General features: G+C 36.7%; 1 protein-coding gene across 2 annotated transcripts; it reads right to left on the reverse strand.

Annotated features, from left to right (window-relative positions):
- Positions 1–11,158: 11,158 nt before the first annotated feature.
- DENND6A (DENN domain containing 6A) lies at positions 11,159–60,608 on the reverse strand. 2 transcript variants are annotated; one of them, XM_043442743.1, is made up of 20 exons: positions 60,292–60,608; positions 45,280–45,318; positions 45,141–45,183; positions 35,652–35,764; positions 33,421–33,501; positions 32,181–32,286; positions 31,504–31,583; positions 30,379–30,441; positions 29,528–29,583; positions 26,870–26,992; positions 26,268–26,363; positions 24,175–24,269; positions 18,725–18,790; positions 18,531–18,637; positions 17,913–18,002; positions 16,008–16,061; positions 15,792–15,901; positions 15,487–15,589; positions 14,045–14,119; positions 11,159–13,541 (listed from the first exon to the last, which is right to left on the reverse strand). In XM_043442743.1, the coding sequence occupies exons 1-20, from the start codon at positions 60,526–60,528 to the stop codon at positions 13,410–13,412; spliced, it is 1,869 nt and encodes a 622-aa protein (XP_043298678.1). In that variant the 5' UTR covers positions 60,529–60,608; the 3' UTR covers positions 11,159–13,409. The 2 variants fall into 2 exon arrangements, with proteins under 2 accessions (XP_043298678.1, XP_043298679.1); XM_043442744.1 differs by having other exon boundaries at positions 18,573–18,637; positions 60,292–60,606.
- Positions 60,609–60,948: the final 340 nt, after the last annotated feature.

Below are 60,948 nucleotides of genomic sequence, written 5' to 3' on the forward strand. Positions count from 1 at the left end.
TAGCTTAACTACATATGTGCTCCGCTGAGTCTGACTCTGCGATACCATGGACCATAGCCCACCAGGCTCCTCTGTCCCTTAGGCTTTCCAGGCAAGAATACTGGGATGGACTGGTATTTCCTACTCCAGAGGATCTTCCCGACCCAGGGATCGAATCTGCATCTCCTGCATCTCCTCACTGACAGACGAATTTTTCACTACTGAGCCACTTGGGAAGCTTAACTGCATCCTAGAGCAAAGCTCAAAAAATTTCTAAGAACACAAAAATATCCACATCCAACAAAGTAAAATTCTGGCATCTAACCTAAGATTATTCAGCATACAAAGAAGCAGAGACACATGACCCATAATAATGAGGCAGTTCATCAGAATGAACTCAACTAACAGAGATGTTATCTTAAGTACGGACATAGAAGACAAAAGAAAGACATAAATCAAGCTTCCAGAAATCAAAACTACAATGTCCGAGATGAAAAATATACTAGGTAGAGTTAACAGCAGGTTAAACAATATAAAAGAGAAAATTAAAGGCATAGAAATATGAAAGTATCCAAAACGAAACACAGAGAAAGAAGAGTAAAACAAAAACATAAGCATCAGTGAACTATGATAATCTCAAACAGACTAATACATGAATAACTGAAGTTCCTGAAAGATGGGAAGAGATAGAAAAAATACTTGAAGAAATAGTGGCCAAAAGTTTTCCACATTTGATTACAACAATAAAACCACATGAGCCATGCTATGTAGGGCCACCCAAGATGGACAGATCATGGTGGAGAATTCTGACAATATGTGGTCCACTGGAGAAGGAAATTGGCAAACCACTTCAATATTCTTGCCCCGAGAATCCCATGAACAATATGAAAAGGCAAAAAGATAGGACACCAGAAGATGAGCCCCCGGGTTGGTAGATGTCCAGTATGTTACTAGGGAAGAATGGAGAAATAGCTCCAGAATGAATGAAGAGGCTGGTCCAAAGTAGAAATGACTCTCGGTTGTGGATGTGTCTACTGGTGAAAGTAAAGTCCGATGCTGTAAAGAACAATATTGCATAGGAACCTGGAATGTTAGGTCCATGAATCAAGGTAAACTGGGTGTGGTCAAGCAGGAGACGGCAAGAGTGAACATCAACATCTTAGTTCATAGCAATCAATGAACTAAAATGGACAGAAATGGGCAAGTTTAATTCAGATGACCATTATATCTAGTACTGTGGGCAAGAGTCCCTTAGAAGAAATGGAGTAGCCCTCAGAGTTAACAAAAGAGTACAAAATGCAGTACTTGGGTGCAATCTCAAAACAAAAGAATGATCTCGGTTTGCTTCCAAGGCAAACCATTCAATTTTCTTGCGCTCCAAAATCACTATGGATAGTGACTACAGCCAAGAAATTAAAAGATATTTGCTCCTTGGAGGAAAAGCTATGACAAACCTAGACAGCATATTAAAAAGCAGAGACATCACTTTGCTGACAAAGGTCTGTCTAGTCAAAGCTATGCTTTTTCCAGTAGTCATGAACAGATATGATAGTTGGACAACAGAGAAGACTGGGCACCAAAGAATTGATGTTTTTGAATTGTGGTGCTGGAAAAGACTTGAAAGTTCCTTGGACAGCAAGGAGATCCAACCAGTCAATGCTAAAGGAAATCAACCCTGAATATTCATTGGCAGGACTGATGCTGAAGCTGAAGCTCCAATACTTTGGACACCTGATGTGAAGAGCCAACTCTCTGGAAAAGACTCTGATGCTGGGAAAGATTGAGGGCAAGAAAAGGGGGCAACAGAGGATGAGATAGTTGAACAGCATCACTGACTCAATGGACATGAATTTGAGCAAACTCCAGCAGAGAAAAGAGAAGCCTGGCATGCTGCAGTTCATGGGATCGCAAATAGTCAGACACAGCTTAGTGACTGAACAATAACAAGTAAAACCATATATTCAGGAAGTTCCATTGACCCCGCACAAGAAATCTGAATAAAACTACATCAAAGCAAAAGAAGCTAAGGAAAAAGACTTATTAACTATACAGAAACAAAGATAAAGATGATATATTTCTCGGGACGTCCTTGGCAGTCCACTGGTTAAGACTCCAAGCTTCCAGGACTTCTCTAGTGGTACAGTATATAAGAAGCTGCCTGCAAATGCAGGGACATGGGTTCAATACCTGGTCTGAAAAGATATATGCTACAGATTAATTATGCTACTGAGCCTGTGAGCTGCAACTACTGAAGCCTGAGTGCCTAGAGCCTGTGCTCCACAAGAAAAGCCACCACAGTGAGAAGCCCGTGCACCGCAATAGAGTAGCCCACACTTATCACAACTAGAGAAAGCCCACACAAAGCAACGAAGACCCAATGCAGTCAAATAAATAAATAAATGAAAAAGACTCTGAGCTTCCAATGTAGAGGGTGGGGATTTGATTTCTGGTCAGGGAACTAAGATCCCACATTCTATATGGTGCAGCCAAAAAATGTTTAATTAATTTAAAAAAATTTAAAAGATGACATATTTCTCACTGGAGATAATGCAAGCAGGAAGACAGTAGAGAAACATTTTAAAATAATGGAAGAGAAAAAAGGAAAGCCTAGAAATCTATATCGAGCAAAAAAAATCATTACAAAAGAAGGTAAAATATATTTTCAGATATAAATATGCACTACAAGGAATGTTAAAGAAAGTTCTTCAGGCAAAAGGAAAATGACACCATAAATATCTACTACACAAAAAGACCTACACAAATATATACCATAAATATCTACACAAGGCATAAAGAGCACCAGAAAAGGTTAAGTGTAACAGCATATACGTAAGAATGTTTTGTCTTACTATTAACACTTAAAAAAAATAAAACTATTTAAACAAAAATAACAATAAGGTATTGTGGTATTTGTAACATGTACAAAAATAAAATTCATGAACAGTAATATCACAAAGGCTGGAAAGAGCCAAACAGAAGTATACTATTACAACATGCGTATCCTGTATGTGACGTAGCATAATGTCACTCGAGGGGAGACTCATAAGTTACAAATGCATACTGTTAAATTTTTTTTTTTGCCTTTGCAAGGTCTTTGTTGCTGCGCTCAGAGTTTCTCTAGTTGCTGCAAGTAGAAACTCCTCTCCGTTGTGTTGTGGGAGCTTCTCATTGTGGTGGCTTTTCTTGTTTCAGAGCACGGGCTATAGACACACGGGCTTCAGTAGTTGCAGCTTGCAGGCTCAGGAGCTGTGACTTGTGGGCTCCAGAGCACAGGCTCATTAGTTATGGCACATGCGGTTAGTTGCTTCAAGACAGGTGGGATCTTCCCTGACCACGGATTAAACCCATCACGCCTGCATTAGCAGGCACATTCTTGACCATTGGACCACCAGGGAAGCCCCAATACTATAAATCTTAAAGCAACTACACTGTAATAAAAATAAAGAGAGTTATATCTAATAATCCCACAAAAAAGATAAAATAAATAGTCCATTAATTCAAAAGAAGAAAAAAAGGAAAACAAGAGCAGATAAGACAAATAGAAAACAAATAGCAAGATAATAGATTCAAATGTAACCATAGCAATAATTAGTAATTGTAAATGCTGTAATTATACCAACTAAAAAAATAAAATTTGTGAAATTGGATGAAAGAGCAGGAACTAGGGAATTCCCTGGCTGTCCAGTTTAGGACCTGGTGCTTTCACTGCAATCGCCCCAAGTTCAATCCTTGGTCGGGTAACTAAGATTCCACAAGGTGTGCAACATGGCCAGGGAAAAAAAACCCAAGAACTATATTTACCTACGAAAGTATTTTAAATATAAAAACACAGGTAGGTTCAAAGTATGGAAAAGATATATCATGCTAATATTAGTCATAAGAAACCTGGAATTCTATTAATATCAGATTAGACATGTGAGCAGAGTATACACAGATCTAACAATTATGATCAAGATATTTCTATAGCCTTCTCTTAATAATTGACAGAACAAGAAGGCAGAAAATCAACAACATGAACTACACTCTCAACAAACTTGACCTAACTGACATTTATATAACACTCCACCCAACAACAGCAACATACACATTGTTCTCAAGTGTACCCGGAACATCTACAAAGATAAACTGTATTCTGGGCCATAAAACAAACCTTAAATTTTCAGATCATACCAAGTATATTCTCAGACCACATTAAATGACTTCGAAATCAAGAAGAAAGAGATTTTCAAAAGATCTATAAATATTTAAATAAAGGAAATAACACATGTGGGACTTCCCTGATGGTCCAGTTGCTAAGCCTCCATGCTCTGAATGCAGGGGGCCCAGGTTCCATCATCCCTGGTAGTGGAACTAAATCCCACATGATGCATCTAAGAATTTACACACCACAACTAAAAAAGATTCTGTGTGCCAGAACTAAGACCTGGCACAGCCAAATAAATAGTTCTTTAAAAAAGGGGAAAAAAAATAAATAAAAATAAAAAAGGGAATATAATAATGCTTCTAAATAACCCATGGATCAAAGAAGCCCTAAAGGAAATTATAAGATATTTTGAACTGAATGAACATAAATACAGAACATAACCAGAATTTATGGGATGCCACTAAAGCAGTACTTAGGGGAAAATGTATAGCACTAAAAACCTATGTTAGAGAAAAGGTCTCAGATCAATGACCTCAGCTTCTACTTTGAGAAACTGAAAAAAAGAACAGCAAATTAAAACCAAAGTAAGCAGGAGAGGAAAAACAAAAGTAGGAATAAATGAAATGGAAAACAGGAAAGCAGAGAAAATCAATATAACCAAAATTGACTTTTATAGAAGACGAATAAAATTAATAAGCCTCCAATATCAGGAATGAGAAAGTTTACATCATTACAGTTTCTACAGATATTAAAAGACTAACAAGGAAATACTATGAACAATTTTATACCCATAAATACCACCACTTAGATGAAAAGGACGCAGTTCATGAAAGACACAGAAAACCAGTGCATACTCAAGAAGAAATAGATAATGTTAACAGCTTTGTATCTATTTTTTAAAAACTGAAACTGTAAACACCTTCTCACAAACCATTGTTTAATGAAGAAATGATACCATCTTGACACAAACTCTTTCAACTCATTCTAAGGCATGACACCAAAACCAGACAGACATTATAAGAAGACTATAATCCAGTACCCATCATGAACACAGATGCAAAAACTCTAAACAAAAATTTAGCAAATCAAACCCAAAACTGTATTAAAAGGATAACATATCAAGGCCAATTGGGGCTGAATCCCAGAAATACAGTTGGTTTAACATTCAAAAGTCATTCAGTGTTAACATATAAATCATATTCACAGACTGAAGACAAAACCAAACAAAATGATATGATCAGCTTGATAGTTCAGAAAAAGCATTTAACAAAATCCAAAGTCCATTCCTGATAAAAATTCAGTAAACTAGGAACAGAGGACTTCACCAACTTCATAAAGGACATCTACAAAAAACCTACAGCTAATATCACACCTAATAATAAAAGTCTGAATGCTTTGAGATTAGGAATAAGAAAGATGTCTAGTCTCATAAATATTACTCAACATTCTACTGGAGGTTCCAGTCAGTGCTGTCAGGCAAGAATACTAAACAGAAGCCATACAGATGGGAAAGGTGAAGTAAAACATTCTTTATTCACAGACAGCATGATCTCCTATGTTAAGAATATGATGGAGGGCTTCCGTGGTGGTTCAATGGTAAAGAATCCACCAGCTAATGCTGAAGATATGGGTTTGATCCCTGGTCTGGGAAGACCCCACATGCCTCAGAGCAACTAAGCCCATGTGCCACAACTATTGAGCAGATGCTCTAAAGCCTGGCAGCTGCAACTACTGAGGCCCACGTGTCCCAGAGCCCAGGCTCTGCAACAAGAGGAACCACTGCAGCAGGCCCACACACTGCACCTAGAGAGGAGTGCCCACTCGCAGCAGCCAGAGAAAAGCCTGTGCAGCAATGAAGACCCAGCACAACCAAAAACAAATAAAAATTTGTAAGAAGAATATGATGGACTATGCCAAAATAAAGCTACTAGAATTAATGAGTTTAGTAAGGTTGTGAGATTAACATCAAGATACAAGTATATGTTAGAATTTTGAGCTGGACTTTCTAGGGAAAGGTTAAAAACTGAATTTTATAAAATGACACCATTTACAAGAATATAAAAAATACAACAGGCTTATGGTTAAGTCTGACAGGAGATGTGAAAGATTTGTACCTTGGAAACAACAAAAACATTGCTAAGAAATTAGAGAAGACATAAATAAATGGAGACATGTATTTTGTCCATAGGTCAGAGAACATTAAGAATTTACCCAAAGATTTAATACAATCCCCATCAAAATACCAGCAGGAATTTGTGTAGAAATTCATAAATTTCTGCTTCTTCAAAAGACACTGTTGTGAAAATGAAAAAAAAAAAGTGGTAAGCTGTAGAAAAATTTTGTAGGCCACATATATGAAAAAGTAACTTCTATCAAGAATTCAACCACTAGAAATTAAACAACTCAGTCTTCAAAAACAGCAAAGATTCTTAACAGATACTTTATCAAAGAACAGATACAGATGACTAATGGAAAGCACACGGAAAGATGTTCAACAGCACAGGTCTTTAGGGAAATGAAACTTACAATCCCAATAAAACAACAATATAAGTCATTACAATTGCTAAATCTAAAAATGTTGGGCATACCAGGTGTTGAGTAGGATGTGCAAAAACTGGAACTCTCATATACAGTTGGTAGAAACAAATTAGTACAACCACTCTGGAAAACAGTTTGGCAATTTCTTGAAAAGTTAAACATTCACCCACAATTGATTCAGCTTCCAAGGTGTTTACCCAAGAGAAAAGGACATATGTGTCCATACAAAGACTTGTCTATGAGTGTTCACAGGAGTTTAACTTGTAACAGACAAAAACTAGAAAGGACCCAAATGTCCATCAATAGCTGAGTGGATAAGAATTTTGTATTACAATCATAAAATGGAATACTACTTAACAATAAAAACAAAACAATCACCTATTGAAACATGCAATATGAATGAATCTCAATTGTGATGAGAGAGGGAAGTGAGATCACTCTCTGCCCTGGGAGCCACTTTTCCTGCCACAGCCCCTCACTCCCCTCCCTTGTCAGGAGTGCCTGTGAGTGGATCACTGTCTGCAGTAGTGATGAAATAGCTGAAGATGCTGACAGATCAGAGCCTCAGCAGCTTGGCAGCCTCAGGGCCCTTGACCTGACTTATCCCTAGGCATAACTTCCAAAGAAGTGCCATTTCAGGGACATTGACACAGCATGCAAATTTACTGGGGCTGGGGCTGCCACAGTTGGGATGGCTGTGATTAGGACTTTCTTTGGGAGCCTCATCATTGGTTATGCCAGGAACTCTTCCCTGACGCAACAGCTCTTCTTCTATGCCATTCTGGGAGGTCGTGGGACTTCTTTTTCCTGATGACAGTCTTGTCCATCTTCTCTGCCATGCTGAGGAGTCCTCTCTTTCTCCCATGTCTAATCTGACCTGTATAATCCTTTTCCTACACATCCCCAGTGAGCCTGGGGAAAGGGGCTGGTTCAGGGTTTAACAGAGGGGAGACAAATAAATACTAGCTTAAGATGTTAGGGGAAAAAAAAAAAAAAAAGCCAGATCAAAAAAAGAGGTATATACCATGTGTAAAATGCTAGAAAACACAAACTAATCTACAGTGACAGAGCCAGATCAAAAAAAGAGGTATATACCATGTGTAAAATGCTAGAAAACACAAACTAATCTACAGTGACAGAACACAGATCAGTGGTTGTTTGGGAAGGGAGGCAGGATGGAGTGCAAAGAAGCATAAGGAAATCTGAGGTAGGGGTGAAAAGATATGTTCCCATTATGACTGTGCTGATGGTTCTATGGGTGTATTCAAATGTCAAAACATAAAATTGTACACTGTGTTTAGTTTACTGTACATCAATTATACCTCAATAAAGCTGTTTAAAAAAAATTTTCTGGGTTCTATCACCAGAGCCTTTGGCTGTAAAATATTTACCCATTTCGTTCAATCAAAACCAATCATTTCATAGGTAACTAATGAGAAACTACTATATAGCACAGGAAACTCTACTTAATAATATGTGGTGACCTAAATGGGAAGGAAATCCAAAAAAGAGTATGTTTGTATACGTACAGCTGATTCACTATGCTGTACAGTGGAAACTAACATAACATTGTAAAGCAACTATAAGTGAAGCTGCTCAGTCGTGTCCGACTCTTTGGGACACCATGGACTGTAGCCCACCAGGCTCCTCCATCCATGGAATTTTCCAGGCAAGAGTACTGGAGTGGGTTGCCATTTCCATCTCCAGGGGATCTTCCCGACCCGGGGATCGAACCCAGGTCTCCTACATTGCAGGCAGACGCTTTACTGTCTGAGCTAGGGAAGCCAATAAAAATTAATACCAAAAAACCCCAATCATTTCAATAGCTTCCTTCACTCACTTAATAGAAAGTATAATAACTCCAGAATATAAAGTTACTATTTTTCAAAAGCATCTCAATATAGAAGCAATTTATACTACAAAGTATTCATCCTGGTGGATATGGAAAAATATGAAAAACAGTAAAAAAGATAAGGGACTCATAAAGTTTAGCTTTCTAATGGCTAAGCAGAAATGGTATGATGACAAAGACAAGAACATACAATGGAGAAAAGACAGTCTTCTTTAGTAAGTGGTGCTGGGAAAACTGGACAGTTAAATGTGAAAGAATTAGAACATTCTCTAATACCATACACAAAAATAAACTCATAATGGATTAAAGATCTGAATGTAAGACCAGATACTTTAAACTCTTAGAGGAAAATATCTGACCTAAATCACAGCAAGATTTTTTTAAATCCACCTCCTAGAGTAATGAAGATTAAAAAAATAAATAAATGAGACTTAATTAAATTTAAAAGCTTCTGTACAGCAAAGGAAATCATAAACAAAATGAAAAGACAACCCACAGAATGGGAGAAAATATTTGCAAAGAAGCAACTGACAAGGGATTAATCTCCAAAATACACAAACAGCTCATGCAGCTCACGATCAAAAAAGCAAACAACTGAATCAAAAAATCGGTAGATGACATAAGCAGACATTTGTCCAAAGACACATAGATGGCCCAAAAAGCACATGAAAAGATGTTCAACATCACTAATTATTAGAGAAATGCAAATCAAAATTACAATAAGCTATCAGTTCACACTGCTCAGAATGGCCATCATCAAAAAATCTACAAACAATAAACTCTGAAGAGGGTGTGGAGAAAAGGGAACCCTCCTACATGGTTGGTAGAATGTAAATTGGTACACCACTATGGAGAACAGTATGGAGCTTTCTTACACTAGAAATACAGCTACCATATGATCCTGCAATACAATACCTGGGCATATACCCAGAGAGAACTATAATTCTGAAAGATACATGGACCCCAATGGTCATTACAGCACTATTTAAAATAGCCGGGATATGGAAGCAACCTAAATGTCCACTGATGGATGAATGCATAAAGAAGATGTGGTACATACCTTCTTTGAAAGATTACTGGAATATTACTCAGCCATAAAAATGAATGATATAATGCCACTTGCAGCAACATGGATGGACCTAGAAATTGTCATACTGAGTGAAGTTAGAGAAAGACAAATATCATATGATATCACTTACATGTGGAATCTAAAAAAAAATGGTACAAATGAACTTACTTACAAAACAGAAATAGAGTCACAGATATAAGAACAAACTTGCTGTTACTAAAGGAGAAAGGGGAGGGGAGGGGTGAATTGGGAGACTGGGATTGACATACACACAATGCTATACATAAAACAGATAACAACAAGAGCCGACTGTATAGCACAGGGAGTGCTACTCAGTATTCTGTAATGCCCTCATAGGAAAGCAGTCTGTGAAAGCGTGGACATGTATACATGTATAACTGATCCACTGTGCCGTACAGCAGAAACGAACACAACATTGTAAATCAACGACACTCCAAAAAAAATTAATCAAAAAAAAATAAACAAAAGAACCCAAGCCTAGTGATGACACTAGCAAAATGGAACGAGACCTAAGATACTTAGACAACATTAATCTTAATTTGAAGAAAAGCACAGCATGGTATTCAACTAATGGGTAAGAAAAAGGTGGTGTTCTAAAGTCCAGAAATAACACTAAAGACTAGGATACAGCAGAATCTACTGCCATCTTTTTTTTTTTCTCAACATTTGTGCCTCATGAGATAGGCAGTATTATAACCGCAAAATAAAAGTCATAAACTTATTTCATTTAATCAACCATCAACCTTAAGCTCATCTTAACTAAAAACTAGTTAGATGCAGGATAAATTTTAGGAATCATGATTCTGTATCTTGTATCAAACTCTTTATCTATTTCAAATAAACAAAAAGAATAACTGGAAAAAACATTCTTGAAGCTCTACTAACAAATGCTAATTTCTATTGATATTATAATAAATACCATAATCCAACCAAGTTGTAGGTGACATATAAGTTCTATATGTTTAATATGTGAAGAGATAAATTATTTGTGATAATTTAGTCATTATTATGAGTTAACTTTTTTTTTCTTCTTCAACTATCTGTTTTTAAATGACTAATACGAGAAAGTTAGTTAAATTTTTTTCCCCTAAAGTTATGCTTGAAGAAAGTAAAATTCAGGTGTATAAAAACAAGTGAGTTAAGTTATGAGCAAATGAGAAAAAAGGACACATTTTAATGGTATTTCTTTTAAATGTAGCAACATATTGTATAGTCTACTTTGAAGGATGTTACCTAGTAACTTCAAGAAGGAGGAACATCTAATATATTTTATTAAAAAATAAAATCCAAAGAATAGTATTATATACTAGCTACTTGCAAAAAAGAGGAAGAAATGAAATTTGAGATTTAAGGTTAAAAAAGAAAAGGTAGCAAATGGAGAATCTAACAATACCTAGATTATTAAGCTAAAATTCTTTTCATCAGAACACTTCACAAAAATCAGTACGCTGGTAGGAAAGATATGAAATCACTTAATTATGTGATCTGTTAATAAAATGGAGCATTCGCCAGTTCATAATAAAGTAAGTAGAAAAAGGTTTTCATTTGAATTCAGAAAAATAAGTTAGAAACTAAAAGGAATCCCGTAATGCAAAAGTCCCATTTACCCTGCATTTTTTTTCAAGCATTCCAGTCTTACTCAGAAATAATACAAAATATCCAACGGCTTTAAAATCCAAGGCCTTTAATTAGGTTTTCAGTAATGACCATAAATGCCTTCTCAAAACCCCTTTCACTGAAAGCAGAAGGCACTAGGCATTACACAACACCCTGAAAGCAGTGATTCCTTCTGATGCTGGTGAGGTGAAGATAAACATTAAATGGCAGGTTCTAGATCTTAACAAGGTCTCCTCAGAAAAAAAAAAAAAGACAACTTTAAAAACCACACAAAAAATTAAGTTACCACTCAGTCTTTCTCAGGTTCCCAAAGCAGTTTTAACTTATTTTTACAAGTACATAATTTGAAATTAATAGATAAACCAGGTAAGTAAGATATGGTTTTCAATATGTGTTAGGTTTTCTGTTAAGTATAGTAAATATGCAGATACAATTATTATGCTAACTGGCATCCTTTGCTACTCTTTAGCTGTGCAAAATAAACTTGAAATGATACATCCTGTAGTGGTATAATTTAAAAGATCCTTGATATGACACTAACAACTTTCCAACTCTGGTCACAAACTGCATATAAATTGTAAGATTATTAAAATACGCCTTTTTGAAAAATAATAAGATGACCATTTATACCTAAATAAGGTTTCCCAGGAAGATATTAAATACTTTAGCATATAAAAGTCGCTGCCCCTTTTCCATGAGGACAACTGTTGCTTCACAAAATAACTCATGTGATCCAAGGCAAATGACTTCTTTCAAATGCAGTATTCTTTCCATGACTTTGAGGTATGCTTCGAGAGACTTACATCCATGAGAAAAGGACACATTTGGGTAGAAGACCACAGTTACATACACCAAGGACCCATCCTTAGGCTGGGAGTGCCCTTAAGAGTTATATTTAAAAAAAAAAAAAGAGTTATATCAATAGAGACTAAGAGATAGCTCCTGAAGCCATTTCTTCTACGACCTACAACCAAATTTGGATATGTAAAGGGTAATTCACATATGTGCTACGTCATGGATGCCTGTTTTAAATAGTGGCTTCTTCAAGACACTCCTATTCAAATACCAAGGGAAAGAACCTTATTCTACCAAACCACAATCTTCTATTTTTGGCAAGGTAGTATACTGTAAACAAAACAGAAGCAAACAAAAACAACAACAAAACTAGCTTAGATACAACAGTGATTCAGGCAAAAGTTCCCATGTCAACAGCAGGGAAAGTAATCTGAGAAATATTAATTTGGGGGGGCAGGGAAACCCTACCAAACAAATAATGCTAAAAATCAATCTTAGAATCACTCAAATGACTATCACACAAAAGGCATAAAAATGCCTTTAAAAAAGGAACAGTTCAGTTTATAAAAATAGCTGATATGAGGTTTATAATTAGAATGTCTTTGAAAGACATCCAAGCCAATTAACTCAGGCTCAATTAGTAAAGGGTGAGAGGAAATAAACTCTTCCATAATTAATACTAGATGCCTTCTTCCCTTCAGTGAAACTAAGATTACATTTGAAAATGGTATAGAAAATAATGAAATGAAACCTACATGACAGTTCAAAAAAACACCAATGCCACTAATAGTAAACACAATAGGAGGCAAAAAATATATTTTTAAGCAATGATTACTCAAAAAATGCCTTATAAAAAACTACATATTATAATAAAGTTAAGAAAAAGCTTCAAGACTAGCAGCTGGGCTTCTGTGAAACATGTAGGACCACGGAAGGCACTACAAAAGCATTAATCACTTCTAACTACAGTCTGACAGTTCAGTCTTTTCCTTCTTCTTAAGAAGACAGCCAGTGTGAATGTTATTTTTATATCCCCCTGAGTTTTTAACATGATTGGGCAAAGAAGCACCAATTTAAAAAAATACCTGCAATGCCAGCACTGCAGTTTGGAATCACTTAAACTGATGGCCCCACAGGTCTCTCATAAGAGCACTTTAGAACATGATTAAAAATATAGAAATGCCTTTCGGTGTTTCAGTATTAAAGTGGAACAACCACAGATATCTGTTTTTAAAAATAATGCACTAAAAATGTCTGTTTATACAGTATAGTCTTTCAACCCTGTAGCGAGCATTCACCGCTATTTTCCACTCCGAGAGAGCTTGTGCATCTGGTTGAAATGTCAGTATGCTTCATGGTGTACAATCCTTTTGGCTGGGAAATCTTGGCAAATATCATGTCATGCTTGTTTTGAGCAATATGCCTTGCAGGTCCTCTGGCAATGCTAAGATAATTGCATCTATGTGTGTCCGTAACTTTTCCATAGTGTCAGGTTTCACAGGTAAATGCTCTCGATCAGCCTGTAACTATACAAGGAACATTTGGGAAGCATTTAAGTTATCTTTTGTGTCTGGATTAACACAGTATATTCTCTAAATAAACAGTTTTAATGGTCAAAGATCTGAAAACTTCAGACTGAGACCAGAATTAACAGAATCTATTTTTTAAAAAAACAAAGAACATGACACTTTAACAGTACAATTGTTGAGTTCAAAAAAAAAAAAAGCTTCTATGTAATACTAACATAGATAATACCAGCACAGACCATGTGGTATTAAATATACATCAGAATGTTTTCTGTAGAGCTCATTAGACTCCATGTAAATAACTAAATATATATATATATATATATATATGGCTTCATTATGATCTGCTTGAGTGACAAGTATTTTCAGTCTAGTGACCATCAACCGACCAGTCATACATAGGTCCTCTCATTTAAAAATTTACTTCTGTGATACATCGCAGACTACCACCTCAAATGAAAGCAAAATAACCTCGTGGATCTTTGGCCGTTTTAGCTACATACCAGCTTATTTTTTAGCTTCAATACAAGGTCCACTGTTTCTACTTCTGTGTGTTTCTGGGTCCAGAGAAGTAAGTCCTAGAAGAATAAACAAATCCCAAATGAATAAATACTCAAAATAATATTGAAATCATGCTCTTTTAATAGGCAAAGCTACTAGGAAGGAAGGACAGGAACAGGGTTTTAACCCAGACACAGAGTTACAGTGTAAGAATAATTCTGTACATGATATTTATTCTGACAGTGAGAATCAGATACTTTTTGATGTTAGCCAGAATGACTGTCTAGTATTTGGAAGTAAAACAGTATGTAAGAAATTCCTTTCTGAAGTGCACCTTTTAGATCAATCAAGAAAAACAAATTTGGAACTGAAGATACAATGCTAACCCCCACCCGTAAGTAGTGAGTAATTTATAAGGAATATCAACTAACATCAAGATAATTGTGAATATGAATATATTACTGGATATAGACTTTGTATCTTCAAATAATCTCTTCCTGGGCTTATCTGTGGTTATCTTCACGGTATTCTTTCTCTGAAAGTCACTGGGAATTTATGATTAGAAAGTTAAAACTGAGGCTAACTCACCTCAAGCTAAACACACTTTGAGACTATCCTTTGTATATTTAACAAAAATTTATTTCACTTGTCTGTAGGAACTTTCATTGCAGGGCACTTGTGCAGCACAGGCTGTTGCTCCGCAGCATATGGGGTCTTAGTTCCAAGACCAGGAATCAAACCCACGTGCCCTGCACCACAAGGCGAATTTTTAACTACTGGACCATCCAGGAAGTCTCTATCCTTTATATTTTTAAAAATACCTTAACTTAAAATAGTCTGCTGACAATTTATAGAATGTGGAAAAGTCCAAATACAGGAAAGATGTATCAATAATAACTGGGAAAGGTGAATAAGGCACGGTGGAAAACATATCAAGTTAGACTGCTTGGATTTGAATCCTAACTTCATCCAGTGGTATGCTATTTAACAACCGGTTCTCCAGGAAGTCTGTTAGGTTGTAGCTTTGCCAGTTTCTGTGGTCTAAGTATTCCTCTGCAGCTGATTTCAAGCTACCATTCTGAGATCCCTGAATACAGAACTAGGAAGAGATGCACACAAGTCGCTCTTGTGAGCCAGTGCAAGTGGGCTCGAGCACATTGCTGGTTTCACTACTTAGCAGTGATGTGATCTGAAGCAAATCACTTAATTTGTAATCCTCAAATGTACCATAATGCAGATCATAACATACCAACTTCAGTGAACTGCGAAGAGTAAAAGACTTTATCCACTTAGAGCATCTGCACAGTCCCTGGCATATCACACATGATCTAGAACAGTTAGCTATTATTATTTATAAAGTAGTGGATATAGATAGAACATTCCAGTCTCTATGGAGTTATCTTCAATAGCTGTTAATCATCACACAAACACGCTGTTTTCTAACCTCTTCACAAAGAGCTTCCAGATGGAGTGCCTCCAGTTTCTGGGTCATTTCCTTCCTCCGGGTCTTGAACCAACCATCAAAATTTGGAGATTTGAGAAAATGCCTATAAAAATAAGTTTTTAAAAAACAAAGTTTGATATGACTTAACTTCCTCTCCTCGATACCTTTTCTACCTATAGCTAGGAAAACCATATGAAACAATGAATTTTTTTTTAAAGAATTATTTAAGTCCAGTTTTTTGTTTCATTTTTAAATAAAGCTCTATAGATGGATGAAATAGAAAAGAAAAAAAAAAAAGGACTAACCGATAAAGTCCAATCCAGTCGCCTTTTATTCTAGAGGTCAGCTGAGGTCCTGTTTTCTCAAGTGTTTTCATAAATTCTTCTGGAAGAAACTGTCTTAATTGGGGTGGACTCTAGAAAACAGGACATACTGAATTTAAAAATTAAAAATGGATATAGTCACGGAAGTTAATTGTAGTTAGAGAACTGATATACGAATTTAATAGGATATAGTTATACCTTCCACGGAGAAATGCTTTTCTGCAGAGGCATCAAGCTTGCCACATATCTTTCCTAAGTCCAAGAAAAAAAAGTTAGTCAAAGTCAGCTGTTCTTGCCCAGAGATGTCTTCAAAAATGTTTAAACTGACCTACTTAAAAAAAGTGGGCATGGGACTTCCATGGTGGTCCAGTGGCTAAGACTCCGCACTCCCAATGCAGGGGACCCAGGTTCAATCCCTATTCAGGGAACTAGATCCCACATGCTGCAACTAAAGATCCTGAATGCAACTAAGACCCTGCCAAATAAACAAATGAGTATTTTTAACATTTTATTTAATTTTGGCTTCGTTGCTGTGTATGGACTTTCTCCAGCTACGATGTGCAGCTCTTCATTGTGGTGGTTTCTCTTGTTGCAGAGCACAAGCTTTAGAGCACATGGGCTTCAGCACTTGTGGTTCTCCGGCTCCAGAGCATGGGCTTAGTAGCCCTGTGGCATGTAGGATCTTCCCAGACCAGAAATCGAACCAGTGTCCTCTGCATTGCAAGGTGGATTTTTAACCACTGGACCACCAGGGAAGACCCAAGAATAAATATTAAAAAAAAAAAAAAAAAAAGTGGACGCTTCCTAGTTTTTTTATCATATGCTCTTTCAATGGAGATCAACACCTCCATCACTCTTCTCAACAGATACACTAACTTTAGACTCAACTGAAAAGTCAGACTTTTAATACAAATTTAGCTAAATCTATGATAATCCAAGGAACTACTTATTATTACCTTTTTATTTTTTTAAGTCTTAATTGAATTTGTTACAATATTGCTTCTATTTTATGTTTTAGCTTTTTGGCCAAGAGGCATGTGGGATATTAGCTACCTGATCAGGGATTGAACCTATACTTTCTGTACTGGAAGGCGAAGTCATACTACAGTGGACCACCAGGGAAGTCCCAGAAATATCTATTTTTAATGATAATAATTAACCTTATCAAGTAACTGTGTGCCAGAAAGTTTACTCAGCATTTTACATGCATGATCTCTTTTAATTTTTGCAACCATCCCTTGTGGTAGGTATTACTGGGAAACTGAAGCATTGAAAAGCTAAATAACCTGCCTAAGTTCATACAATTTGAACTTGAATTCAGGTCTACTTGATTTTAGCCCATGCTCTTAATTAAGCATTACAGTCAAGTAAGCAAGCAGATTGAAACAGAACAATATAACCTGACATCTCTTCCCAAACTATAATATCAAAGATTTCCAGGTTGCCCTCCTACAATATTCTTAGATAGATTACATTAGCAACTATATGAGTCTCTCTAATGCAGTCTCTGGAACAGGACTACATCATGTTATTACTTTATACTGTGAGGCATCTTTTAGTAATTTAACATGATGCTCCACTGAACTTCACTGAATAACCATATCACCTAGTCATTTATTTCATAAATATTTATTGAGTGAGTGCTACTATATGACAGACTGTGAGGAAAAGATAATGAACAGGACACATAAGGAACTACATCATAGAACTACATGCTAACAGATTTATCAAATTATGCTCAAGAAAATAATATCAGAGAAAGAAGTTCCAGTAGAACATTTTAAGGTGCAAAATGCAACAATTATATAACATTTCATAATGATTATCTTTTAAGATTCACAATCCTGAAAAGTATTTAGCAAAAGTGTAATTAGCCACATTTTACACATAAAGAAATTGAGAGTCAAGGAGAGGAAGTGACTTACCAAAATTACACAATTAATTACCAGAACCAAGAGTTTGGGTATCTTGCAAAGAGCTCTATTTTAACCACTACACACATAAGCAACCAAAACAATTTAAGATAAGGTTTTGGTGGGTGGAAAAAACATCATGTGCTCTTCAACAAATCATTAAGTTAAGCAAATATATATGCTCACTTACTAATGGAATGATAAAGCTTTGTGTCAGTTCCAAAAAATAGCGTCGGAGGATAACACTTTGAGCTTCAGAAGGACGCTTCTGTTGTACACCCTTAAAAGAGGGAAAAATGAGAACCTAGACTCTAGTGTCAGAGAATAGAAAATAATGAATGATTATAGAAGCTTAGCTGATATATAAATTTATGGATTTTTATTTGATATGAAAAAAGCCTAGAACTTCATCTTGAAGTAATTTAATGTGAAATTCACTATGCAATATCCTATTAAAAAATCCTTAGAACAAAATATAAAATATTCATCCGATCCTTTAAAATATCAGCTCACAATGACTATCTTTATTTCATACTTACTGTATTAATACTATGTATTTTCCAAAAAAACGCTAACTATCCCAATTGTCAGGTACTAAGCTACCTCATAGTACAGTCCATAATTTTTTCATTGTAATTCCTAAGTTCTCAGGAAGACTGGCACTAGTTGGTAGCTGAAGCCCCCATATTTCTAGCCCATAATTGCTGCTACATTAGTCTCCTGATTTTTATGAGGCATTCATTCAGAAGAGAGACCTCTTTTCACATTTGCACATAAAGCACATATTGCCTTACTGGATATTGCATACCTGAGTAAGAACATTTAAATTAATACATGAGCAAGTAATCACCTTCTGTAATTGTTTTATGATATCTTCGTCTCTATTTAGATATGGCTTATAAGAAGTATAAACTCCTAAGAAGTAAAGAAAAGAAAAGAAGGTAAGCAGTAGGACCTATTTACCCATATAGTATATATTTAAAAACTAGTAAAAGTCAATACCAGGTTTAGAATCCAGAGTCTTTAGGTTCTTCAGTTTTTTCACTTTAACCTGCTTAGGTATTTCACCTGAAGGAAACATCATAAAGATTCTTGTAGTTATTTGAATTTCACATATCACAAAACTGGAATGTTCTAAGACTGATAATCCACTGGCTGTTATTTATTAGTCAGGGATGTTGCAGCTAAGGTATTCTTGTTAACATCAATTGATATTTAAGAGTTTATTACTAGTACTTTAAAACTGGATAAAAGGAACACTGGGTTATAACAGCATTACAGAAACAATCTGTGTAAATTATATTAAATGGATATTTGATTTCATTAATACTGATCATTACTTTAAAATTTCCCTTCTCATCACTCAACTTAAGCTTTAAAATCTTTTGTGCTAAGTATATGGAACATGACTAAAATACCATTTTGAATATGATGTCAGATATAATGCCATTTAAGAGTAAACAGAATTGAGAGCAACTCCTAAATTAACACGCAGTTGTAATATTCAAGGTTTGTTTTTTTCCTGGCACGGCCCCAAGTTCTGCTTCTGCAGTGTAGAAACACTGCCATCAGGCGGTGACCGTGGAAGGCACAGCCACAAATCTGAGCCACAAGTGGACTCGACTCGGTTACTGACCAGGGAACGCACAAAGGAGTACGACATAAAGCAGAGTAAAGACAGAGGGTAAAATGTGCATTGTTGAATATTTCTCCTGGGTAGAAACACAATCTGAAGATATGTGCGGCAAGGGAAGAGAAGAAAGTGAGCTACTGAAGCTGTCTGGAGGAGATAAAGACAGGAAACTTTGGGGGCAGATTGAGAAAGAATATGAGAGTCCAGAAACATTCAGATTTCTGGAATGTTTTTGATTCTTTAGCTCACAGTTTTTACTTTATCAACTTATTCTATATATTCCCACATACTAATTCTTATGAGAATGTCTCTCATCTTGAATCTTATCTTGTGGTTTTGCTTTCCAGGGTTCAGAGGAGCTTTTCATCAGATTTCTGTTAAGATGCAGATATATAATACATATTTAATTATACAGATAACTAAATTCAAGTCATTTATCTGCGTCTGACTCTAAGAACCCAAAGAATATCATGTAGTTTGAGTAAATCTAAATATTTATATGCCTACTTTCTGTTTCCTTCTGCTTCAAATCACAAAGGACTTTGCAATTCTTGTATCCACTAATGCCATTTATTATATAATTTCCTGAAATTCCCCGTGCACAAGGAGCCAAATATCAGGGAGGAGAATAATTCAGCAGTAGGTTTTACATATTCTTTACATTCAGTAAGTTCTAGGTAATAATGAAAATGAGTAATCCATATCAGCATTGCTTTTATATTTAAGGGCAAAGACAAGAATATCACCTGTGCAGCAATGTTCACTAGCCACAATTCCCCTCTGATTCAAGGAACCTCATCAGATGCAAGATGTATACGGAACTCTAACCCTAGGCGCCATAATCCTTACACTGTAGTACACAACAGACATACAGAAAACTAGTCGTAAATATACACAGTCTATTGCCAAAAAAGGTTAAATGATATTTGTCAAATACGTCTGGAAAATAAAACAAGAATGCCAGAAAATGAACTAAAGTCTTACAATTATAGATGTTTAATTAAAAAATACTTATTCAAAGTCTGTTATGTACAAGCACATAAAAGAGGGGTTTAACATTGTTAATAATGTATTGCACCTCTGCACATTTGCCTAAGAATCTTCTACATTTGTGTTAAATGTTTTACCTTTCATGAAATCATCAAACCCAATTTCTAGTTAGAAATTCAGTTTATAATTTGATCCAATATTCAGTAGTAGAATTACTTTCTCTTTGAGGAATACTTGTTAATAAGTACCATTATCCTAGCATTATGTTTCTTCATTTAATAGGATTTGGGTGAATTAAAACTGGGTACAATCCATAAGGAGTAATCCCTTTATTAATGACTCTTCCACAGGATTAAAACTACACACACACACACACAAACACACACATATATATATTTCTGATAAAGCTACAAGCTTCTGGGCCCAGAAGAGCAAAATCTCAGTTTCACTATGCCTTCCCAGCTAATTGGACAGAACATACTTTCTCTGCAGTTTTACTGATCCACTTCGATAGTCTTGAATTTTCAAAGTGAGGATTCCAAGCAGACCTGTTAAGCTTTATAACTTGTGGAGAAATTTGCAGTGGTCTTGGTCTCAAGATCAATGGGAAGAAAGGAAAAATATCCCAAGAAATATACCCAATACTCATAAATTAAAAGATAAATGGATTTTCATGCAACGAAGGAAAATAATGAGAAGCTGGACGTCGGCACAGTTTAAAGGTTTTGTGCATCAAAGGCTCTACATCAAGAGAGTGAAGACAACCCACAGAACAGGAAAGTGTGCTTATTTTTCTTTGTATAATAATAATAATATGTGTAATATTCTTATGTGTAATTATGTATCACTCTGTGTAATATTATTATTATGTGTAATAGTAATAATAAAGGACTATATACCAAATGGGATTTACTTAAGGAATGTAAGGTTAGTTTCACATTAAAAAAATCAATTAGTTCAATATACTTTATTACAAAGGACAAAAACCACATGATGATCTCCACAGATATAGAAAAAGCATTTAACATTTAACACCAATTCATTATACTCATTCTCAATAGAGTAGGAACAGAAAGGCACTTCCTCAACTTGATGAAGGACATTTATGAAAAACCTACATCTAACATCATAATTACATCTGTATATTGAAAACTAAAAAATGTTGCTGAGAAAAATTAGAGAATATCTAAACAACGGAGAGACATTCTAAGTTCCTGGACTGAAAAACTCAGTATCTTTAAGATGGCACTTCTCCCCCAAGTTGATTATATATTCCCTGTGTAACCAAATATATTCCTATCAAAATTCCAGTTACCTTTTTTGTTTTCTGCCCAGTGGGCAGAAATTGACAAGGTTATCCTAAAATGTATATGGAAATGCAAATAGCCAAAATAAACCCAGAAGAGACAAAACCATTTTGAGAAAGAATAGTAAAGGTGAAGATTTATATCTCCTGATGTCAAAACTTACTATAAAATTACAGTAATCAAGACATACTGGTATAAAAATAAGATCAACGAAACAGAAACAAGAGCCCAGAAATAAACCTTATATTCATGGCCAATTTTCAAAAAAAGGTATCAATGCAATTCAATGGATAAAGAACAGACTTTTCAACAAATGATGCTAAGACAACTTGATATCAATGTGCAAAAAAAAGATGATGTTATACCCTGAACGCCACATCATACACAAAAATGAACTTGGAATGGTTCCTAAATATAAGTGCTAACACAATAACATTTTTAGAAGAAAACATAGAAGAAAATCTTTGTGACTTTAGGCTAGGCACAAGTTCTTAGATAAACATCAAAGGTCAATTCAAAAAAGAAATAAAGAAAATTGATAAACTAGACTTCATCAAAATTAAGTACTTTTGCACTTCTAAAGACATCATTGAGAAAACAAAACGAGAAGTCAAATACTGTGAGAAAACATCTGCAAATCATGTATCTGAGAAAAACCTGTGTCCAAAATACATAAAGACCTCTTATAACTAAAGAAGACAAAGAACCTAATTTTAAAATGGACAAAAGATTTAAATCAACATTTCACAAATAAGATACACAGATGACTAATAAGTAGATGGAAAGATACTCAACATCAGTAGTCACTAGGAAAAAGCAAATTAAAGCCAGCATTTCAAACCCACTAGGGAAAAAAAAAAGGAAGAGATAGTATCAAATGTTGGCAGGGATGTGACATGAAGAGACAGGAACCCTCATACACTGTTGGTAAGAATGTAAAACGGTGGGCCACTGCGGAAAACAGTTTGCAATTTTCTTAAAAAGTTAAGCACGCTTATCAGTTCATGCCAATTTACCAACGATCTTTGCAAAAGCTTCTATTAATAATACTTACGTCCCCAACAGACAGCCTTTTCTCATTGAAAAAGGACAATAAACAGTAGTCTACTATGTTACAACTAATCAAATGGTCTAGATTAATAGGACTAAAATAAAAAAGTAAATATCAAGATTAAATTATGATAAAAACCAACTTTCCATATCTTCTCATAGATAAGACTCTGGTCACTGCTGTGCTCTGAATTATCAGACAGAACACTAATGAAATGTCAAAGGATAACGACATTGACATTTTCAGAGTGCCATGTGTCAAGTACTGTGTTTAATTCTCCCAGCAGACAAAGAATCCAAGGCTTAAAGGGCTGTTCTGCCTAAGGTCACACAGATCTGACTGTCAAGGTAAAGTCCTTTGCCCTTTCCATTTCATAAGGCTTCTAAGGATTTCAGTCTAAGGTTGAGTCTAATATTTGTAAATAACAGGATTTAAAACGTTATTTCCTGACTCTAATATGTCTATCAGATTTATTTATATTCCAGGAAGGATATTTTATAAAATAATCTAAATAAATAATGTATTAAATAAAATACCCATGAATACCAAAAGAAAAGTCTTTATAAGTAACATATCATAAAATCATTAAAAGAACATTTTAGATAGCTCACATCTTAACTATCTGCATAGAAAATTAAAGAATGTCCAGTGAGAAAATGTCAGAGGTACCACTAAACTGTCATTTAGGTTAACAAAATTGCCAGTGGCTAGAATTTATTTACTCACTTAATAAACAGTCATTAAACATGAATGGAAAGGTACCATGGAAAGGTGGTGGTGGTTTAGTCGCTAAGTCGTATCCGACTCTTGCTACCCCATGGACTGTAGCCCGCCAAGCTCCTTTGTCCATGGGATTCTCCAGGCAAGAATACTGAAGTGGGTTGCCATTTCCTTCTCCAGGGGATCTTCCCGACCCAGGAATCGAACCCCAGTCCCCTGCATTGTAGGCAGACTCTTTACCGACCGAGCTACAAGCGAAGCCCACGGAAAGGTACTACATGTCTTTTTTTTCAATGAAAGCACAACTTGTGGCCACTTCTTTAATCAGTATCAGTACCACAAAAATGTATGATTCTTGTTTTCAGTTCCTAGTTGAGAATTTTGTGTTAAACTGAGTAACTTGAACTTTCTTTTAAGGTTTTATTCAAGCAGTGTTGGAAAAATCTTATTTAATTGGGCTTATACTAATAAATATATAGAGAGTAGCTCAAATTTTTGAGGTTTCATTTTGTTATAATTAATTCATATAACACTGTAGGTGCATTTTTGGTAGGAGGATATGATGGGTTACACACATAAGAACCTGTATATTTTAACTGGAAGTCATGCTCTTCTCCACTTTTATTCCAGTTGCCTCAAAGAAGTTTGCCATCAACATAACTAAAAAGTAACCAAGCAATGAAAGCAAACAGGAAGAAATAAACCTGCTCATCCACATTACACACTAAAACAAGAACACCAAGAACTTTACCTGCAGGTTTAAGGTCTCCTATTCGAATAATGTGTGGCCAGTGCTGGAGTGTTTTTGCAAAAAAAGGGTTGGTTACTCCTAAGATGACTGAGGGCCTACGTAAAAACAGAACAAAACCAGAGTCACCAAAAAACGCATGTTCCATCAGTTTACAATTTATTTTGGGTGAACAATAGATAATCTTTTTCCTTCACTGGTACTATGTATCAACTACATGCCAGGTACTATTTTTGGTATGAGGTACATAAAGATGAAAAGACATGGCTTTTCTTACACCACACAGGAAAAAGGGTATACATACCCAATTATAATATCAGAAATTAGAATACAGTGAAGGTGATATAAAATGTGCAAGAATTACAAAGGAGAAACTATATCTGCCAGGGGATTAAAGGACAGATTCACTAAAACAATGACATGTGTACAGAGATATGAAAAATGAATAGGAGTTTTGTTTTGAAGTATAGTTGATATATAATAGGATATAAGTTATCACAGGAACTTTTTGTCAAGGGTATAAAAGAAAAAAAAGTGATACATGAGAATGTATAGTATGTGCAAAGCCATGAAGTGAGATCATGGTCTATTTGTAAAACTACATATAGTTCAGCATTCTTAAAGCACAAAGCTGGAAGCGTGAACAGTTCAAAATGAAAGCAGATGGGCAGATGCTAGCCCGATCATTAAGTACCAACTTTATATGCTAGGAAATTTAGATGTTATCTTGCAGGCAAATAGAAGCTACTAGAGAACCAAGTAGAGGAATGTTGCATAAATAAAAATGTACTTACTAGAAAGATCACTTGGTTGGGGGATTTGGAAGATGCTCTACAAAAAGGGGAAGAAGTTTGGGAAAAAGAAACAGCAGATATGAAAAAGACTAGAAATAGTAAGACTAGGAAAAGAGCTTTGGAAAAAGATAACAAATTTATGACAGATATTTTAGCATGTTGAACTGGCAAAATTTGGGTAAACTTTATGTGGAGCATATTAAAAAGGAGAAATTTATGACAATTCAGGTTTTTGATAACTAAGTAAAAAGAAGCACCATTCCTGAAAACAGGAAGAGGCATGGAACGAGGGGAGAAAATGAGGAGAAAAAAAGATATCAGTCTGAACATGTTTAGTTTTGGGTGCCATTAGATGTCCAGGTGGCAACACAGTAAAAAACAACAAAAACCTGGATAGAGGTCGAGACCTTGCAAAGATCTGAACTAGGAAGGTAAATTTCAGTCATCATTATGTAGGTGTTAACAGAGACTGTGGGTACAGATAAGACTGTTCAGAAAGAATTATCGGTCTGAAATCAGAACCCAGAACACAATACTGGGGAGCACCAACATTTAAGGGGTTGGCAGAGGAAGAGAAGTCTGCAGAGAAGACAGCGCACCACCCGACAGTCAGGTGAGATGGCATCAAAGATTAAACTGTTTTCAAGGTCAATGGATTGAATGTCACGAGAAAAGGGAAGGCAGGAAAAAAACAGGGCAATAATGTGTCCACAGGCTCAAGGCAGTGAGAAGGGTCTTCTTAACTTCAGCAGAGACGGAGAAATCAACTTGCAATGAACTGAGAAGCAGCTAGGAAATCAAGAAGTGGAGGCAGTAAATGGAAATTTTTATTGTTATTCTAGAAACTAGGCTATGAAAAAAAGGTGAGCAATAAAGCAAGAGCTAAAGGGGAAAGGTAAGATATTTTTTTCCCTTTTTATAGACTGAGAAGAATTTTTATATGTTTGCATGGTGATTTAATGAGGAAGGGGAAGAAAGAGGAAGTTACAGAGCAAGAAAAGATAACTGATGCTGTAAGAGGTTGTGAAGTAAAGAACTAAGATAGAACTAAAAGCATAGTTGGGTAGCTCGCTATTAATGACAATTATGGCTTCCACCGGTAAAGCAGATCATTTACAGAAAATAAGATACTGACTCTTGAAATGTGAAATTATTACCAGCTGCTCCTCAAAAGTACCTTTACAAAATCAATCTGGCAATTAGTTCAAAATTTAAACTTTTAAATTATTACCAAAAATAATTCTGAATACTTTGGTTATAAAGGTTAATATTTGGTCAATAGAAGTTATTTTGTTTACTCACGGGGCTTGAGTACGGGTAGTATATTCTTTGAATTCACTATCATGAATAGTGAAATAAGGTCGGAAATCACTGAAGTACTTTAATGGAGAAATACAGCTGTGGAGCAAGAAACACATGTAAACAAAGGACAGAAATTAAAGGCCCTACACAATAACTATAAAACCTCTACACACAGTTTACCCCAGTGAGATCACTTGTCTGTTTCAATAAATGGTAAGCTTGTTTCAGGACAAATGGTGATATGTAATTACTGGGTGGCTAAAATAAAGAAAACACACTGGATTCAAGAGAAGTTGGGGTGAAATTCTGACTCTGTCATTCACTAACTACGTGCCTTTTACTAGACACTGAACATTCGCACTACGGATATCAGGTGCGAACTTTATGTGAGTGAATGAGCGTGCCTATTATTCAGAAAAAAAACAAAACAAAACATGGTTCCAGCCCTAATGGAGCCTGAATTAATTTTCTCACGAATAAACGGTGCTATAACGAGTACTACCTTCTCACAGGTTATTGTGTAGATCGATGCAATGAGTGTGCAAACAATCACAGATGGTAAAGTGTTGTAACTATCACCATCAGGAACCAAATATACTCACTTAACAAGTGCCAAAACAGTCTCTGAAGACTCTGATGGTGACGGTGCCATGACCACGAGGGGCTCCCCCAACAGCACCAGCTCCCAAAGCATCTGACTATGAAGGAAAACTGGGCAGAAACACCTGGAAGGTGTTTACACAGAAGAGACAGTCTTACTTATCCATCCAGGGTTTAAGTTCCTATACAGTGATTCTAAAAACTTCATATTAATACAACTCTTATAGCTCTGAATACCTTGAACTGATATACAAATCTGTTTACACAGAATATGGTGATGCATAGAGATATAAGTTCCTTTTATCCACATAAAATATATAGTGATTTTATTCCAATTTTTACAAAATTAAATGTAATATACTGACACACAGAATGGCTAATAAAAGCATACAAGATAATTATTAAATTACTATACCATCCGGTATACCTAGTTTATTAATATTGCTTTGTTACATTTGAATTTCTTAAGTATGCTGAAGGAAACAAGAAAAAATTAATTTTCTAAAGGATGTTTACTAGATGCACTTAATTTCAATGTCAATGCTTTCAACATTAAAGGACGGATGAAAAGAAATCACAATGGAGTGGGGTTCTAGTGCCAAATAACAGAATGATTTCCTAGGAAGATCCTCTCCCTACAGAAATGCTGCACATTTTTACAGTAGCCCTGGAATTAGATAGAAGCATGTAAGAACAAAACTCTGGTACATTACCTAGCCTAAGTTATGTCTAGTAACTTTTACTAATTTAGCAATTTCCTCCTAGCTGGGTCAAAATTTTTCCTAGTAGATTAGAGGAAAACTACTTATCTATTTATAAAAATCACAACTGATGTACCTAGTTGAAAACATATACACAAAAGAAAGAAAAAGAAAGAAAAAAAAACACAAGTACCTTTTAAGTATAAAAATACAAAACAAATTTGTGAGCTAGAAGTTGGGGAAAGTTAATTTTAACTACTCAAAGGCAAGAAAAGATATGTGAAGGAAAAGCAAAAAAAAAAAAAAACTCACAAAAATAAAAACAATACAAAAGGAAAAACTTATTGATGGAGAAGGCTGGGGAACACCAAACTAATGAAGTGATCAAAGTAAGCATTATCAGTAAGAAGGCAAGCTTTGGTTATTTCCTCACTAAAGACAGAGAGCCTGAAGATAATCACAGGTAAACCCCAGACAAACCTAAGCTGAGGGATGTCCTGTAAAACAATGGTCCTGTAATCCACAAGAATGTCAGGGCATGAAAGGAAGACTGAGGAAATGTTCCAGACTAAGAGAGACTGAAAACACATGACAACTGAATGCAACAGACAGCTCTGAACTAGATATTATTGTGATAACTGGTGACATTTGAATGTGATCTTAGTAGGAGATGGTATTATCATTATTAATTTCCCAATGTTTATGGCTGCACTGAGTCCTTATTTGTAGAAAATAGACACTAAAGTATTAAGGGAAGATTGCGGCATCAGGTCTTCAACTGACTATAAATTGGTTCTATGAAGAAAAAGTTTTCTGTACTGTACTTACCACTTTCCTGTAAATTTGTGATTGTTTCCAAATTTTATATAGATGTATAAATTTTATATAAATACATAAAATTTTGAAATAATCATGAGCTTCCAGAAAAGTGGAATATATAAAATTTATAAATTTTTAAAACATATAATGTATATAATTATATATAATTTTAAATAATTTTTATACATATCATATATACATATAAAATTTTAAAATAAGCAAAGGAAAAATGGAAAAGACCTATATGAAAAATATCTGACCAACTGACTTAAATTGCGGGATGCCCTTAAGGCATCAAAGTTGCAAACTAGTTCTTCTCTGAAGTATAGTAATATGTTATTCAGTTCAGTCACTCAGTTGTGTCCAACTCTTTGCAACCCCATGAACCGCAGCACACCAGGCCTCCTGGTCCATCACCAACTCCCAGAGTCCACCCAAACCCATGTCCATTGAGTCGGTGATGCCATCCAACCATCTTATCCTTTGTCGTCCCCTTCTCCTCCTGCCCTCAACATGTTATTAGTAAGGGCACAAACAGATAAGAAGTAAAGTTACAAGATGAAGCACTCTCTGAAAGCTCTGTATTGTACTAGTAATATCTGTTATACAAAGTAATTTTTATTGAGAGGGAGATAAATATTAAATATTCAAGAGAGGAAACCTCTAATAGACACTGGTGGTACGCATTAAATTAACTGCAGTGTTAATTACTATAGTGAGGGCTCTGTAGGGAAATGACAGAGCCAAATGTCTAAAATGCTAAAATCTTTCTTTCGTACCACTTTTATATTCCCATTCTGGAGAATCATGCTTTATGCTCCCAATCCACCTGCAAGTCCCCCAAAAAAGCGATCCCTGGGAAAAAAAATATCATTTACTATTCTCACACCCAACCAAACAACAAAAAAATAATTTGTTTCTACCATGTAATACCCTGTCCATATACAAATTTTCCTAGGAGTCAAAGCAAATGATGTGCCGTCAGGAATGAATCATTGATTTACAACATGTGAAACATAATGACGGTTTTTTCCAATTTTTCCCACATTTGATATAGGAACATTCATTTTCTAAAGAAATTAATAACAATATCACAAAGCAAATGAGACAAGGAAGTTAACAAAATTTTTTATTCTTTACCTGAAAAGATCTACTTCATGAACAGTAGGTAAAATAACAGATATATGAGCATCTCCCTAAGAGATAAAAAAGACAAATAGACAAGATGTCACTGAAATTTACAGAAACTGGTTTTTAAAATCTAACTCATGATCAGTAAGACATGTTGCCCTCTCTGTCTTTTAGGATTCTCTTCCTCCAGAAGCAGCCATAAAGAGAATGGGTGTTATCAGTCTCCCCCAACACAGCAGAAGGTCAAGAATTACACAGATTCCACAGATAAAGCATTAATCTCGTAGTCAGATGTCAGATTAATTCTCAACTGTATGAAATACTTCCATAATACTAGTTGATACATACAACAGGCAAAATTAGTTTTCCTATTGCTCTCCATTTTTATTTAATTCAAAGAACAATGGAAGTGCTAATATACCAGTTAAATAATTTCAAATGAAAAATTTATCCCCACCCACAAACAAATGTAACTGTGGGGAAAATGAAAGGCAATCATAACTACAGCATCCTTTTGATTAAGTTTCCTCAAAACAGAAGTCTGTTGACCATTCTTCTAAGATTAGAGGTTTTGTTAGAATCAAACCTTGTTTAATCTTTTTCAAAAGATAGTTTTTTCCTTGTCCTCACAATTACAGTATAAATTCTGAGTTCTCCAGTGTCTACCAGAGAAAGAACAACAACAAAAATCAGAGCAACATTAGGAAGTTTATTATCAATTCATTAAAAATTATTTAATGGGATATTTCAGTGATATTCAGAAATGTAACATAAATCTAAGAAATTCTAAATTTGCTAGTTGAAAATTTCTGATAAAGAGACTATATATGCTGGATTATTCTACCGCAGTACCATACTACCTGCTGAGTTAACTGCACTATTTGAGTTGTCCCAGGCTTGTCGTGACATGTGGGAATCCGGACCTGAAAGAGAAGAAAATAACTCTGGCTACAAAAGAATGACCTTTTTTTATACAGCAGCCACTACAAGGAGGGATCGGAAGCACTCAGTCTGTCCTGTAGCTGAAAGGTATACTCAGCAATGCCTAAAAAGCCATGAAAATAAAACACTTACGTCAGATTCAAAATAAAAGTTGTATATATTTTCAGTCACAGCAGAAGGTAAGTGAACCAAGGTCTCCACATTCCCACACACACAGAAATCACTAACCCACTGAGAAGCAAATGTGCTGAAAAATAGAAAAGAACATCAACTACATACCGCTTCCTGCTTATTGTTCCAGTCTTCGCTTCATTAATATACACACACCCAAACACACCCTCTCAAGCTTGCCAAACTACGGGATATATCTCACAGGGAACCATGAGAACTCTCAGCCAAGAGCAACTTTTGATTATTTAGGAGGGGGAGAAAAACAGAACAGAAATTGTACATTTAAAGCGAGAACATTGCCAAAAATAAGTCCAACTTGAAAATGAATTGCAAAAGCACTTAGAGCACATTTACACAAACCTTGAGAACAAAATGTTAATTCATTTTATTAAAAACAAAAAACACACAGCTTCCCAGAGAACAACACCCAGAGACGGACATGTTAGCCTGAAATGACCCATGAAAAAGATTTCATAAGACTGAGAATCAATGGCTTTCCTAATTTCTTTTAAATTTTACTAACTCACACTCAATTCTACAAGTGCTCTGCGATACCATCCATCTCTGGAGGACCAGGAAGCTGTACAATTCTAGGAGGCGGCATTCACATTCACAAGTATTACACAAGAATAACACCACCATCCTCACACCCGACAGGATGAAAACAGGACTGTGAGCTGCGGAGCTGTGTGACAAACAGTTTTGTGCAGCAGGATAAACTGTGGTATCTCTGCAATTCCTTACATCAATGACAAAGAAGTGAAAGCAGCAATAGGACTGAATGTTATTAGGAAGTTAAAAAGCAAAATGCATGTGTGAACTTCCTACAGTTCTTTAAAAAAAGAGACAAATGAAATACAGGCTATCATTACCTTCATTACTACCCCCATAATAGGCAGGTATAATGTTTTCCCTGGCACTGGTGCAGGCCATCGATCAACATCATTACAAGCTGAAAATATAGTAAAATATTTCTTTAGTATAAGTGGAAATACTAAAATATTAAAAATGGAACATTAGAAATTAGAACTCCACTTTTTGCTTTCTATATGGCAGAAAAAATATACTGGGAAGGATGGAAGATAAATGGCAAAAGTACTGAAATAACTTATATTTCACAAGATACACACCAACGTTCTAGGATATAAATTGGCTAACACATGCTTTGACACTAAAAGGTTTTAAAAGAAGTTTATTTATTATTACTTATTTATTACTACTAAAATCAGCTACAAAAGCACACAACCTAGCAGAAGTCTTCTTTCTGTATCAAGTGACATAGGGTTTCTGTTTAATAGTACTCTAAGTATCAGAATTGGCAACTCAGTATTTGTTCATTATCCAAAAAATAAGCATCATCTGTATTTCAAAAGGAGATAATAAAAGATAGCATCTTTGTTGTTTGTAGGTAAATATGCCAGAAGCATAGTTTGACATCTCTCCATCACATAGCCCTCAAAATTCTTAACTGATTCTTTTTCACTCATTTCCAGTAAAAATTTTAAAACTCCTTTATAGAGGAACATAACTCATTCAGTGTTTAACTTACCTGCTTCCAAATAAGGTTCATTCTTCTCAAAATATTCTGGTGCTATCTGCTTGAGCACAGTGTGAAAAAAATGAATATAAGGTAGCTTGCTGATCAAAACCAAGGACTGGAAGGGGAAAAAAAACAGTATGTTTAATTTCCCTATGACTATAATTTAAGTTTGTAATTTCTTATGCACTCAATTACTAACAAGCCAAATTCAGCAAAAAGTATGGATTTTAAAATAAAAAGGCGTTGACAGTAGATAGTTAAAAGGAATATAAAACCAGAGGGGCAGAACACTGAAGTTTAACCTTATTACTACATTTTACTTATTACTACATAAACACATAGTCACATATTTTTCTGCTCTCCAGGAAAAAGAATTTCCTATAAACAAATCAATATCATGGATAATTTCAAAGCCTAGCTACTATTTTTGTCAGCAAAGCAACATCAGGAATTAGCCAGATAAACTCTTCCTAATAAAGAAAATGCAAATGATGATGCTTTTTCAAACTAAAACCTATGACTGTTATATTTTAGGGCTCAATGGCTTTAGCCACATTCTTAAAAATTGTCACTTTATATTCTGTGATCACTTCAGATATGGATTATGTTGATTTTTTTTAAAATCTATTTTTCTTGAAAATTACTTTTCACCTTTCCATCAAGCATCAATACATGGCCAGGGCATGTTCTAGTTACAGTAGGTAACAGTGTGTCCCTGTAGGCTGGGATCAAACTGGAACTAACTGATATATATATATATATAGATATAGATAGATAGATAGATAGATAGAAACTAACTGATATATATATATATACACATATATATAGAAACAAAAAAATTATGCATTTAGAGTGGGAGCAGTAATGCCTAAGAGGTTGGTCAAGTATATTTAGCGGCTCTTCAAAAAAACATACTGCAGACTTTTATTCATTGTAACTGTATCACAATCTGTTCATTCTTTCACTTACTCTAAAATGTGAAAATTAAAGATTCTTCTGAGTTTTGACAGTTTCATACAGTAACTGTAACTAACTGTCAGGAATCTAGCACATAGATAGCAGAAAGGCAAAATTCAACAGCAGTTAAAAATTTAAGGGCAGATGTCTACAATCCAAAAAAAAAAGATAAAATATAAATTCCAGTATGTTTAAAGATGAAATATGAAACTTTAAAGACTGTTCATTCTAGTAATTTCTATTCTTCTAACTACGATGTAAAAATGTTTCCACTAATATATATGAAAATTACCTTCTGAAAATAGCCTCTTTTTAGAGTTTTATCCCGAACTTGTCGAAAATACACATATCCATAAAAATAGGCAGGATCTTTCTATGAAAGAAGTGACAAAAAACATACATATATATCAACTCTTTACTATTAATGGCAAGTTCCTTTATAAACTCAAACTGAGATATGAGGTGTACACAAAAAGCTAGTTATACTTTTCCACCAATGTAAACAACAATCATGGTAATAACTGACAGATAGAAACCTGCTAACTTGCCCAAAGATGAAATAATTATAGCTTAATGTACAAAGCTAACATACAGATTTATCTTCTACAACTTAATGTTTATATTCTTTATTTATATCTGTAGCTGTTAACGGAGTTGAAAATAATCAAATTCTGCTTTCCCCAATGGTACACTTAATGTTTTAAAAATCTGCCTACAATTTTTGAGGTATTCTAATACAAAATTTCAAGAGAGAAATTAAAAGGAATTAAACGCTAATCTGAATCTTATATACACTGTTATATTTTTCACCCAATAATAATGAAACACTGGAATGTTTATCAACATACAATTTGAAAGGCAATTACATTCCAAAAAAACTTGCCAAGTTTTTATATCCTAATGGAATAAACTCTGGCCCAGTTCTTTGTTATTCTTTAAACAAATATTTATTGACCACCTACTTTGAATAAGGCATTGTGTTAGAGAAGATAAAATGGTGCCTAAGACATAGTTCCTTAAGAAGATCACAAACTAAGAGAGAGAAGAAAAGTACAAAAATGACTATTATGTAAAAGGAGGGCAGGTACCATGAAAAAAGCACAAAGTAGTTTTCTTCCCCCTCTGCCAAGGGGGAAGAGATTACCTGTCTATGGTGATCAGTAAAGATTTCACAGAGGCAGATGTTTTTGAATGACAAAAAAATACAAGCTACCTCAGGGAAAGGCTATAGTTCAATTTAGCTAAAATATGACACATGTATAGAAAGAAGATTAAGCTGGAAATTCAAAAGGTAAAGTTTTATCCTGGAAGGCCTAAAAAGTGAGAACCAGGAAACAGTACTATCATTAGCTCTTTATTCATTAAGCAATAGGTAATCATTTTAGATTTGTCTTATGTAATATATTACGTACACTTTAGCTAGGAACACTGTATAAAATATATTGCACTGAAAAAGAGAGGAGATGGGTGTCTTTGGGCAAATTTTATAATCCTCAGTAGCCCTCAAGTTTGCAAAAGGAACTCTCTCAGAACAATATAGGGAGGATTAATAAGATGTGCATGTTCAGTCGCTTCTGACTCTCTGACCCCATGGACTGCAGCACCCCCTGCTCCTCTGTACATGGGATTGTCCCACCAAAAATACTGGAGTGGGTTGCCATTTCCTCACCTAGGAGATATTCCTGACCTGGGGATCAAACTGTCTTCTGCATTGGCAGGTGGATTCTTTCCCTCTGAGCCACCTGGGAATCTCATTACTAAGATAATATACACTTATTGATACAATGCCAAGAACATAAAAAAGCTATCAGCAGCTGAAAGAATATGTTAGTAGTGATAGCCAAGGTCATGGAAAGGATGAGATGGCTATAAGAGACATTTTAAGGATTTTAAAGACTTTTTTTTTAAAGGCTTTGCTTACTGGAAAAAGATTAGGGTCATTGGTAGAACATGGAAGGTAAGCTGTAAATATTTATTTGAGGGAAAAGATGTCAAGTTCTTATTGGCTGTGCTAGTAGGGCATCCAGATAGAATGATTCTTCATGCAGTTAAAGTGTGAACTACTGTACCACACAGAAATTCCACACTCTGGAATCACCTGAATTATTAACATTGTTTTTAGCAGACAATAACTGTAAACCAAAGCTCATTTAAAAATCAGAAAGAGACAACTATAATTGTACTGTAAAGCCGGTAGGGATTACCATAGGGAATCTTTAACTCTGGGTGATAGTCACCCTGCTTCCACATCTAAACAAAAAGCTATTAACAAGTGAAAGAAAATTACCTCAACATTCTAATTTCTATTATTCACAATGGCGTTATAATATATTTTAAGAACAATAACTTTAAAAACTCTCTTTCACTGACATACTAAATCCCAATGAATTAGACTCACTTAGGAAATCCAGCAGTATAATACAGTAAGAAAACAAAAGCACAGTATTTCTGAATGCTGTAAGCGGTAACTCAGTTCTAAAGTTTCCTCTCACATGGACATTATTCTATTACTACTTTTCCAACCTTTAAGTAAACTGGTAAATCTTTGTCAAATTGATCCAGGAGACAATGTAGTGACACCCTCCTCCCAGAAGACTGTCGAAATCTAAAACAAAACTGGGTATCTCCAAGACAACCTAATGAAAACAAAAATGAAAGAAATTAAGGACAGCACAGTCTAACATCAGTTATCCAGTTTCACTATATTTTAGAGCTAAAGAGGTCCTATCAATTATTGAAACCCATTCTATCATGTTTTAGAGAAGAAAAAGGAGACCCTGACAGTTTCGGTGATTTGCTCAAAGCCATCTTTTCTAGTTAGAGGCAAAGTCATTAGTAAAACAAACATCTTATGTCCCTCTACTCTTTTTCCTATTCTGTTTTCTCCATGTAGTTAAAACTTTTTGAAAACTGTGTGCATGTAATGTTGACTCACAAACATAATAATGGGCAAAAGAAACTAAATACAAAAGAACACAAATTGTTCAAATCTATTTATATAGTTGTTTTTTTTTTTTAAAAGCAGGCAAACTATAGTGTTTAGGAATGTACAGTTGGATGATAAAACTATAAGGAAAAGCAAGAAACTTAATATTGTAAGAATCAGTGTAGTGATTTGCAAAGCTACATGCATCCCAGTGTTCAGAGCAGCATTATTTACAATTGCCAAGGTATGGATGCAATCTAAGTGTCCATCAACAGATGAACAGATAAAGATGATGTCACACACACACACACATATATACACAATAGAATATTAGCCAGAAAAAAAGAATGAGTTGCCATTTGCAGCAACATGGATGGACTTGGAGGGCTTTACGCTGCGTGAAATAAGTCAGACAGAAAGACATACACTGTATGATATCATTTCTATGTGAAGGGAAAAAAAGAAAACAAACTGTAAGCAAAACTAACAAAATAAAGCAGACTTGCAGATACAGAGAACTAATGGTTGGTCACCAGTGAGGGGGTGGGGGGGGATTGGAGGGAGTGGGAAGGTGGGGGATATAAACTACTGGATGTGAGAGAGGCTATAATGATTATTGTACATTAAAGGGAATACAGTCAATATTTTGCAATAACTGTAAATGGAGTATAAATTGTTAAAATTACATTACAATGTTTTAATAAAAAGAAAAAAAGAATCAAGGATAGTGGTTACCTTAGGAGAGGGGGAAGGAAATAGTGTTTGGGAAGGGACATGAGACAACTTCTGTGGTATTGGCAAAGTTCTATGTCTTGACCTTGTGTGAGTTTTATATTTCACAATGAGAATTAAAAAAAAAAAAGACATAGCAGACTCAGGAAGGTTCAAGTAATAGACTTCCCATTTAAATCATTTCAATTATAAATAAAGCTTTAAAACTTTAATCATTTTAGCAAACCTCTTAAAACATTACCTTGTCAGGCAATAATTACAAAAAACTGTAAATGCTCTAAAAAGTAAAAGACACAAGAAGTAGTTTGTCACTCAGATTCTTCCTAGCTACTGTATTTAGAACTAATAAGATTATATTAAATACAGAATGTGTTCAAGAGTTTCTTACTATTATTACACACAGAAGTACTTCTATTATTAGTATATTAGCATTACATACAGAAGTACTTCTATTTCTTTAGCACATGAAGTTCTCAAAAAAGAAGGGAAAGTGAAAGTTGCTCAGTCATGTCCGACTCTTTGCAATTCTCCAGGCCAGAATTCTCCAGGCCAGAATACTGGAGTGGATAGCCTTTCCTTCTCCAGGGAATCTTCCCAACCCAGGGATCGAACCCATGTCTCCTGCATTGCAGGCAGATTCTTCATATTGCGGGCAGATTCTTTACCAGCTGAGCTAAAAGGGAAGCTCAAGAATACTGGAGTGGGTAGCCGATCCCTTCTCCAGCAGATCTTCCCAACCCAGGAATCAAACCAGGGTCTCTGCATTGCAGGCAGATTCTTTACCAACTGAGCTTTCAGGGAAACCCAACTTTATATTATGTTTAAGTGTTTTAAAAAGCAACTCAGTTTATACAGCTACATGTAATTACAGAAACTAGTATTTCTTTGGTGGAGAAGGGAAGAAACAAAGAGGACTGGAGAGTGAGTCAATTCAGTTTTTTTACTTGTTACAGCTGACGGTTTAAAATAAGGAAAACACATGAGACCGGAAATAATGGAAAATACTCCTAGTATTGCTTTAGTCCAACGGATTTATACACAGACGGTTCAGTTTTTCTCTTTAGAAGACAGAAAGATCCACTGAGAAGTACATACTAATTTCTCTGAGACACTTAGCAAGATATAGCAGAGAAAATGCAATGGATTTTAAGAGAGAAGTATAGGTTCTGAAGGGATGCTGAGCTTTATGGAAAGAAAGTAATGAAGTTCCCACAGGCCTTCATCCCTACCCACCCAGCTCCATTCCCAAATCATGGGCATGCTGTAAGAATTTTCCAGTGACCAGCTGTACCTGCAAATTGTACAGAATTGGTCAGGAAGCTAGATCACCAGGTCACAAAGGCGTTAGCCACAAAGGCTTTAGCCAATGTCTCTGTGAACGGAGGTAAATGGTTCCCATTTCATATTTCAGAAGTCTGTCCCTTCACACACAAAAGGTTACTAAAGGAATATCAACTCTTTACCTGGGCAGACCTTTGTTCTCTATCCAGACTTCACTATTAATGGGACAGGAAAAGAGGCATTACGGATTGGCAACCAGGTTGTTTATATTTGCCTTTCAGAAAATGATACTGTGGAGGGTGGGGCAATCCTGATACCCTACAACCTCATCAAAAATAAATCTACCTTGTTAGTATGACCATCCAGTTTGCCTATTTTTTTTTCAGTTTGCCTATTTTTAATAATAGAGTGAACCCCTACATAAGAAATATAATGATTACACATGAACGATGGTTAACTATGACTGTGAACGTGAGGGAAAAGTTACAATCTGAGGAAAAAGGAGCCACGATCAATGGGAGCTAGTCCCAGGTCCATCAGTAATTAGCCTTATACAGGTTACTTAGCCTAAGTGACTTGTCAACAAAAGTAAGAGGCATCATAACATGATCTCAAAAGTCACTTTCGGCAGTTATATTCAATAATTCTAAAATAAAACTCCACAACCAACTATGATTCTACTGAATTCCAAGCATCTTACCCAATATATTCACTAAGAAAATGAAAGACCTATAAAGATCCAAAAAGACCTAAAAGTCATGCAACGTGCACCAAAGCTTTCTGATTATTTACAAAAAACGGGAAAAAGTAAATGGAAATTACTTTTTCTTTATTAAAATCAAGGAATAAAGAATTTACACAAATTTTAAGATTTAAATGGCAACTCTCCAAAGAAAATATACCTTTACATGGCTTCTTGATTAAGAACAACAAAAACCCTTTCCTTGATAAAGTAGCAGGTAATAAGGAAATGGCAGATTTGCTCAGCAAACCCCCAAAGCCTGAGGAAAATTCTACTTTAATTAATCTAAGATAATCTTTACTAGCCTCGAAAACAATGAATAATCTGACGTTCTTTACACCAAGAAAGTTCCTGTAGCCTTCCTCCAACATCCTTTTCCAAACAACTAAGTTGTTAGGAGCAAAATCAAACAGAATTCCAGGTCAAAACTTTGTCGTTATTTTGTCTGCTTCAGAAGTGGTTCCACCCACCCTCAGCTTTCAATGCATGAATTGAGCACCAATTTCAATGAGTGCTCCCTCTGTGGTAGGCACTGTCATGAACATTTTAGATACACGAACTCAATTGGTCTTCATGTTTCTCAGGTAAGTTCCCATTGTTAGTCCCGTTTGTCAGGAGGAATCCGAGGCACAGAAAATTTATATAATCATCCGAAGAAATAAATCTGCTAAATGGTAGAGTAAGAAGAACCTAAGAAGTCTGAATCTGGAACTGATACTCTTGAACATTATTATATCATACTGGTTCTTGCAAGTTAAAATAGACCTCAAAAACACCACTTCCAGGGTACTCTTTCTGCCCCCTTCTGATGCCTATGTCAGAAGCTTTCTCTATCTCCTTTATACTTTAATAAAACTTTATTAAAAAACAAAAACAAAAAACCACTTCCACTAATATGAAATATCCAGAATAGGTAAATCCATTGAGACAGAAAGCAGACAGGTGGTTGCTTGGGGCTGGGTGGGGGGAGGGGAAGAGGAGGAAGGGAGCATGAAGTGGGTGATAAACATTTTCTAAAACTGACTGAGGTAATAACAGTTCCACAACTCTGTGACTGTACTAAAAATCACTGAATTGTACATTTTACAAGGGTGAACTGTATCTCATAAATCTTTTTTTTATGCTACTTCACTGCCAACTGGAGCAAATCAAAAGTTTCTCTTCTCCTCTCAAAAAACAAAAATCCTTTTAAAAAGTACACCTCTGACTGAAGAGTTGCTGAACTCACTGGTTTCTGGGCCAGTCCTGTCAGTTTCAGCAACTCCCATACAAATGCCATGTGGTATGCCACAAACAGCTCTCCTCCCATTTTAAAATTATCAAGGGCACAGGTGATTTTATCTTCTACATCTGCCAATCAAACCAAGACTGCAAAGCTACAGGTAAACAGAAGACACTTTCCCATATCAAAAATATTACCTGAGATTTGAGAAAAAAACTTACATATTTTTTCCTAAAGGGAAGAGACAACTTCAGAGTATTTTTATTTTAGCAGAAAACAGCTATAGAACAGATCAGAGTAAGACTAATAAAAGAAAACATGAGACTTTAAGCATGAGCCCCATTCCTGGCCTTCAACTCTAGGTAGTTACCCTCTCTGTGATGAGAGCTGGAAATGCTGAGAAACAGGAGTTTAGAGCAGAGCTTCTCAAAGTGTAGTCCACAGACTGACTCTTGTTACAACACATGACAAAATAAAAACTCAAATTGAGAGTACACATTTAGAAACCCTTACAGCAATTTGATATTTCCATGACAAATCCGGACTTTCATTTTGTACTTCTTTGGTTTTTCCCCTTTTCATGGTTCTAAAAATTCATGTATATAGCATTCTGCAAAAGCACTGGTCCACAACAGATTGGGAATTTTTTAAAAATCCAAATGGTCCTTCAACACAGATGAGTGTGAAAATGTGAGGAGCACTGCTTTCACCACTAAGTGTAAAATAAGTGTAAAATACATGACGATATTCCAGCTGTTTACAGAGAAAAAAAATAACCTGTTGAGACAAATATTATCTGTACGTCTAATCCATCCAGAATAAGGATTAATCTTTCCCTTGGATTCATCTGTACTTGAAACTCTCTACTAATGCTGAGTTTTCCCTCTGGTCGTGTTTAGAACATGGTGATTATAGTCCTTGGGTATTCATCACAACTGAAGGCTCAGGAATGCATATATCCAAATGATATTAATAGTAAATAACGAGAAAGTAGCTGACAAATATTTATCAGACAGAAGACATCCTTTAAACATAGGCTCCTAAAGATAAAAGCCATTCAAATGGAACAAAAGACTGAAATCTAAAAACAAACCAAACTTTTTTCTAAAGTCACAGTATCTAAGATGTGTGTGTTGGTAGTGGGGAGAGGAAGTGGACTGCCAAATCCTCCCATTAAGAATCCCCAGTTCTAGGAATCAACCTGCCTGACTTCAGACTCTACTACAAAGCCACAGTCATCAAGACAGTGTGGTACTGGCACAAAGACAGAAATATAGACCAATGGAACAGAATAGAAAGCCCAGAGATAAATCCACGAACCTATGGACACCTTATCTTTGACAAAGGAGGCAAGGATATACAATGGAAAAAAGACAACCTCTTTAACAAGTGGTGCTGGGAAAACTGGTCAACCACTTGCAAAAGAATGAAACTAGAACACTTTCTAACACCATACACAAAAATAAACTCAAAATGGATTAAAGATCTAAATGTAAGACCAGAAACTATAAAACTCCTAGAGGAGAACATAGGCAAAACACTCTCCGACATAAATCACAGCAAGATCCTCTATGACCCACCTCCCAGAATATTGGAAATAAAAGCAAAACTAAACAAATGGGACTAATGAAACTTAAAAGCTTTTGCACTACAAAGGAAACTATAAGTAAGGTGAAAAGACAGCCCTCAGATTGGGAGAAAATAATAGCAAATGAAGAAACAGACAAAGGATTAATCTCAAAAATATACAAGCAACTCCTGCAGCTCAATTCCAGAAAAATAAATGACCCAATCAAAAAATGGGCCAAAGAACTAAACAGACATTTCTCCAAAGAAGACATACAGATGGCTAACAAACACATGAAAAGATGCTCAACATCACTCATTATCAGAGAAATGCAAATCAAAACCACAATGAGGTACCATTACACGCCAGTCAGGATGGCTGCTATCCAAAAGTCTACAAGCAATAAATGCTGGAGAGGGTGTGGAGAAAAGGGAACCCTCTTACACTGTTGGTGGGAATGCAAACTAGTACAGCCGCTATGGAAAACAGTGTGGAGATTTCTTAAAAAACTGGAAATAGAACTGCCATATGACCCAGCAATCCCACTTCTGGGCATACACACTGAGGAAACCAGATCTGAAAGAGACACGTGCACCCCAATGTTCATCGCAGCACTGTTTATAATAGCCAGGACATGGAAGCAACCTAGATGCCCATCAGCAGATGAGTGGATAAGGAAGCTGTGGTACATATACACCATGGAATATTACTCAGCCGTTAAAAAGAATTCATTTGAACCAGTTCTAATGAGATGGATGAAACTGGAGCCCATTATACAGAGTGAAGTAAGCCAGAAAGATACAGAACATTACAGCATACTAACACATATATATGGAATTTAGAAAGATGGTAACGATAACCCTATATGCAAAACAGAAAAAGAGACACAGAAATACAGAACAGACTTTTGAACTCTGTGGGAGAAGGTGAGGGTGGGATGTTTCAAAAGAACAGCATGTATACTATCTATGGTGAAACAGATCACCAGCCCAGGTGGGATGCATGAGACAAGTGCTCCGGCCTGGTGCACTGGGAAGACCCAGAGGAATCGGGTGGAGAGGGAGATGGGAGGGGGGATCGGGATGGGGAATAAGTGTAAATCTATGGCTGATTCATATCAATGTATGACAAAACCCACTGAAATGTTGTGAAGCAATTAGCCTCCAACTAATAAAAAAATTAAAAAAAAAAAAAAAAAAGAATCCCCAGTTCTTTGTCATCTGTAGAATTTACCATAAAGTCTAAACGCTGTTTTGCTTCCTTTCTAAGTGTGCACCATGGAAACTAAAGCTGGATTATGATTCTCCCCTAAAGCCTGCTCTAGTCCATCTTCTGCAACAATACAGCTATCTTGGGAAAAACCAAATCCATTCCAAAGCTGGCATGGTACTGACTTCAGCTTCCATTTAATGAACGCAGAAGTGAAACAAACTATTTGGACAATCACAGTTGAGAAGAGCGATCTCAAATATGTACAAAATGCAGAGTCTCTTGCTGTCTAGATTAATATTCATCTGTTAAGATGGCAAGGCGCTGATTTTTAAGATCTTTTGTCAACTTTACTTCTAAGCACCAACCATACTTTGAATACTTCATTTGACGTGCAGCCTATAAAAAGGCATTACAAAACATACATAGGTCATTCAAATGCCTAAAATACCGAACACAAATTCTTTTTGACCCCATGGAGTCCTAACCACTGGACCGCCAGAGAATTCCCTGAACAAATTCTCATTTTCACAGATTTACACTTGAGTTTACCTTCCAATAAGAAAATGACTCATACAGAGACTAACTACAAAACTACAAAAGAAGACTATCCAATTAACATCTTAGTTTTTATGCGCATGTAGAGAGGAAAGTTATGACAAACCTAGATAGCATATTAAAAAGCAGAGACATTACTTTGCCAACAAAGGTCCATCTGGTCAAGGCTATGGTTTTTCCAGTGGTGATGTATGGATGTGAGAGTTGGACTGTGAAGAAAGCTGAGGGCCGAAAAATTGATGCTTTTGAACTGTGGTGTTGGAGAAGACTCTTGAGAGTCCCTTGGACTGCAAGGACATCCAACCAGTCCATCCTAAAGGAGATCAGTCCTGGGTGTTCACTGGAAGGACTGATGCTGAAGCTGAAACTCCAATACCTCGGCCACCTCATGCAAAGAGCTGAGTCATTGGAAAAGATCCTGATGCTGGGAGGGACAAGAAGGGGACGACAGAGGATGAGATGGCTGGATGGCATCACCGACTCAATGGGCATGAGTTTGAGTAAACTCTGGGAGTTGGTGATGGACAGGGAGGCCTGGCATGCTGTGATTCATGGGGTCACAAAGAGTCGGACATGACTGAGCGACTGAACTGAACTGAGAGAGGTGAAAGAGGGCCATGAGAGCCAGCCATGATCTGAAAGAAAAGAGTGTGCAGGGTAACCCACTGGGATTCCAATCACACAAAGTGTGTTCATCTTGTAATCCATACAACTCAGCTGACCCTGAATCTTGGAAGTCCAATCCAACACTCACTAAATCAGAACTACATGTGTGCACTTTGTAAGGAAAATGTTATATGAAATAAGGAGAGAAACTATTAGGCCTCTATCATTCTTTCATTAACAGGCAAAACATACAAAAAGAGTCTGATGATCCAGATCACAACAAAAGTCCTCCTGGAATTTCTCAAAGCCATCTTTTTTTTTTACTAAATTATTTTTTTTTCTTACATATTTCATGAAAGCTGAGTTCAAAATGTATAGGAAAAAACTCTGGAAGCATTTATAAGGAAAAGAGAAAATGCTTTAAAAAACTAAAATGTCAAGTCTCCCAAATTAGATTATCTAAACTAAATTAACAGGATATTAGAAGTAACCACAAAAGGAAAAGGAATCTGAAGTGCCTTTGAGTCACAGGATTGTAACTGTGCAGTCTAAGAAGTTGTGTTCTGGTCACTATAAGCCTGAAAAACTATTTTGAAAGTGAAACACAAAAGGCAACCTGAAAGATTTCAACAATTAGGGTCACACAAAGAGAGAGTTTTGAAAGAGACCAGCAAAACCAAGTTTAAAAATAGCAAACACTTATAAAGTACTTTCTATAGTCAAGCACTACTCCAAATGCTTTATATATACTAACTCATATAAACTTATGCAAATAACTGATGACCAGGCTTTATAACCATGTTTACCCTGATATTTTTTAAATCCCTACTTTTACAGAGTTCTTGGAACTAAAAGAAAACTACTTACTGTAAATCCTCAAACATACTAATGTTGCTGATTTTCAAGCTTTCCATTATTTCAACAGTTTATTGTTCCATGCTATCTTACCTCATTACAAGTTAACAGTTACTTTAAAAGTTGAACAACTAACACCAACATAAGTAAGATGTGACTAGACATCATAAACTAGGAATCAAAATCACTAATCCATTAGGCTGAAAATGACTTTGCATTCTACTATGCTATTTTAATTAATTTTCACATATTAAGAATAAAATCAGTATTCTCAATATAAAATTCAACAGAAACACCACATGAAAAATAGTTACCTGAATTTGAATCTGGAAAAGACAAATAGCAAATATTGGTTTTCTGAAAAAGAAAACAAAAACTATATATGCTGACACATATACACCAATAAAAACAGAAATACAACAGTAAACAACCTAGAGCAATATATTTACTTACTTCTTTATCAGTAAGTTTGGAATGCTGAGGATAGATTACCTGGAAGGAAAAAAAAGAGTTAAATTTTGCTAGATAAATATGTGAAGTATATATTATAAACATTAGGAGGTACTTCTAAAATACTAGTCGGCTATTATCAAATTGTTTTAAGAAATAGTTCACAAATTTAACAATGAAACACAGGAGAAGCTGGGAGAATTAAGTAGGGTTTACATTTGGCAAAAAAAAAAAAATTATTTTAAATCAAAGTTATCTCTAAAACTTGGGTGAAATTTTGAGTTATCAAGAATAATTTACCTGTGGAGAAAAGGAAACCCTTCTACACTGATAGTGGGAATGTAAACTGGTATAGCCACTACGCAGAACAGCATGAAGAGTCCTTAAAATATTAAAAATACCATATGACCCAGCAATCCCACTCCTGGGCACATACCCAGAGAAAACCATAATTTGAAAAGACACATGCATCCCAATGTTCACAGCAGTACTATTCATAATAGCCAGAATATGGAAGCAACGTAACTGTCCATCAAAGAGGAATAGATAAAGAAGTGGTATGTATGTACAAAGGAATATTACTCAGCCAAAAAAGAAACAAAATAATGCCCTTTGAAGCAAAACAGATGGACCTAAAGACTATCATGCTAAATAAGTCAGACACAGAAAGGCAAATATCATATGACATTGCTTATATGTGGAAACTAAAAAAGGTACAAATGAACTTAATTACAAAACAGAAGTAGAGTCATAAAGAAAACAAAGATATGTTTACCAGAAATGGCAGGGGGCAAGGATGAACTGGGAGACTGGGACTGATACATACACACTACTACATGTAAAACAGATAACTAATAAGGATTATGGGCTTCCCTGGTGGCTGAGATGGTAAAGAATCCATCCGCAATGCAAGAGACCTGGGTTCAATACCTGGGTTGGGAAGATCCCCTGGGGAAGGGAACAGCTACCCACTCCAGTATTTTTGATAAATATATATATACAAAATTTTTCCATCTTTTTCATATCTACCTGATCATTATTACCCTGATAGCTTAGTTGGTAAAGAATCCACCTGCAATGCAGGACACCTGGGTTCACTCCATTCAATCAATTGACCTGGGTTCAATCCCTGGGCTGGGAAGATCCCCTGGAGAAGGGAAAGGCTACCCACTCCAGTATTCTAGTCTGGAGAATTTCATGGATTGTATAGTCCATGGGGTCACAGAGAGTTGGACACGACTGAGCACCTTTCACTTTACTTTCACTTTCAGTAAGGACTACAGCATAGAAAACTCTACTCAGTACTCTGTAATGGCCTATATGAGAAAAAAATGAGTGGATATATGTATACATGTAACCGATTCACTTTCCTGTATACCTTAAACTAGCATAGCATTGTAAGTCAACTAAACTTTGATAAAAAGTTTAAAAAATTTACCAACTGAATTGCCAGCAACTCAAAGTTTATGAAGTCTTTCTTTCGTAGCCTAAAATCTAAAGAGAACTTGATCTATCAGCTGGTAGCTACTTCAAGAAATAATTTTCAGTTGATTCCAAGAAATACAAATCATTACTTATTAAAATTAAAAGGAAAAAATAATTACTTGCAGTTTAAGACATCTCAGAGGCCACCTTCCTGCCATAAAGCCTATTCCGACTTCTCCAATCCCTTTTAATAATCAGAACACATTCCTAAACAGCTCCGTTTAGTGCCTGCAGTGACCACAGCTACCTTCTGAGGGAAACTCCTGCCTCAGAACCCCCACAAAGCAAGCAAGATGAGGCCTCAGTAAGCACGAGCAAACACCAGACCCAAGGGCAGCCACTCTACACATCAGTCAACTGCCCAGATGTGGCTGGGCAGGAAAATTCTGCCCAAAGACCAGTGCCCAAGTTGGGCCAGTACAGATTCTCTGGAATGTGAAGAAAAGAGGGCTACTCTGAGGAGCAGGTTAGCTAGTGGCTGATAATCAAAAGGTGAAAAAAAAAATACACAAAATGTAGCCGAACTGTTTTAATACTGGCTTGCTAATGTGGGGATCCATGGCTTCTCAGTTCTGGAAGAATCCATGAGTTCTTCTATTCCCCAGCTGCCCAAGAGTCTGAAAATCTTACATTTCCAGAAATAACATATAGTAATAGCACATAATGGGGCTTCCCTCATAGCTCAGCCGGTAAAGAAGCTGCCTGCAATATAGGACACCCGGGTTTGATTCTTGGGTTGGGAAGATCCCCTGGAGAAGGAAATAGCAATCCACTCCAGTACTCTTGCCTGGAGAATCCCATGAACAGAGGAGCCTGACAGGCTACAGTCCATGGGGTCGCAAGAGTTGGACATGACTTAGCGACTACAGAGGGAGAGAGAGATAGCACATAATAAACCACATTAAAGTGGTTTCACATATTTATTTCATTTATTTAGTTCTCACAATAATAGACAAGGCTAGTAAAATGGTATCACCATTTTACATATAAGAAAACTAAGGTAAGATAAAAAGATGAGAATTAGCATTTTCTGAGCATCTTTTAGAGTTTCTAATTTTCATAACAACTCTGTCAATTCTTCTCATCTTTACAGAAAAGGGGACAAGTACACATTAGCTACATAACTCTCCTAAAATTTATTCATTTAGTAGGTGCCAGAGCCAGGCCTTGAACTTAGGTCTGTCTGATATCAAAGTACACAAGCCACCACTCCTCATCCCACCCACAGTGGCACTCATTAACACGCAATCACAACCCTCTTCCCCTACCGCCAGGATGTGACATATACTCTTTCTCAATTCAGGGGTATGGGGTGGATCTACAGAGCTGATATGTCACATGAAAACACCCAGCTGGTATGTTACATGAAAACACCCGTTCTATTCCTGGAATAGAGAATGACACCAATTCAACATTTGCTCTGTTTTGCTTTGTATCCCATGTTGTGACCAACCTGACTTAACCTGTCTCCACAACTCATGAAAGTAAGAAACTGGTCTGTTTTGTTCAACTCTCTCTTCACACCTACAACTGTTTCTGGTGCATAGTAGACAGTAAAGAACTATTTCTCCAATCAGTGGATATACTCTCACATTAGTTCTATTTGACAATTCAGTATTTAGTAAAATGTTGTCTTCTTTAAGTGTACATAGATCTCCCTTGCTTCACCTTGAGATCACTTTCCTTTGTCACCTTTAAAGAAGAAATGGCAAATTTATAATCTATTTAGCCATATTTATGAAAACCTCATTACATGTAAATTACACTAGAGTTTGCTGGTCTAAAACATACTGACAAGTTTAGTGGTCTGTAACAGCTTCATCTTAGGCTCTAAAATCACTTTTATGTGAATGCCCTTCAAATTTTTATTTCCTCAAATTAAAACATCAATTGAAAAGCAAATACACAAAGTTAGCTTTTTTGGTGTTACATGAAGACATCAACCATGGTTCCTTTGGATTTTGGTTTCTTAAATATTAGCATGATAATATAAAAAACAACATTGCTATCTTTTATAGCAGTATAAACAGTACCCACATATAGCAGTACCTTAAATATATATATATATATATAATACATGTATGTATGTATTTAAGGGGCTTATATATGCTATATATATTTATTAATAAGTAACTTTTTAAAAAGATATGAAAACTGTATAATCTATCAAAGTCTGCCTTTTATGGAATTCCCTGGTGGCCCAGTGCTTAGAACTCCACCTTTCCACTTCAGGGGACCTGGGTTCGACCCCTGGTCGGGGAAGTAGAATCCCAGAAGCCGCACAGCTAGGGCAAAATATAAATAAATAAATAAAAAGTCCACCTTTTAAAAACTCGGATTGTACTAGACTGTCAAATAGTATTTAGAATTTCATTTTAATGTATTCTGTTAGAACTAATCAGTGTCTTATTTTGGAACAAATATGATATTCTAAAAGAAACAATGCATATTTATGTGCTATAGCTACTGAAATGGCCACATTGTACTTAAGATCAGAAAAATTCATACTTAACTTTAAAAATCTCAACTCCCTATTTTAAAAAACAAAAGAAAGAAAAGTAACCACCACCAAGTATTTAGAAGTGCACAAACTGCCGCTGTTACTAGAATTAGTTTCTACATACATACTCCATTTTGTTTTTTTTTAGAAAGCTTAAATATAAATTTGTGCTTTGTCCCTCAGTTGTGTCTGACTCTTTGTGACCCCATGGACTGTAGCCCACCAGGCTCCTCTGTCCATGGGGATTCTCCAGGCAAGAATACCAGAGTGGGTTGCCATGCCCTCCTCCAGGAAAATATAAGTTTGGGCAATGACTATTAGTTTGGTCAGTTAGCTCCTGATACCTATATGGGAATTAACCAACTGTAGATTGGCTCCAGGACCTGGAGATGCCTCTCACTTGAAGTTTTCTCACTCCATAGCTCAAGTAAAGGCATCTCTGTCCCCCAAGCCACTGGTATTCCTAGGAGGCATCAAAGGGAGACAGAGAGAATCAACTAAATGTCAGTCTGGTTTTGTTACCTATGTTAAGAGCTCCCATGTTACAACAAAAAGGGGAGAGAGGTGTGGTCAGTTAATAACCCAAGAGAAAATTGAGTTTTATTTGATATAATTATTAAGGCCTAAATATGGTAACAGGCTGGATGAAGCTCAATCTGGAATCAAGATTGCCAGGAGAAATATCAATAATCTCAGATATGCAGATGACACCACCTTTATGGCAGGAAGCAAAGAGGAACTGAGGAGCTTCTTGATGAAGGTGAAAGAGGAGAGTGAAAAAGCTGGCCTAAAACTCAACATTCAAAAAAGTAAGATCATGGCATCTAGTCCCATCACTCCACAGCAAACAGATGTGGAAACAATGGAAACAGTGACAGACTTTATTTTCTTGGGCTCCAAAATCACTGTGAACATGACTGCAGCCATGAAATTAAAAGATGCTTACTTTTGGGAGAAAAGTTATGGCAAATCTACACAGTGTATTAAAAAGCAGAGACATCACTTTGCTGACAAAGGTCCATCTAGTCAAAGCTATGATTTTTTCAGTAGTCATGTATGGATGTAAGAATTGGACCACGAAGAAGGCTGAGCACCAAAGAATTGATGCTTTTGAACTGTGGTGTTGGAGAAGACTCTTGAGAGCCCTTGTACTACAAGGAGATCAAACCAGTCAATCCTAAAGGAAATCAACCCTGAGAATTCATTGGAAGGACTAATGCTGAAGTTGAAGTTCCAATACTTGGATCACCTGATGCAAAGAGCCAACTCTTTAGAAAACACTCTGATGCTGGGAAAGGTTGAGGGCAAGAAGACAAGCAGGTGACAGAGGATGAGATGGTTGGATGGCATCACTGACTCAATGAACATGATTTGAGCAAACTCTGGGAGACAGTGAGGGACAGAGAAGCCTGGCATGCTGCAGTCCATGGGGTCACAAAGAGTTGGACACGACTGAGCAACTGAACAGCAACAAAATATGATCACATATTTCACATCATGATATGACAGGAAAAAAATATGCCTAAGAAAAATATTAATATATCTGCTGGAAAAGAGTATTACAAAATGTTTTAAATGGGTGTATTCAAAGGTACGTCTCTCTGCTACTTGCCCTTACATACCTACCATTCCCACCTCAGTATGAAAATAATCATGGTCCCAGGAGGAGGAAAATTAGGAATACCAGCTAACTTACCGCCAGTATCACTTGGACATGGAATAAATTCATTCCTGCCATGCACCCAAGTTGTGTGCAAATGGGTGTCAACCTGACGTATGTGACTACATGTTTGGCTCTACTGCATGACCCTGACTGGTATTCCAGACCTGGAAGAGGCTGCATTTCCCCAGACACACCTGCCTTGATCTCTTACAGAAACATCAGCTTGTATATAGACATCATCATGACCTTAAGGAGAGCACGAATTTGAAACACAATGAGAATTACGTCTTCAATGAACAAACAATAAAGTGTATTGCAAATGGAAACTGTTTATAGGCAAAAAAACAAGTCTACATTTTGCAACTGGTATTATCTTATGTAATTGTTTTAACTGGCTGAAAAATATTTTAGGATATAGTAAACACAATATGATATCTTTTTTTTTCTTTTTTTTTTTTTGCTGATATCTCTTTTAATAGACTTTTAAATATGAAAAATAAAGCAATGACACCCAGTAGCAATAAGTACACCTAAAATCCAAATGTCAATTGCTAAGTATCATTCTTTAGTAAAAAAGAATCAGGGCTCCTTGGAGAGGTAGCTGATATCAGGGCTAGGGCAGGAAAAATAGAAGATGAGCCTAGAGCATCTTGTGGTGCCAGAAAGGAAAGAAGTGTTTAAAAAGGGGGAGGCATGATTTTCTGGACACAGAAACCAATCTGAAAGAAACAAAAAAAAGCTACCAATGCCCAAAACTGGAAAAATTTGACCAAAAACGTAAACAACAGTAGTAACCCAAATAATAAAATAAGTATCCTTGAGTCCATACTGATAGATAAGATGGAGAGACAGATGGATGGGTGGATGGATGCAAATCATAAATCTGACAAGGATTTACGGCTACAAGACTCCAGGATCCATAAAGAGTTCTTACATTTCAACAATAAAAAGTCAAATAACCCAATTTTTAAATGGGCAAAGGATTTGAGTAGACATTTCTTCAAAAAAGATATACAAAAGGCCAATAAGTGCATGAAAAAACACTCGATGTCATTACTCATTAGGGAAGTACAAATAACATTACAGTAAGACACCAACTCACACTTCTACAATGGCTGTAATCGAAAGGACAGACGAAGTGGTAGCAAGGATATGGAGAAATTAGAACCCTCATACATTATTGATGAAAACAGAAAAAAATGAAGTCATATTGGGAAACCATTTAATGGTTTCTCATAACATTAAACATGGAGTTACCATATGTCTCAGCAATTTTATTTGTAGGTGTATAGGTTCAAGAGAAGTGAAAACATACATTCACACAAAAACCTGTATATGAATGTTTATAGCAGCATTATTCATTATAGCCAAAAAGTGGAAACAATCTAAATTTTTTAAAAAATTTTCATTAAATGATGAATAAATAAAATGTGATGTATCCAAATAATGGTATAAAACTCAACCATATAAAGGAACGAAGTACCAGTACATTCTACAACAAGAATGAACCCTGAATACATACTAAGCGAAAGAAGCCAGACACAAAAGGCCACATGTTCTATGATTCCATTCATATGAAACATACAGAAAAAGAGAATCCACAGAGGCAAAGCAGATAGTGGTTGACAGGGGCAGGAGGGAAAGGGAAATGGGTTGTGACTGAAAGTGGACCTAAAGGAAATTTGAGGGCAGTAATAATATTGCTTCTTGATCTCTACTGTAGTGATATGGCACATTCACTTTATGAAAATTCACCAAAATATAGACTTAGGATTTGTACACTTTTCTATATGTATGTTACACTTCAATGAAAAGGTTTACTGATTTTAAAAAGTGGAAAAAATGGCCAGAAATCATAGTATCCTCAAGTCTAAAGTTTCTGCTTGCTGAAGATCTAACGTAAATTATGCTACTAGAAAACCGGATCAGTTTGAACACGGAATGGACAGTAAAGTACTTCTCTCAAAAAAAAGAGTAAAATTTATAGTGTGTAAAATAGACAGTTAGTGGGAAGTTGTTATGGGAGGAGGGAAGGGAGGCCCAAGAGAGAAGGAATATATATAGATATATTATATATATGTATATATATCTAACTATGACTGATTTGTGTTGTTGTATTGTTGTATGGCAGAAACCAACACAAGAGAGTAAAGCAATTTTCTTCCAATTATAAAAAAAGTTTTTTAAAGAGTAAAGTTTAGATATAGTTTTCCATATTTCACATCATTCATCATAGTAAGTATAAAACATAAAGTACTGGTGAAAGAACTAACTTGACAGTAGAACTTCCCAAATTATCTCCAGATTATATAATTTAATAACTGAATCATAGATTGAAAAATGAAAGCGAAAGTGAAAATGTTAGTCACTTAGTCATGTCCGACTATAGTCCACCAGTCTCCTTAATCCATGCAATTTTCCAGACAAGAATACTGGAGTGGATTGCCATTTCCTTCTCCAGGGGATCTTCCTGACCCAGGGATCGAACCTGGGTCTCCCACATTGCAGGCAGACTCTTTACCATCCAAGCTACCAGGGTAGGAATTGGAGATTACTACCACCAAAGAAGCCTTTGTAGAATCTGGAAGCCTAAGAAGCTCAAGAGGTCACTAAGGTTTTAAATCTCAAATAATAGAGCTACATCAAGTTACCATGAAGTGCTACTATTTCACAACGAAATTTAAAGGTCATTATTGGTGGTGGTGGTTTAGTTGTGTTTGACTCTGACAACGCTGTGGACTACAGCTTGTGTCCATGGGATTTCCCAGGAGAGAAGGCAATTTCCTTCTCCAAGGCATCTTTCTGACCCAGAGATGGAATCCAGGTCTCCTACACTGCATGCATTTTTTTTTTCTTTTTTTCTTTTTCATTTATTTTTATTAGTTGGAGGCTAATTACTTTATAATATTGTAGTGGTTTTTGTCATACATTGACATGAATCAGCCATGGATTTACATGTATTCCCCATCCCGATCCCCACTCCCACCTCCCTCTCTACCCGATCCCTCTGGGTCTTCCCAGTGCACCAGGCCAGAGCACTTGTCTCATGCATTCAACCTGGGCTGGTGATATGTTTCACCCTAGCTAATATACATGTTTCGATGCTGTTCTCTCGAAACATCCCACCCTCGCCTTCTCCCACAGAGTCCAAATATTCTTCATTGACTGAGCCACCAGGGAAGCTAAAGGCCATTATTAATATTAAGGCCCTGCAAATCCTATCCTAACATTCACTGTGGCATGGCCTACCTTCCATGCTAGACTGTAATCTCAATGAAGGAAGAGATGATCAAGGCTTTATCTCCAGAACACACCAATGTTTGGATATGGCAGGTGTCCAATAAATATCTGAATAGATGGCTCAATGGGACAGTATAACATGCAATTACACACACTCACTTCGATTAAAACAGTGAACATGCTGAGGATCAAACACTGAGGCTGTAAGCCACCAGAAGAGAGAAAGAAACAAAGAAAACCTTGCACATAACTGCCTTTATCCTTCTCAGAAAATTAACAGAAACTTTGCTAAGATACAGAAAACTGTGATGACTACTCTAGGTTCTACCTTGCTAGGGGATAAGAATACATAAGCGGTGACTCAAAAAAAAAAAAAAAAAACCAGAAGGGAAAGAAAGGCGAGTCAGTTCTGCTAAATGTTCTTTTAAAATCGGCCTAAGTTTACCCAAGAGCAAAGCTTTATCTTCAATTTGTTAGGAAAAAAAAAAGGCTGGGGGAGGATCAACAATCAAATGATTATAAACTGTCCTGCTTTTTATAATTTAACTGACTTGAAATTCTCTTCATCAAAGAGGTGAAATACAAACTATATGTACATAAATAGGTTATGTCATAGATAATCAGCAAAGTGAAACCTACAAAACTTGACTCCCAGAAAGTGCTTTAAATACTTGTGACTTACACAAGGTTAGCTTGGATGATTCACATCCAAAACTGTGTATTTTTTAAATAAATTTAAGGCAAAACAATAGGAGTGACAGAATATCCAAGATAGTCCCACACTAGTTATTGAATGTGTGAGGACGCTAATTATAAAAAGCAGCTAACACACTGGGTGTGCATTAAATGACAGACATTAATTTTTACGTGCTTTTAATCTCACTTAGTACCTCCGATAACATTTGCAGGATATTATATTCCCATTTTATAGTTGGGGAAAATGAGACTCAGAGAACTGCAGAAATTGGCCAAATATCTGTTAGCATATGTTCAATACCCCAAGCTTGTGCTCTCTGCACTAGATTGAAATTCTGTCCAACAAGTTGATAGGTCATGGCCTTCAAGAGGGGGAAAGCCACTAATGATTTCTCAACTCTTATAAAATCGCAAGCTGGAAGGGTTCAAGAGGTGACCTCCTATGATGTTCTACATGTTCTGTGAGTTCACATGATTTGCATGTGAGTGTGTATGTGGGTTCAGTTGCTCAGTCGTGTCCGACTCTTTGTGACCCCATGAACTACAGCCCACCAGGCTCCTCTGTCCATGGGATTTTCCAGACAAGAATATTGGAGTGGGTTGCCGTTCCCTTCTCAAGAGGATCTTCCTAACCCAGGGATTTAAAGGCTCTCAAAAATGAAGACTATCTCTAAGGAAGAGTGTACAGGTGGCAAACAACTCTTCACAATGTGAAGAAAAAAAGAAATTACTAAATATCTAAATTAGGGAAAATGGTTAAATAAGCGGTGGTCCATAAAATTATATTTATGAAGACTCTTTAATGTATGGCAAATTGTTTATTAGAATCCTTATCAATAAAGGCAGACTCTTTAAGCAGACCTGTTTGGGAGACTGCTGCCCAGACCATGCTTTCAAGTGTCCCTTCCCTTTGCTGGGGAGAACCTCAGTGGCCACTACTGAAACCTGTCTCCTTTCCACAGCTGACTAAACAAAAGGGAGCACCTGACCCATGCTGAACCAATCAGATACTCTAGTATTTGAACTGAGCTTCTGCCTGGTTCCAGAATACAAAAGTAGAAGCTTGACTAAAATCAGTATGAAGGTAACCCAAAGTCAGGTGAAATGGGGGAGCAGAAATTGAGACCCTAGCAGAGGAAACCAGCCTCAGCACAAAGAATGGAACAGACAGGCAAAGAAAAGCAGAGACAGAAGACCACACAGCTCCTCAGAGACAAAAGCAAAAGCCTGAGGCTTTCCAAATCCCATGAGGTTCAACCCTGCTTCCTGCAACTGGGTTCCAAAAGACTCCTTACAATCAATTTCTCTATACTTAAATTAGAGAGGATTGCTGCTCTTAATATTCAAATTTGTCCTTGACAGATACAAAATTATGTAAAGAAAAAAAAAGCATTAACAAAAATGCCAAATATCAATCTCTTAGTATAGTTATGAATGATGCTTTCTAGTATTTATAATTTCCTTTCTTGTCAGATTTTCAACAACGAGCATATTATTACTCAATCAGGAAAAAAAAAAAAACCAACCATGGAATAAATGAGGCAATTCTAAATTCAGATAGTGAAGGCTTTACCATATAATCAGGTAATTTCACAGAGCTGGAAGTGACATAGAGTATACAAAACCAAGAAGATTTCAAACCTTGTTTCACAGGACCCATGGTGTCACAGTGATGATGCTAGGCCCACCTCTGGGGAAGAGAAAGAAGCTGAGCACACCTCCTGTAGTCAACACCTTTTGCAGTCTCTTCCCAGCTCTAAAAAGCCCCTTCACTGTTCCTTTCTAGGTCAGGGTTGCCAGGGGACATTTTATGCAACACAGACCACTACTCTAACAACTTAGGTCTTCAGCTGATTGTAGCACGGTGAGAATCTGCCCCAAACCAGGCCTGAGTATCTTCCGCTGGTATTTGGAATGGGAATGACATTTACTCTCTTCATTGAAGTGGCTGAAAAGGGCAACTTAGCCATAAAGATCACAGAAGCAGAGAAGTCAGTTTGCAATGGAGCATAAAGCGTGAACAAAATCCATAAAACAAGAGCATAAAGAGGAGGCTCTCCTGGTTTTGGATTTTAGCCATTTTCTCTAAGTCCCTTTAGGTTTGTACCTTGGACAACTTGAAGTACCTCTGTGGCCTTAGCAAGTGTGCCTTTTTTTCCCCTAAGCTATAGCTTAGTTTCTGTTGTCCAAAACCGAATATATACACACAGGCCCCATTTCAACCAGATTAGCCACTAAGGTATATCTGATTTTTTTCTTTTACACAGAGAAAGTTCCCCAATTTAAAACAAAACAAAACCGATTCTAGTACTTCAACTTCATTTTTCTGGTGAGAAAACTAAGGTTTAAAGGCCTCATCTCCACAAAGCTAAACGTAGGGCTTTTCTTCATTGAAAAAGAGATTTTCAGTGCTTCCCAAACAAAGACTTACATAGATCATATTGAATCCAAGGTACTGTTCCAAATGCTTCATCAACATTAAGTTATTTAACCCTCACAACAATGCCATGATATAGGCACTGTTAACCTGTCACAGAGGAGTGTAAGGCTCAGAAAAGCTAAGTAACATGCCCTAAGTCACACAGATTCAGGCCTAGGTAGTCCAGCTTTAGAATCTAAGTTCTTGATCAATATTCTACTTAAGCAGGGATTTAAGCTTAAGTGGCATTGTTTATGTATTTGTTTAAAATTTGCAAGTGGTAATTTCTGTCATGGCAGAACAGACTTGTTAAGTCTCTCTCAAGCTTAAGACTCAGTAACTGCATTTTTGATAATAGGACTGAAGTGGAGGATATACTGTCCAAACTTAGTTTTTAAGCTATTTTTCAATTAACTTCCCTTCTGAATCCCTATAGTTGTACATTATAGGAAGTAGGGCTGGAGCTATTAATCCATTTACCCAACACAATTCTATACTTACCTTTTTTGCCCCATTACAGCCACCCCTCCTGTCCATTTTTGGCCTTGATATGGTGGTAATGGGGCTTCCCAAGTGGCGCTAGTAGTAAAGAACCTGCCTGCCAATGCAGGAGGCATTAAGAGACACAGGTTCGATCCCTGGGTCGGGAAGATCCCCTGGAGGAGGGCACTGAAATTTACTCCAGTATTCATGCCTGGAGAATCCCAGCCAGATGAGCCTGGCAAGTTACAGTCCATACGGTTGCAAAGAGTTGGACACCGACTGAAGCAATTTAGCATGCATGCATGGCCATAATACAAAAGTGAAATATATATTTCAACTATTTTGTTATAGTGTTAATTTATACTTTTCTTCATTTTAAAAGTGGCAATATTCTACACTTTTCAGGAAAAGAAAACAAAATTAAATTGTGTTGCCTCTTAATGCATTTTTCTTGGAATCCTTTATTAGGGAAACTTCCCCACCCTCACCCTACACTTTCTAAAATCAGTGATTCTTAATCTGAGGGCAAAGGATCAGGAGGTCCATAAACGCTCCCCAGACAGTTAGTAGAAGCATATACAAGATTTTGTATTAGTATTTTCCTAATGGTGAGAGCTCATGAAGTTTGTGACTTATTTGCATTTGGATCTTCAGAAAAAAATAAATGAAGACCACAGACCTAAAGAAATAGGAAAAGTGAAAGTGAAGTTGCTCAGTCGTGTCCGACTCTTTGCAACCCATGGACTGTAGCCTGCACCAGGCTTCTCCGTTCATGGGATTTTCCAGGCAGAAGTACTGGAGTGGGTTGCCATTTCCTCCTCCAGGGGATCTTCCTGACCCAGGGATCGAAACCTGGGTCTCCCGCATTGCAGGCAGATGCTTTACCCTCTGAACCACCATTCAGGGTAAAGAAATAGCAAATGAAATTCAAAATAGTCTCAACAGTCTCAGTGATTCACATTTTTTGAGTACCTCAATACTTGCTAAGTATTGTTTATTTGGTCAGAAAAAATACAGAAGTGTTATAAAGAATGCCCAAATGGTGAGTCTAAATAGATCTCTTTTAACTATTTAAAAATGTAATGTACTACAGCATGTTTTCTAACGAAATTGTATTCTACTATATATATATCTTCAGGTTAATATGTCAATGTAAATGATAGATGATTTATAAATCTCTTCTTTATAGCCTTGGGAACTGTTGTTTTCATCCTAAAGTGCTGTTTATGTACTATCAGTTTTTTTTTTTTTTTGTACTATCAGTTTTTTATTGAAGTGTGTCATGTGCCAAGCACTGCATTTAGCCCTATCCTCCAGTGTGATTGATTCTTGATTCTCTTCTAAATTGTAGTCTTGATCTACAAATATAGGCTAGAGTATATTCTTCATGTATGCCCAGAAACCAAGATAATACCTAGATCTTACAACGGCTGAGCGGGTGAAGAATCTGCCTCCAACGCAGGAGACACAGGAGACGTGGGTTCGAGCCCTGAGTCAGGAGACTCCCCTGCAGATGGAAATGGCAACCACTCCAGTATTCTTGCGTAAAAAACCCTATGGCCAGAGGAGCCTGGCGAGCTACAGTCTAAAGGCTGGCAGAGTGAGACACAGCTGAGCAACTAAACACAAGCACACAATGTGTATCAAGCTGCATAAAATACAGACAAGACAGGCTGACTACACACTCCACATTAGGAAATACATCCCGGGACAATTTTCATAGACAACACATGCCACTGAAGTCAGAATGAGATGATTCATTAAAATCTGTCATTGCCAACCAAACAAAGATATCTTCTAAGCATCGGTGGTTCTTTTCTTGGATGCACAAGGACAAGTAATCCCTTATGCTACACAAGGGGCCCTAAATAATGTCGAGTAGTTAAGATTACAATGCCTTTTAACAAGGCGCAAGAAAGATGGAAAACTAGACAAATTCACAAACGAACGATTTTCCTTCTGTTCGTCTTGATGGTAGCTTTCAGGCCGTTTCAGAGGCAACATCAAGAAGTAACAGAAATGAGGAACAAAGGCAGGAAAAGGCGAAAACCTCTGCGGAGATAAGCATTATGGCTCAGGCTGAGTGGAATGCTCTAAGAGTCGCTGCAAATGACCAAAACAATCTGAGTCTAAAAAAAAAAAAGTTGGTTGTTTGAGGTTTGGCTATTCTATTATAGTTCACCATATGTCAGGGACACTGTTCGCTTCTTGAAAAAGTCCCAAACATCCTGCCTGCGGTCTTCTCCGGGAGCCGCTAACCATTCTAGTTACTCCTGTGACACCAGGTTAAAAGAAAATGAAAATACGACCATCAGCAAGTATTTAGGAGGGGCCTACAGAGAACTTTTCACCCTTAGCCACAGCCCACGAGCCTCCCACGGGAACTGCCTCTGGACCGCAGCCCGGCTGACAGCGGAGGGGCTGCCGGCCACGCCCGGATGCGCAGCGACCGGGGTCCAGGCCGGCCGGCGGGTCACACGCTCTGCCGGAGCCGCCCCGGCGCGAGGACAAGGTGCGGCCGGGCCTCACCTCCACGGCTTGGCCCAGCTCCAGGTCGAAGCCCACCACACACACGCAGTGCAGCCAGGCTGAGAAGCCGTCCCAGCGCAGCAGGCCCCGGCTGCGGCCCTCGTCCTCTTCATCGTCCTCTGGCGTGGCTCCCGCCACCACCACTGCCGGCGCCTCGCGCTCCTTGTCCGCCGCCACCGCCTCGTCCAACGGCCCTCGGGAGCCGGGCCCCGAGCCTGCCAGGCCCCGCAGAGCCATCCGCCGCCCCCCCGGCCGTTCGCGCCGCCTCCTCAGAGGACCGCGCCGCAGAGCGCGCTGGGCTCCGCGCAGGCGCAGCGGCAGCTGTCGCAGCCGCGGGGGACGGGCCCGGCCGGGGAGGGGCCGCGGCACACGTGACCCTGGGAGTCCGGCTCTGCGCGCGTCGTCTGGTCCCGCCCCCCGAACTTGGCGACGTCGCGCAGGCACTTGACTGAAACTGTCAAGCCCGCTCTAGCCTCCTTGCTTTAAAGCTCGTCAAGACTGAACCAGTGTATCCTGAAACCTTTCTTCGCAGTCCAACGACTAGGGAAACAATTATTCTTGGAATGACACCGTTCGTAATTATAAGGTATTACAAAATTGATAGAACGTAGTGGTAACAGTGGCTGACATTTATTGAACACTTACTCTGTGACAGAT

This window comes from Cervus canadensis, chromosome 22 (genome assembly GCF_019320065.1).
Source record: "Cervus canadensis isolate Bull #8, Minnesota chromosome 22, ASM1932006v1, whole genome shotgun sequence".
NCBI classification, from domain to species: Eukaryota; Metazoa; Chordata; class Mammalia; order Artiodactyla; family Cervidae; genus Cervus; species Cervus canadensis.

Coding starts and splice junctions, on each gene's coding strand:
- DENND6A (XM_043442743.1), bottom strand. CDS start 60,528: ATGGCTCTGCGGGGCCTGGCAGGCTCGGGGCCCGGCTCCCGAGGGCCG. Junction 45,184..45,279: donor CCAAACTTACTGATAAAGAA/GTAAGTAAATAT, acceptor TTTCTTTTTCAG/AAAACCAATATTTGCTATTT. Junction 15,902..16,007: donor AAAGCATTTCTCCGTGGAAG/GTATAACTATAT, acceptor CCTGTTTTCTAG/AGTCCACCCCAATTAAGACA.